Genomic DNA, 72,089 nt, shown 5'->3' with positions numbered 1-72,089 from the left:
CAAATCGAAATGACTGTGTTTCGGACAGAATGCTTTGTTCTTCAGAAAAGCATTGCAATTCAAATTGACTTCTCTGACTCTCTCCACTCCAGCTGAGGCACTGAGTGATTAGCAGAAGATAAGATATGCAAAAAGCTGTTGAGCAAGAATGGTTTAGTTAAGTGTTGTATTCAGTGTGATTGAAATCCAAACTGACCTTGCAAAGGGATTTGGAAGACAGCAATTTGAGACAGAAATACCCAAATATCTTTGGGAGCTCAATGCAATTCCAAAGCTCTTGCTAAAAGCCATGGTATAAATTGTGTGGAGAAGCTTTTTGAGAAGCTGGTTAGGAAAGTTCTGAAATTACACAGGTTTTTCTTTCCAAAGGTTTAGAAAGAATCTCTTGACTTATTCAGGGGTCTTTTAAAGAGCTATTTTGTTTTTCTTCTGATTTTTATGAGTTATAGTGGTGTCTAAGTTTTGTTGCCCAAGTTGAGCAGTCTAATGTAATTTAGGCCACAATGTAATTTGGTGGGACATGATGTCTAAGCCAATGGTTCACAACTTTTGCCACTGCAGGGACAGGTCATCCACATGGGACTACAGTAGACAAAAGGAGGGGGGTGGGGAATACTCCTGTCAATCTATTGACATCCCCAGGAATCTTAGTTGCTTCTCTCTTTCTTTAACCATGATCTAAGGTTTTGCACTTTCTTAAATGCAGTGATGATAAATCTCAACAATTCTGAACAGTAGGCTGATTCATTTGGGCTACGGCTCACTCTACTTCAGTTAAATGAACATTTGACACTGTTCCATAGTACCAAGGCAGTTCATTGGTCTATCTTGCTATCTCAAGTGACCTGTGGTCACTGTTCCATGGGGAGGGAGTGTTGTTATTGAAAGATTGCTTGAATCCACAAATGGGTTGTGCTGCTGTGCTAGTGCCTCAGGGACAGACTCCCACCAGCTGCAAAATTCTAAAAATAACTGTGCCAAAAAATTAAGTGTCGTCGTTTTTCATCATTCTCTTCACTCTTTCAACTTATGTGGGCAAAACAGTGGGTTGGGTGGCAGTGCCCCAAGGGTGGTGCACTCAGATTACAAATAGGGCAAAGGGCTGATTTCTTAGGAATTTTTGAGGTTTACGTGTCTTTAAGATTTTTCCCCATAGGGAATAATGGAGGTTTCAGCAGCCCCATAACTCCACCTGGGGGGCACTGGGATGGCCCGAAGCGAGTGGTGGTGTAGTGCACAGAGGGTGCCAACCACCTCCCTGGATTGCTAACCCATTGGGGTACTGGGCTTTGTTGTTTCTGAGGTGTTGAGTTTAGATTCTCTGGTAGCAAACGAGATTTTTTAATGAAAAACCATGAATCCACTCTCATATACTACTAGAGAATCACACCTCTAGAACAACAAAACCCTGTACTTCATGGGACGGAAACCTATGTGGGTGGTTGGCACCCTATGTGCACTACACCGCCACTTGCTCTGGGCCACCCCAGTGCCCCTCAAGTGGAGTTATGGGACTGCAGGAACCTCCATTATACCCTACAAGGAAAATCTGAAAGACGCGTATTCTCTAAAAATCAGCCCTTTGCCAAATTCCTCTGAAAAAATTGTGGTAGCTTCCTTGTACCATCTGGGCACTACCACCAACCACACTCCACTCTGGGTCACCCCTCCCCCCCACACCACATGAAGCTATACTTTCCCTGAAACCTCCATCATACCCTATGGGGAAAATCTGAAAGATGCGCAAACTTCAAAAATTCACCAAAAATCAGCAGTTTACCCAATTCCTTTGAAATGTTTGTGGTCGCTTCCACTCATTGGGCACTATAACCTGCACCCACTCATTTGACCATGTGACCCATTTTTTAAATCTGAATTAAGTTGGATTCGGATTCGGATTAATTTGGATGCAAAACAAAACTGGGGTGATTCGGAAGGCTTAATTTCGGACAAAATACAAAATGGGGTTGATTCGGATTTGGTACAAATCAAAACAGAAAAAATACAAAACGTGCAATCCTAGCTAGCATTTAACTCCCCACAGATGATCCCTCTGTCTTTGCTGGGTGGATGGATTGCCCGCCCAGATGATTGCCAGCTGCACCCAGAAGCATGGAGGGTCAGGGGCTGGGAAGTGTTGCCTCACCCCCTGAAACTCCCATAATGCACTGTGCAAGTGCACAGTGCATTGTGGGGATTCCCTCAATGCCAACTGGGAGCCCCGCAGTCTCCCAGCCCTGGCTGCAATCAGCCAGGGCTAGCAGACGAGCAGAAAACCAGGGTTAAGGGAGCACTTCTTCTCTTAACCTTGTTTTGGAGGCAGTCTCCAAAGGCAGGTTTGGCACCACACTGTTGCCAGGGGCTGAGCAGCTCCCAGCGATTCTCACATGCAGGCAAAACCGGGCTGGGCTTCCTTAGCCTGATTTTGCCTGCGTGTGAGAACAGTCTCAATAGCTACAAGCGAAGCACCCTTACCTACATGGAATAACATAGAAGCTTTCCTGCAATATCTGCACACAAATTCAAATGAAAAAGGAGGAGAAACCACAGGGGCCTCTGAGGTGAACTTTATTACTGGATTGATGCATTTAGACAAGGCCTTTATCAAGGGCTCTTGTTCCAACATCTCAGAGTGGTTAGAAGAGGCTAAGAAAAGACATCTGTTCCTTCTAACTAAGCTCTAATGCATTAGAGGCATTTGAGGTTCCTCCTCTTTTTTCATTTGGCTTGGTGCCTCACCCTTTGGGGTTTTTTACTACAGATTCAAACCATTGGTCCATCTACACTCTTGTCTATATAAACTGGCAGTGGCTCTCCAGGATTTTAGACAGGGGTCTTTCCCCAACCCTACCACCAGTTGTCAGGGTTTGAATCTGGGGCCTTCTCCATGCAAAGCTGGTGCTCTGCCCCTGAATGAAATCCCCATGTAGCTCATTTGGCAGATCTCTACTGATATAATCAGCAGAGGACATCCATACACAGTGGAATTGTGCTTTTGGCATGCATTCCTAGCATGTATGCCCATTTCAGAGCCAAAATGAATTTGTTCCTGATATTCTCCTCACAATTCTGCTTTGCAAATACTGGTGTCAAAGATTCTTTAGTTCAGATATTCTCTGCAAATGTAATATTTGTCATTTATTTATACTTGGATTTTGCACTCTGTGGCATGTAATGTCTACTTCTTATATCTGGTGATTGATATTTGACAACTGCTATGCAGTGGCATTTTGAATATGCAAAAATCTAGCAATAGAAATAATAATTCATAGCATTTATACAGCACTCAGGTGATCAAAGTGCTTCACATACAGAATCTTGTAATTTTACCACAATCGTATGTGGTAGATCCATCTGATTAGTTCTCATAAAGGCCTGTGTGGAAATTCTCATAAAGGCCTAGAGCCTTTGGAGTCAGGCGATATATAAATTAATCAAATTATTATTATTTCTTGTTTACACAGTCAGACAGGTGTTATTGACTGGTTTGTTTTATCCAGACATCAAGTCCTTCCCAAGGACCTGGGATGGCTGAATTTTATTATCAATGTTGTTGCTGCTATTATTATAGATATCGTCGCAGAATATAGACTGTTCCCAGTAATACTGCTTTTTGCAGTTGGCTGATGGTGATTTCTGTGGCCCCTATGGTGTTAAGGTGCTCTTCAAGTTGTTTTGGAATTGCACCTAAGGCGCCAATTACCACTGGGATTATTTTGGTCTTCTTCTGCCACAGCCTTTCAATTTCAATTTGTAGATCTTTATTATCTTAATAAATGATCTTGTAGATATTATTATTATTATTATCATTATTATTAATAGTATCCTTATTGCAGAAGGGGGAATTAAGTGGAGAAAGAATGCCTTGCATAAGGCCACTTAGTGAATTCATGACAGAGATGAGATTTAGACTGAGGACCTCTGGATATTAAGCTTTGTCTCTGAGCTACCATGCCACCGTGACACTTAAAATAATGGGTCTGGTATCTGGCACTTGGGACTGCTGAAGAGGACAGGAAGCAGGTTCTTCATGTGTGTTGCAGGCTGTAGGACAAAGAACAGGATCCTTCCTCTCATTGGTGTACTCAAGCTTCTACCTCTCCCACCCTTCAATATGGCACCTAGAACACCTCATTGGCTCCTAATATTTGCATCTTTTAGCCTAAAACTAGCTCTTGATTGGGATGCACCCCTGTGGCTGCTCTTTTAAATGAGAAAACAAAACAAAACAGAACAAGGACCAAACTATGTGTTTAACATAATGAGCCTATTCACAGTTAAAAATGATGCTTAACTTGCAGCAAGGGGAGGGAGGGCTCCAAAAGCCTTTAGATCCAGACTCCAGAATTACCTAGGTGCACCTTTGCACGGGGGTGGGGGGTGTCACATGACTCACAGTGCCTACAGCACCAGACTCCTGGGGGAATCCCTAAATGCACCATGCTGCTTGCACTGTGCATGATCCTCATGGCCAGGAGTAGCACAGATTATGTGAGTGTGCAAGGAGCAACACCACACTGAAGACTGATTGGGGGGGAGGTAAGTTCAATCTTGCCTTCTCCCCGCCCCCTACCTGCCGGGCTGCAGTGGTTGTGTGTACAACCTTAATGTCTACTTTAGCCTAAGGCAAGATCACATGTTCACTTCAACCAATCAAGCACACAAGCAATGAAAATGATAAACCAAGCACACAACCAATCAAGCACACAAGCAATGATAATGCTACCTTAGAGAGCGCCTTCTTCTATACGATCCCCAGTGCATGTTAAGGTCATGTGAGGAGGTCCATCTCCAGTTACCACCGGTATATCTGGTGGCAACTCAAAACTGGGCCTTCTCTGTAGCTGCTTCTGGCCTGTGGAATGCACTCCCGGTAGAAATTAGTGGTTTGGAATCATTCTTGACCTTCAAGAGAGTCCTTAAAACCTATTGGTCTGGCCTGCCAGGGTTTTAAAATGGCTTTTAAATGTTTCTAGCTGTTTTAATGGTTTTAAACTGTTTTAAAATTTGTTTTTTTTCCCTATTGTTTGAAGTTGATTGTTTTCAATGATTGTTCGTAGGTTTTATTGTTGTGCACTGTCCAGAGCCTTTAGAGGGGATGGTATAAAAATGTAATAAAAATAAACAAACAAACAAACAATTGAGTTAAATCAAATAGCTCACTTTGCATGACTAATTCAGTCTTCTTCTGTGGCTTTGAAACTGGCAGCATAGTGCCTTTTCCTGGTGGTTGGTTTGCTTGCTTGTTTTTGAGGCATTTTATATGAGCCATCAGAGGGTCGTAGAAGTAAGGGGAAAGAACTGCTCAGCCCCAGCCTACACAGTTCCTCTCTCAAGAGTCAGTTAAGTTCTCATTAAGCCAAAACAAACGTAATAGCCACCGTGACAAGAAACATAACTTACAACCAGAGAGCAATTTCCACAGGTGCTTATTCCTTTAAGCCAAGGTTATAAATCTCCCATGTGGGGTGCTATTCTCCTGCACTCAGAGATGCTGATTTTACCCCTGGGTAAGGGACAACCCATTTCTGATGGATCGTCCTGTCTCGTTTGGATCTTACCTGCCACTTTGAAGGTTGCTTTGTGTTCTCTGGTCATTTTGCAGCCCAGTCCAATTAACCATGTTTACTTGGAAGAATGTCTCATCAGTAGTGTCGCCAACCCTCCAGGACTGGCCAGGAGTCTCCAGAAATCAGCACCAATCTCTGGGTGGATACTGAAAGCAATCCTGGAGATTTTAATAGTTAGATATTGTGAAAAAATATTGGGGACGACATTGAAAATATTGGGAGGAAAAACCTCCAGCTTCAGTCAGCAATGGCAAGCCTACCTACAGATTTCAATGCAGCTTACATCCAAGTAAAATATGCTTTGGATGGCAGCCTTTCAGTCTAAGCTTAGGCATGTTTGCTTGCAAATGAGTCCCACAGAGATCGATGGAACAATATGAAATAAATGTGAATAATTATAGCCTTAATCTAAAGTGCATACTTCTTCACAGAGGTTTCCCAAATTATATTATTACTCTGATCAGTGTATTATTAATAATTTGGGTTTGCATTCTTCCATGGAGCTCAGAGCAGTCTATGTGAGTCCTCCCAAAGCATTTTATTCTCACAAGTATGTTAAATTTAAAAAGAGTGATAGTCCCAAGATCACCCACTTGGCTTCACATCTGTGCAGAGAGGGATTTGAGCTCAGCTTTTCCCAGTCAAAGTGCAAAACTCTATCCAGTATACATAAGAAAAGTCCTGATAGATTATTTGAAGGACCTGTCTTGTCCCACATCCTGGTTCCCACGTGGCCAGCCAGATGCTTCTGGGATGCTCACAAGCAGGGCATGAAGGCAATAGCCTTCCCCATGGCTGCCCCCCAGCAACAGGTATTCAGTGGAATGCTGCTTTTGAACTTGGAAACTCCAATTAGCTATTATGACTAAGTTGCTAGTAAACTTCTCCTTCTCCAGGAAGGTGTCTAATCCTTTTAAAAAGCCATCTAAGCAAGTAGTCATCACCATCCCTCTATTCATCCCTATCTGACCCAGCATTGGTCAGTGGCTGCTTGCCAGTGTCTGTCTTGTTGTGTCTCTTTTTTGGCTCAAGAATCATTTTGGGACAGAGGACCATCTTTTCATTTTATATGCTATGAAAACTGCTTTGAGAACTTTTTGGTTGAAAATGAGGTGATTGGCATTCTCTGCAGCTATTTCAGAGATTGGGGGAGGTGCAGGGATGCTTCTGCTGACTCCTAAGCAGTGAGGATGCTACTGTCAAACCACATGTTTGAAAGCAGGATCTCATCTTTCCCGGAGATGCTGCTTCCGTGTCCGCACATTGGCATCCTCCTCCTCACTGCTTCGGAGTCAGCAGAAGCATCCCCGTACTTCCCTCCATCTCTGTAATGGCTGTGCAGAATGTCAGCCACTATAAATAATAAAACATATAAATATAAATAAATATATAAAACAGCAGCAGCAGCAGCAGCAGCAGCAACATCTTGTGGCAGTGAATTCCATGAAGTAATTGTGTGTGGACTGAGTACTTCCTTTTGTCTGTCCAGAATCAACTGACAATCGAGCTGATTGGGTGACCTCAAGTTCTAGTATTATGTGACACACAGAGAGAAACGTCTTTCAATCCACTTCCTTTCCACCAAGCATGCATCCTCTGTCATGTCCCACCCACCCCCGCTGCCCATTGTCCTTTTTCCAAACTAAGAAATTCCAAATGATCAAATCTTTCTTCACAGAAAAGGTGTTCCGTTCCCTTGGTAATGGTGGTTGCCATTTTCTGCACCTATCAGAGGTTCCAGGCTGGGGGGAGTCCAGGAGAGACAAAGACTCCTGTAGTAGCTTGAAGGAAAGGCACTGCTTACATACATGAAGCACTTTTCTACCTATCTATCTATCTATCTATCTATCTATCTATCTATCTATCTATCTATCCAGACAGATGCAGACCATTAATCTATATAAAGAGCAATTCCCTATAGACTCATTTAGGATAGGTGCATTACTGCAAAATACACTATTTTTCTTTCAGCAATCGAACACGTGGGACAAATTTCACACCCCAAAATCCACTTTGCCCCTCCTATGACCACCCCTCAATATTCCCCGATACCATTAGTGTTTCCTTGCTCTATGATATTCTTTCAGAAATGTTCCTACAGTTCCTAGCTTGGAATTGGTCTTTTTCACCAGTGCTGCAACAGCACACAAGCTGATTTGTCTATCTACCCAGATGTCTGTAATTGGTTTCTTGGCTAATAATTTCTGATTATTAGAGCATATTGACTATAGCTATTGATATGTAGTGCTTTTAGTTTGACTAAACTTTAGCGCAGGCCTGATTAGCAGCTATAAGATGAATATCCCTGTTTTGCTGCTTACTGCTCTGAATTGTGTTGGGTCCTGAAATAAAGCCTTGCAGAATAAATAAGAATTTTTTCATTATTTCTTGTGAGTTTGGGGGACCTCATCACTACCCTGTGACTTACTAGAAGTCCAGCCTGACTTGAATCTATCTTATGAAAGTTTTGTGCTTCTCCTGAGCTAAATCCAAACTCAGTGTGAACCATCAACTGAAAATATTTAAACAAATTAACATTCTTCTTCATTGGCGTTCTTCCTTCTCCTTATTTCTGCTGCTTCCTTTCTTTGATTTGTGGTAAGGCCTAATAAACTATTTGCGGGGGAACAGTGCCTGACCATTTTATTGAGTCATTAAATACCTAGGAAGACATTTTCTTCTGAACTGAAGTGTCTCTTCTAAGGTTGTGGCCAAGCCTGGAGTTACACTTAATTTTTTAAATCTCACATTAATGGAGAGACAGCCAGGAAACCCCCACCATTGGCAAGCCTGGCCTTTTCAGTCTTTTTGTTTGTTTGTTTTGTCTCAGAAATTTGGGGTTTCATGGGTTAGCAAAATAGGTTTTGGGGGTGGAGTAAGGACTGAGATTTCGAGATATGAGAAGCTGAAATATGATAAATATTTATTGAAGAGATATTGAGTTTTTGAGTTTGGGGATATTGAGATATATTAAGAATTTTGAAGAATACAGATTATTGATGAACTTGTTGAATAAGAATTGGATGTGGAGTGTATTTTGTGAGTGTGTCTCTAGTTAGTTTGCCATAGTTACCACTGGGGAGAATGTGCTGTTGGACAAGAAATAGGGGATCTCCTGTGGACACACAGAATCCTAATGGTTGTATATATTAGAGATGTGCACGAATCATTTTTTGTGATTTGATTCAAGGTCAAATTGAATCAGCCAGATTTGATTTGAACTTGAATCTTCAAATTCGAATCTGATCAGATTTGATTCAAGCAGGGACGTAACAAGGTTGGAGTGGGCCCAGAGACAAAATTTTAAAATGCCCCCCATCACTGCCTTCCTCTAAAAAATTTAAAAAATAATATTCAAGGAAGTTTGGGTGGGCGTTGGGTGGGGGAGACATGACTCTGCCCCCCCCAAGGCAGGGACCCCCAAGACAACAGTCTCCCCTTGCTCTATTATAGTTACACCCCTGGATTCAAGTTGGATTAGATTCCATTTGGATTCAAATTGATTCAATCCACTTTTAAAGGTCCGGGGGCACCAAGGTGGAATAGTGGGTAGGGTCCCATGGGCACCACCTACCAGCCAAATTTCAAGGTGGTGGGGCATTTGGTTGATTTTTAATGATTTTTGTTAGTGAGTTTGTATATTTCCGCCATAGGGAATAATGGGGATTCAAAGCAGCCCCATTACTCCATGTGGGTTGCGCCAAGGTGGTAAAAAATAGGTTGAGGGTAGGGCACATTGCTAACTAACCCCCAACCAGCAAGGCAGTGGGGTACTCAGTTTATTTTTTAGGAATTTTAGAAGTGTTTAGACTCTTCAGTGTGCTATGACCTTTTATCATAATGAATATCTATGAAGATTCATTATCCACCAAAGAGTCTAAACAGTTCAAAAATTCCTAAAAAATAAACTGAGTACCCCACTGGCTTGTGGGTTGGGGGGTAGTTGGCACACGGGGTGCCACTAATTCTCTACCACCACCTCCCAGGGGATATTCATGTGGGAAGTTTTGATAGGAGGGTGTATTTGGTTTCAGGAGACTATACACAGATTGGAGGGCATGACCTAAATCATGCTTCACAATGTATTAATATGTGTAAGGGGGAAGATGGTGTTATATCTTGATATTATGCTCAAGGATCATCCTCAAGTAATATATGCTTAATATTTGTTTGAATTTAGGAAGTTATTAATAGTAATTAAGTTGTAGGAAATGTTGAGGCTGTTCTCACAAGCAGCCAAGGCAGAGCAAAGACAGCCAAGCCTGGGAGAACAGCTGGGAGCCATGAAGCTCCCAGCAGCATCTCAGTGGCAGATCCGGCTATGAAACCCAGCTGTTAAATGGGGTTAAGGGAGTGAGCACTTCCTCAGCTCTTTTTAACTGACTGTGTGTCAGTGTTAGCTGCTTTCAGTCAGCACTGAGACACTGAGGGGTGCCCACCCATCTCCAGGGGGTGGAGAATACCCAGAAATTGTGGGATTTCTGGGGGTCAGGACAATGCATCTCAGCCCCTGCAATTCCGTGCCCAGTGGATCATAGTGCCCAGGACCTGGTGCAAGATGTAAGAGTTGCAGAACCATTGAATAGCAGTGACCACAGTGCGATCCAATTCAGCGTATATGCAAGTGGAGAATTGTCAAGGAAGCCCAACACAGATGCGTTGGACTTCAGAAAAGAAAACTTCTCAAAAATGAGGGAAGTTGAAAGGGAAAGTCAGGAGGGTCAAATAACTCCAGAAAGCATGGAACCTATTTAAAACCACAGTACTAGAAGCACAATTGGAATGTATACCAAGAAGGGGGAAAGGTACCAACAAGTTCAGGAGGATGCCAGTGTGGTGAACAAGTAGAGTCAGGGGTGCTATAAAATGGAAGAAGACTTCCTTCAGAAAATGGAAATCCTGCCCAAATGAAGAGAACAGGAAGGAAAATAAACTCTGGCAAAAGAAATGCAAGGACACAATAAGGGATGCAAAGAGAGAATTTGAGGAGCATATAGCTAGAAGTGTCAAGGAGAATAACAAAAGCTTCTTTAAAGGGTTTATTAAGAAGGATAAGGAGATTGCAGAGAAGCTGAATGAGTTCTTTGCATCTGTCTTCACGGCGGAGGATACTGACCACATACCATCTCCAGAATTGAGCTTTTCAGGTTTAGTGGCTGAGGAACTGGGCCAATTTGAGGTGACAAAGGAAGATGTTCTAAACTGTCTTAAAAAACTAAAAATTAACAAATATATATAACTTGTCCCTACAATCAGGCTCTGTACCAGAGGACTGGAAAGTAGCCAATGTGACTCCAATTTTCAAAAAGAGATCGGGGGGGGCAGGGGGGGATATGGGAAATTAGAGGCCGGTCAGCTTAACTTGGGTGCCAGGTAAATTGATGGAAAGCATACTTAAAGGACAGAATTGTAAAGCATATAAAAGAAAAGGCCTTGCTGAAGGAGAACCAGCATGACTTCTGCAAGGGAAAGTCTTGCCTCACTAACCTTTTGGAGTTCTTTGAGAGTGTCAGCAGGCATGTGGATAAAGGTGATTCAGTTGACTAGTATACTTGCACGTCCAAAAAGCTTTTGATAAAGTTCCCCACCAAAGGCTCTTGAGTAAACTTAGCAGTCATGGAATAAGGGGACATGTATGGATCGGAAACTGGTTGAAGGACAGGAAACAGAGAGTAGAGATAAATTGACAGTTTTCACAATGGAGGAAGGTAGGAAGTGGGGTCCTCCGGGGATCGGTACTGGGACCAGTGCTCTTCAACTTGTTCATGAACAATCTAGAAGTTGGGGTGACCTGCGAAGTGGCCAAATTTGCAGATGACACTAAACTATTTAAAGTAGTTAAATCCGCAACAGATTGTGAGGAGCTGCACAAAGATCTCTCCAAACTGGGGGACTGGGGGACAAAATGGCAAATGCGGTTCAGTGTGAGCAAGCGTAAAATGATGCACATTGGGGCAAAAAACACCAACTGATGGGATCTGAGATGTCGGTGACTGACCAGGAGAGAGATCTTGGGGTCGTGGTGGACAGTTCATTGAAAGTGTTGTCTCAGTGCATGGCAGCTGTGAAAAAGGCTAATTTCATGCTAGGAATCATTAGGAAGGGGATTGAAAATAAAAATGCTAATATTATAATGCCCTTATACAAATCTATGGTGCAGCAACATCTGGAGTACTGTATACAGCTTTGGTCACCGTATCTTAAGAAGGATATTGTAGAACTGGAAAAGGTACAGAAGAGGGCAACCAAAATGATCAGGGGGCTGCAGCACCTTCCACACAAGACTAGGCTACAGCATCTGGGGCTCTTTACCTTGGAAAAGAGGCGACTAAAGGGACACATGATCAAGGTGTATAAAATTATGCATGGAGTGCAGAGGGTGGTCAGAGAGAAATTCTTCTCCCTCTCTCACAACACTAGAACTAGGGGTCACCCCATTAAACTTAAGGTTGGGAAGTTTAGGACAGACAAGAGGAAGTACTTTTACACCCAATGCATAATTAATCTATGGAATTCTTTGCCATGGGATGTGGTAATGGACACTAGCTTGGATGGCTTTAAAAGGGGCTTAGACAGATTCATGGTGGACAGGTCTATCAATAGCTACTAGTCTGGTGGCTGTGGGCCATCTCCAGCCTCAGAGGCACGATGCGTCTCAATACCAGCTGTAGGGGAGCAACAGCAGGAGAAAGGGCATGCACATACCTCTTGCCTGTGGGCTCCCCAGAGGCATCTGATGGTCTGCTGTGTGAAACAGGATGCTGAACTAGATGGGCCTTGTGCCTCACTCAGCAGAGCTGTTCTTATGTTCTTATGATCCTGCCACAGTGGAGATGGCTGGGATAGCAGTTCACTGGTGGCAAGATCAGGTTGTGTGTGGTTATGTAGCACTTCATAAGAGAAGCAGGTCAGGCAAGGAGGGAAAGAGGGTGCAGAGGAGAGATCAGGAGCCAGCAGCAACCACAGAAGCCTTTCCCTTGCTGCAGGGACAATCCTGAGTGAAGCCACCCAGTCCTGTGCACACCACACAGCAGCCACTTCTGGTGCCAGTGGTATTTGCAAAGGTGGTACCTGCAATGGTGGTACTTGGAAAAGTGACACCTGCAAAGAAAGAAAGAAAGAAAGAAAGAAAGAAAGAAAGAAAGAAAGAAAGAAAGAAAGAAAGAAAGAAAGACACATTCTGACACATGTGTGATACATACAAGCATTGAGTTGAGGTACACTCAGGATTGATAAATGCATTAGGGGGTTTTTGGTAGCTCTATACCTAAGGCAAATTAAATAGCTGCTTGCCAATTTAAGTGTAGAAACAAGTAGTCCTGAGTTTGCAAACTCATGTATAATGTTGAGAGAATTTAAATTAAAGTTCCTTAGTTTCGTTGGTTCACACTGAGCTTGGGCTTAGCTCAGGTTAGGGATGTGCAGAATCAGTTCTATTCGAACCTGGTTTGGATCAAACCAAGCTAGTTTGACCAGTTCAAATTCAAACTAGACCAGCCCCCCAACAATGGGTACCAGTCCGAGTTTGAACTGAACCAACCCCAGTTCAAATAGAGCTGGTTCGGAACCTTTTCAAGGGGTATGCTTGTAAAGGGGAATCCAGAGAGTATTCCCCTTTATGAACAAAGCTGGCTGGGTGGGGGCAGTGAGAGGTCAGTGAGGGGGCACAACTATCACCAAGAAATATTACAGGGAGGGAGAAAGAGAGCACTGTCACTGCCCATTTCTCTCCACAACACTATCTCACAAACAAAACAAACCACAACTCAAGGAAAGCAAGCACCCAAGTTATGCCTTTGTCAATCTGAGATCCAGCAAAACCATATAGTTATAGCAGCAGTAGCAGAGCATATTATACTCAGTGCTGGGGGAGGGGAACCACAAAACCAAACCTTTCTTGATTTCTTCCTCCTCTCCTGATGTATCATCTTTAAGAGACTATAAGGGCTTTTTCTGCCCCCCAGTCCCTTTGAATACATTTTGAAATTCCCTCCAAAAGTATTCCCCCTTCCCTCATGCCTCCCCGAATTGGGGCACAATTGCCCATGACAATACCTGATATGTATGAAAATAAGCCAACCAAGAAGCAAGGAGACCTCAAGCCAATCAGAAGCCAGTGCCAGAAAACCAGTCAGCGAGGGGAAAACACGTATTCAAAATGGTGCTCTTTTGATCGAAATAGGTTGTTCTGCTCTGAGCTTGAAACAGGACCTTTATTTAAAGAGTGTTATGTTTCGAGATTGAAATACTTGAAACAGCCTGTTTCAAGGTGGAACGTTTCACTGTCAGAACGTTCTGCACATCCCTACCCTTTTCTCATTGATCTCCCACCTGGTCACAAGCAGGAATTTCCCTGATTTTGTTATGTTCCACTATGTCAACCTGCAGGATGTCTGTGGTTTTTTGTTTTTCTGCATCCATGTTGAAATCCCACCAACATCTTAGCATTAGCCTATGTAACTTAACTACCTGTTTATCACACCATGGAATTTCCCAGCCAGACAGGTTCTTTCTCACAAATTCCTGTAAGGACACTCCTGAGGACAAGAGGTGTAAGAGTTTGGTAAAGTCAAAGTTTTCATCAATACTATTTCTAATCTGCTTCTAATAACATCAATTGCACAATTAAAATCTCCAGCAGTGTCCCATGAACAGATTCATTATGGAGCCAGGATTGACTGTGGCTCCCTGTTGAGAGTTCTGTGTAATGAGTGAGAATGCCCTCATGTCCTTTCTTACACAGGTTCACAAAACCTTTCGCTAGGTTGAGATGGAACAGCTTGAGCAAAGCTGTTACCCAGCTAAAGAAATCTTAATCAATTATTAATATGATTAAATTTGCATATATTTACATGGATTAAGAGCAATCATTCTGGATCAAGTCTAATTTCTTTGATTTTAGATGGTGTGTGGATGTGTCACAGTGAGCATTATCATGGAAGAGGCAATCCCTCAGGATTGCCTCTTCCACAATGATGCTCACTGTGACACATCCACACACCATCTAAAATCAAAGAAATTAGACTTGATCCAGAATGATTGCTCTTAATCTATGCAAATATTTTCTCCTATGTGAGAGAAAAGGGAAATACCTCTTTTAAGATGGTGCTTGCCATCTGTATTTTTTGCACAAACATCTATTGAACATCTGTAAGCAGGGGGAGAGTAACTGGCCCTATCCACCCCAGCACAGTACCTCCAGTGACTGTTGCTGGTGTCTATCTTATGTTTCTTTTTAGAATGTGAGCCCTTTGGAGACAGGGTTCCATCTTATTTGTTTGTTGTTATTTCTCTGTGTAAACTGCCCTGAGACATTTTAGGAAGGGCGGTATAGAAATAAAATAAAATAAAAAATGATACTTTCCCCTTAATTTGCTCCCAGTTGGGGGGCACATTTAAATCAATTAAAAAAAAATTTTCAAAACTGAATAGCCAATTAAATGTGCAGCCTTACAATGTTTGAAAGCCCTGAAAAAATAAGAGGGGAGGCTGAAACCTGCTGAACTAATTCATCACACATTTAACCCCCTCTTTTCCTAAAAAAAGCATATCCCTTTAAAGGTCTTATCTCATTGTAGGAGATCCTCAAGCTGTGATAAATTCTGAGCAGTCCCAAGTATGTTAAGTAGCCTTTTTCCCAACAGGCAAAGAGGACACAGCTATGAACACAAGGCAACAGGCAGCAAAAGAGGGAGAGGGATGCCACCTGCTATGTGACGTCAGAAGTGAACTATCAATATTGGCTTCTGTGCTTTGTAAATCTCTGGCTAATAAGGCTGCACTGTCAAAGGTAGGTTTTAATAACAGCTATGGAGGAGTAAAAGAAAGTTGTAGCCATCTGGTATCCATGACTAGTTATAAATTAAACTCTCTCCATTGCCCTCTGCCCACACTCTCAACATTGAAATCCAGTATTGTGTACAAAGAGAAAGAAGTAGCAGCGTACTTCACTGAAAGTTCTCAGCAGGGCTGGATTAATCATTATGCATGCTCATGCTACGCAGCAGGCCTGCAGCCATACTGGGACCAGTCCTGTTGCATGCAGTTACTGGAGAATATTGATATTTACACATTCTGTGCTAGGCTCCTTTAAAGTTTTGTACAGTTCAGAACATGGTGGTTGATCGCTTCTTGGCTGCAGAGAAATTCAGAATGTATTTAAACCACTCAACAGAATAATGGATACTATCTGTAAAGGTAAAGTGTCCCATCAAGTTGATTTTGACTCCTGGCGCTCACAGAGCCCAGTGGTTTTCTTTGGTAGAATACAGGAAGGGTTTACCATTGCCTCCTCCTGCACAGTGTGAGATGATGCCTTTCAGCATCTTCCTATATCACTGCTGCCCGATATAGTACCAGGATTCGAACCAGCAACCTTCTGTTTGTTAGTCAAGCATTTCCCTGCTGCACCACTTAAGGTGACAGCATGTATATTTGACTATGCCATGGGACTGTTGGAAATTCTCTGTGGTGAGAGAATCCCTTTCTCAATATAGCAGAGTGCACAGAGGCACAACACAGTGGTAGATTAGTTAGGCATGCGTGTGTGCAGAGAGTAAAGTAACTTGGAGCCAATTCATAGTTTCAAATCAATATAAAAGGCATTTATTAAGGAACTCCATTCTAGATAGGAAAGTGAGGATTTAGGATCTCTAATCTATCTATCTAACTGGATGCAGATGGATTCTGCATCCTCTCTGCACATTTGGTGCAGGGAGAGGAACTTGCCATGTTGCAAGGTAGGCGGGTAGGTAGGGAGAGAGAGAAGGAGGAAGGAAGTTTGAATCCCTGAGATTAGCAATCTGCATTTCAAAGGGATAGCATCAGAGCAGTGGAGAAGGGATGACAAATATCTTGACCCTCTAGCCCTCTGACTTACTAGTCTGTCCTCCACTGTCTGAGGCAAAAGAGATAGCGCAAAGTCCTTTAACTTTCCAACACCCCCTCTCGATGTCTAGTGACTCAGCTCACAAGATTCATTTTCTCTCTCAGCTTTTCAAAGCAGGGTCTTGGTAGTGGCTTAGTGAGTATGTCTGCAAGCATTTCATTTGTCGGGCAGTAGAGCAGCTTGATTAGTCCATCCTTCTGCAGACTTCTCACTATATGGTACTTCATATCAATATATTTGGTACTCCTCTTTACATCTTCTTGTCTGGAGAGTTGAATGCAGCTTTGGTTGTCTTCATACACTGGTATGGGCTGTGGTACCTCTGTACCTAGGTCCTTCAGTAGTTGACACAGCCATTGTATCTCGTGACAGCCCTCTGCAGCTGATACATATTCCGCTTCAGTGGTTGATGATGCTACTGTGTCTTGTTTTCTGCTTGACCAGCTTATCGCTCCGTCTCCATAGAAAATTATGTAACCACTGGTGGATTTCCTGTCTGTTATATCTCCACCCCAGTCTGCATCTACATATGCTTCTAGTTTTGGTTGACTGTTAGCTGGCAGCTTGAGTGTAAAGTGTGCAGTACCCTTTAGGTACCTAACAAGTCTCTTAATTGCATTCCAGTCCTTGACTGTTGGTGATGCAGTCTTTCTACAAAGTAAGCCAACTGCAGTACTAATATCTGGCCTAGTGAGTGTACTAATTTATAAAAGCTTACCCAATGCTTCACGATATCTATGGTTGTCAGATAGTGGCTCAGTTTGATCTTCTTGCTTTATGTAGTTCACTTCCATTGGAGTTGGTGTAGGATTTGCATTTTCCAGTCTGAGCAAGTTTATCAAGTCTTTGATTTTCTGTTCTTGGTTGATCAGGAAACTTCCATCTTTCTCTCTTTGTACTTGAATGCCCAAGTAGTGTGCAATGTTGCCAAGTTGCTTGACTTCCACTTCTCTGTTCAGATGATGCATTATTTCCTTGCTGTCATCTGGATTTTCATAGACAAGAATCAAATCATCAACATACGCCAAAATGTAAGTCCACTTGCCATCTATGCATCTTGTGTATAAACAAGGATCCGCGTTGCTTCTTTTGAAGTTTGCTTGAAGCAGCATATCATTCAGTTTTATGTTCCATGCTCTGGCAGCATGCAAGAATGCAGTTTTCACGTCTAGGTGTTCAACATACATTCCTTTGCTAGCGGCAATACTTAACAGAGTCTTTACTGTGGTATGTTTAAACACTGGTGCAAAGGTTTCATCATAATCTTCTGATTGTGGTAGCTGGGATATTTCCTCCCATGATGAAGGTTCTGGTTGTTCCGCCGTTCTTGCGAGGTAGGACAGTCTCGAAGCTGGAACACCTCTATTTGAGCGCATTGATCGCCTCACCTCACCCTCTGTGGTCTCTCCCATTACCTCAGGTGCATCTGGTGGATCGCTGGGGGTCTCTGTGTCACCTGTGGTTGGTTCTGGATCTGCTGTCTCCTCCTCCTCAATTCCTCTGAGATCAGGAAGCATAATCCAGTCATCAGGGTGCTTGGTCTGGTTGCTTGCTTCAGTATACGCCCCCTCTGACGGTGTAGCTCTTTCATTCTTTTCAAAACACACCACTCTGCTTATGGTTATCCTGTTGGTATCAGGATCCAGAATTCTGTAGGCTTTGGATTGTGCTGCATAGCCTACAAAAATCCCTTTTGTGGCCCCAGCCCCTAACTTAGTCCTTTTTTCCTTTGGGATGTATGAGTAAGCCGTGCTCCCAAAGACACGCAGGTGCGTCATTGATGGCTTATGACCATGCCAAAGTTCATAAGGTGTTGTTCCTATAGGCTTTGTGTGCATTCTGTTTTGTATGTATGTAGCAGTCATGATGCCTTCTCCCCAGAATTTCTGTGGGAGGTGTGCATCAGCAAGCATGCATCTTACCATGTCCAGTAGAGTTCTGTTCTTTCTTTCTGCGATTCCATTTTGGGACGGGCAGTAAGGTTTGATGTACGATTCCGTGTTCTCTCAGGAACTGCTGTGTAGTGTTGGACATGTATTCTCCTCCATTGTCTGTACGTAGGATCTTTGGCTTCCAGCCAAATTTGTTGCTTGCCATCACCACATATTCTTTTAATTTCTCCAGCATTTCTGATTTTTCCTTTAGTAGAAATACACATGTGTATCATGAGAAATCATCTGTTATAGTTAGAAAATATTTTTGATTACCTATGGTTGCTGGTAGTGGTCCAGATATGCCGCTGTGGATCAATTCCAAGGGTTTCTTTGTCTTCCTTTCACTCTGCTTTGGGAATGGCTTGTTTACTGCTTTGAACTCGAGACAAAAAACACAGTTAGTTACAATGTCACATGGTACAAAATCAATGCCATTAGCTAATCCTTTTTCTTTCATGTTCTGGATTGATTCAAAACTCCTGTGTCCTATCCGTCTATGCCATAGTCGCGAGCAGTTCTCATGTAGGCATGACTTGGCAAGGTTTACTTCATTAGGCTTGTATGCCTCAGGTTTAGAATGGGCTGGTCTTTCTCTGTCTGTAGATTCCACACAATAAAGACCTTTCAAATTAGAGCCTATAAGGCAAACTTCTCCATTCTGGGTAACAACACATTGTCCATTTTTAATATACAGTTCACAGCCTTGTTTTTCTAGCTTGGAAATTGAAATCAAGGAGCTTGAGAAGTCAGGGATATACAAAACATCTTTAAGAAAAAATGGCTTAACAGATCCATCCAGCAATTTGCAATACAAAATTCCTTCTCCTTTCTACTTGGCTTTAATTGTAGTATTATTGCCCAAATAAACAGTCTCTTCAGGAATATCAAACAGTTCAGTATAGAAATTCAGATCATGTGATATATGGATGGATGAACCAGAATCCAAAATAAACTTTTCATCACCTTGCATTAGACTAACATTATAATTCCTGTTTCTTTTGGAATATCTTTCTGTATTAAACTTGAAATCATGATTTCCATTCTCCTTAGTAAAGTCCTTTGTCTGACTCACATCCTTTGTCTGATTCTTGGGACAGTTCTCCACCCTGTGGCCAAATTCGTTACATAGAAAACATCTAAAGGCTTTATTCCCAGTTCTTCTGTTGACGGTCATGTGACCTCTCTCTCTGGGCTGAGTTTCTTTGGTGGCAACGTAATCAGATCTCTTTGTATGTAAATGTGGGGGCCCCATGCAGTTTCCTCTTGCAGCATTCCCTCCCCATCTCGGGTTTCGCCTGGAATGATCAATTGTTGCTTTAAGAGCAAAGTTGCTTGCCAATTCACTTTCACAGCGTGAATTCAAAATTCTCCTTCTGCTTGTTTCAGAGGATAATGTCTCCACAGCCTTTTCAAAGCTTAAATTGGTGTGGGTTTCCAATTGGCCAATTATACTGCTGTAGCTGGGAGGCATGCTTAGGAAGAGAGATTCCAGCTTTTGACTCTCTGCAAATTGTTCTCCTGCCTCTCTAAATTGAAAAAAGAAATCTTCCAAAATTCCCACAAAAGTAGAAAAGCAGTTCCCCTCTTTATATTGGAGATCTTGCATTTTCTTTCGTAAATTAAACGTGTATGCCCAGCCCTTTTTCATATGCAAGGAATCTAGCTTGCTTAGCATTTCCTTTGAGGTTCCAAGATCACAAATAGCAAAAAGTAGATTTTTACTCACAGAAGCTGTAATCAACGCTGTAGCTTTCGCATCCTTGACCAGCCAATTTTGTTTCAAAGTTTTCTCAGCATTTGTGGTTCCATCTGGCGGGGGGTCTCTTCAGTAACTTGGTGGAGTCCTTCTGCTTTCAGTGCAATCCTCAGTCTGGTTTTCCATTCCAAGTAGTTGTCCGCATCCAGGATAGTAAGTCTGAGTTTCCCTTCTAGGTAAGTGGCCATTCTCACCGGCTCCAAAAGGCAGTTGCTGTAGATTAGCAATTCAAAGTGTCCACGCTAGATCTCAATGGATCTCCTGGAACAAACCTAACTCTCTAGTTGCAGCACACGCAGCTCAAAATACTGGGCTCCCATAACCTGTTGGAAATTCTCTGTGGTGAGAGAATCCCTTTCTCAATATAGCAGAGTGCACAGAGGCACAACACAGTGGTAGATTAGTTAGGCATGCGTGTGTGCAGAGAGTAAAGTAACTTGGAGCCAATTCATAGTTTCAAATCAATATAAAAGGCATTTATTAAGGAACTCCATTCTAGATAGGAAAGTGAGGATTTAGGATCTCTAATCTATCTATCTAACTGGATGCAGATGGATTCTGCATCCTCTCTGCACATTTGGCGCAGGGAGAGGAACTTGCCATGTTGCAAGGTAGGCGGGTAGGTAGGGAGAGAGAGAAGGAGGAAGGAAGTTTGAATCCCTGAGATTAGCAATCTACATTTCAAAGGGATAGCATCAGAGCAGTGGAGAAGGGATGACAAGTATCTTGACCCTCTAGCCCTCTGACTTACTAGTCTGTCCTCCACTGTCTGAGGCAAAAGAGACAGCGCAAAGTCCTTTAACTTTCCAACAGGGACAGTAAGTCCCATTAATGTGCCACAAGAAAGAAAATGGTGCAGAAGAAAAATGTTAACCCCCTGCCCCATACAATGCGGTCCAAGCTGGATCAGACCCACAGTTGCTGTTTTTTAACCAAAAAAAGACTCCTGCTGTTCACTTCCTAAATTAAGCTCATCAGTTAATAATATGCTTAAGGTAATGTATGGATTGGCCTGAAGGGCAAGTAATTCTGCTATATCTTTGCAATAAGAATGACTGAATCATTCTGTGCAGAAATACAGCAGAAATACCTGTACTTTGAGCAGGTTGTCAATTGAGTCTCTGCTCGGGTCACAGCTCTGGGTTTGATGCCTTCCAATCAGGAGACATGCCCAAATCAGTGACTCATGCAGAAACCCATACAAGAGGTGGGTGACTCTGCAAATGAGTAATGCTTCCTTTTATGCACTCTAAGAACACATCTTTTCTAAGGTAAAACTGAAGTTTGTGTCTCCATTTTAATTTGGGGGGCGGGGGGAATGTTTCAGCTGTCAGCAACTTGGGAAACCATTCATTAATTCATTCATTCATTTTGTCTTACTAATACTGTCCTGCAATGAAAACTCTCAGAGTGGTTCACAACAGAATGAAACCAAACAAGTATATGAGCACAAGGAAGTAATAAAACATGAGGAAAAGACATCCAAACTATCCTGCACCAATTTTGAGCCCTAACACAGAGTCCTTACCAAGAGTTTTCTTCTAATCTCCACTAGTCAGTTTCTGCAGCAAACCTGGTTTGTCCCTTGCTCAGTCTCAGGTCCTGCTCTTTCTTCCCAATGACAACAATGAATATTTATATACCGCTTTTCAACAAAAAGTTCCCAAAGGGGTTTACATAGAGAAATAAAAATAAATGGATCCCTGTCCACAAAGGGCTTGCAATCTAAAAAGATAGACACCAGCAACAGCCACTGGAGGGATGCTGTGCTGGGGCTGAATTGCTCCCAGAGGGAGCAATCCACAGTTGCTCCCAGAGGGAACTCCCAGTTCAGGGGGTTCGGTTCAAGATTGTTCCTTCAGCTGCTTTAGGAGTGATTCAGTCCTCCAGAGAGTCGCAACTCTCCCAATGATTTCAGCTCTCATATTCGTATTCGTATTTCCAGCACCAACTCTGATTCTCTCTGATTCTGTCAGCAATTGGTACTCATTGGACTCCTTCACTTGAACTCTCTTCAGCTTTTCAACTTGCACTAAAACTCTGTTGAAGGCAGCTTCCTTATATGCTCTTTTCCTGTTCCATTTTTGTTCAGTCAAACCAATCAAATCAAATCAAACCTCTCTTTCCTCCAAAATTAAACCAGTATAATTCTTCTCCCTCCAAAACCAAACTGTAAAACAGGAGCTGTGAACTTTTGACCCCTGCACAGCTTTTTAACATAGGGAGTAGTGATATGCCCAGACAGGTCCGGAGGCTATTCTATAAGCCTCCGCACTGGTCCGGACACGGGGGGGTTCGGTTTGGGAAGATGGGGGATGGGGTTCCATTAAGGGCGGGGAGAGGGTTTACTCACCCCTCCCGCGCTTTCCACTTTTGTCACTGTATGTACTTTAGTAATTGGGCAGCAGGATATCGCCCTGCCGCCCCTTTCTCCCCGCTTGGCTGCTCCTCCGGCTGTTAGAAATCGGGGGGGGGGCAGGATATCGCCCTGCCGCCCCTTTCTCCCCGCTTGGCTGCTCCGCTTAGAAATTGGGCCGGGCGGCAGGATATCTTCCTGCCGTCTGTTTCCCTGCTTGGCTGAAAAAGGCTTTGAGAAGCCTTTTGCGCGTGCGCAGAGCAGCCAAGCGGGGAGAAAGGGGCGGCAGGGCGATATCCTGGCGCCCAATTACTAAAGTACATACAGTGACAAAAGTGGAAAGCGTGGGAGGGGTGAGTAAACCCTCCCCCCGCCCTTAATGGAACCCCCCACCGCAGCTCCACGGTTTTGTGCACACCCCTAATAGGGAGTAAGCAAAACAATTGCAGCATGGAAATCTTATATATGAAAAGAGGAAGTTCAGGCATATGCATGGATTTCTGAGTCCAAACTGCTTTTCATTCAGTTGCAGAAGTGGCTTTCCATGTGAGTTTGGTGTAGAGTAGTGGTGTAGAGAAGGAACTGATTCTGTTAGGAGGAAAACCAGAGCTAACCAAGTTTTTCTTTGGATTGTGACCAGTATTAATGCAACAGCTGTCCACTGGGGGGTTATGGTTCATTGGGCAAGGATTAAGGAAGTGATCTCTATTTTTAAAAGGGAAAAGAAAAAACATTTGTTGCTTGCTAGAATGGGCACCCAGGCTAAGAGATGGGCACCCAAGGTGGGCAGAGAGTGGCACCCAGTTGTTCAGCAGGCATGGAGTAGGAGAGGGTGTCCCCACGCATCTTTGTTTCCCATGGTGTCCTCTAAGTTACAGGAAATGGTTCCTTGCTGCAGCAAACATCACTGAAAAACCTATGATTTTTCTATTATTTACGTATGTATTTTTAAAATAGGCAGGCAGAGCTGCCCTTGTAACTTCAGAATGCATTTATTCTCCACTTTTGTATCGGATCTCTGCTTTACTTGTGGCTTATATACATTTATTTACTTTTACATGTATAGCCCATGCTTCCTCAAAGAAGCCCAGAGTGGTGCACAAGGTTACATTTCTCTGCATCTCTCCTGATGAGCCAATTGAGATTTGTGTGTTTGTGTGTGTGTTTGATTCCACTCATTAGCTACATATCTACACTTTGCCAGTTATTGCTAAGGCACCCACCTAGTCCTGGCTCCACTTCAGCAGCTGCTCACACTTGGCTCCACCTCTCACTACCTGTGTCTCCATCTATCACCTGCCTTACCTAGCACCACCGCCTGCCCCGCCCCCAGGTCCCAGGAACCACCAGCTGCCACTGGACTGGACTGGAATTAAAAAATGCTAATGAACTGGAATACTTAACTCAAATACTCAGTCACTTGACTCCCTGCATTCTATGTCACCTTAAGTATCTAAGATAGAAAGATGGAGGTATAAATGTTAGAAATAAATAATAGTGAATAAGATGAAAAAGAATTGATCAGTTTTTCTGCCCTTTTGCAATGATCCCTGAAAAACTGCAAATGTCTGCCAAAATCAAAACAACCAAGAAACGCCAACAAGCCCAAAGCACTCACAACCGCAACAGTATTCACATTCTCAACATTTAAAATTTCACATTCAAAATATAAATGGTGAGATCTGAAATTCTGGCTAATTTTGAAATAGATATTTCAGCAGTGGCTTCTGAAGAAAAAGAAGCATGTGCCTCTGTGCGCAGCTCTAATCGGTATGTTTGCATGAGCGAAGGCAGGGATGGGAAGAGCATGATATTTGAGGCAGGGCAGTGTGGGGCCTCAGAATATGACTGAGAATAGGGTACCTAAGTCATTCAGTCCAGCACTGGTGCTCAAATTGATTTCCATTGCAAGCTGTTTTGACCTATTTTCTTTGCCACTGATTAAACTGCTTCCTAGAGGAATCCGGATGCCCAATACCTTAATAATAACTAGAGAGCAGGAAGGGATTAGTTTCACCTCCTGCAATTTCTCTGCTATCCATTTTGGAAGACTTTATTTAAGACAGGCACAAATCTTAAGGGATTTACAACTGCAGGGGGCAGTAATGTGAACTGCCATGGTCGGATGTTGTGATCTTAACTACTTCATAAAAAATTTAAGCTGATAAAATTGTAGGAGGCTTCCAGCATTTGCTTAGGTCTGTCTTATCGATCCTTTTCCTTTGGCGATTAACTTTGTCTGCTTAAACTGCTAAATTCCTGGTTCTAAGATCTAAATAAGTATTTGGGAGATTTCACACAATGTCTTTGCCAGTGTATCTGCGAGGAAGTTGTCTTTCTCCTGGTGGAGGAATTGAGAGAAAGGAAGGAGTAGACAGGCTCAAGAGAGACAGGTGTCTGTGTCACTGCCACTGGCACAGCCAAATATAAGGTGATGACAGGAGAAGCCACCACCATCACCACCACCAATCCTGACTATGCCTTAAATTTGCTTCTTCTGTGGCCACTCACAACTCTGTGGTCATTAAAAAAACAAAACAAAACCCAAGCTGTAACACTTTGCAGGAAGAGAAGTCACCCAATGCCCTAGGCAATGTGGGAATACTTCCCTCCAGAGGTGCACCTAAGTAAATTTGGAGCCTGCACCAAAAGGCCTTTGGAGGCCGCCCCCCCCAACCCAACTGCAAGTTAAGCATCATTTTTTAACATGTAGGTTCGTGAGGGCACAAACCACACCACCCAGGACAAACTAAAGAAGATTTGGGGGCCCCAGGGGTGTGGAGGCCCTGGACTTCAGCCCTGAAGTCCAGGGGCAAGTTCACCTCTGCTTCCCTCACTTCAGCCATGCTGGAGGTGGAAATGGATATAGGACGAGAAGCATTTCTTTGTTGCCTAGGTAATGCAAGAATAGCTCACTTCCTGGCACAATGGACAAACTTCACTCGTCTTTGAAGGCCTCTCCCTTGAAGCATTGGTGGAAGCGAGAGCCAGTTTCGCAGCATGTGAGTGAAGCTGCAAAGCTGTGACATATTTTGGCTCAGCCCTGGTTTTAACTAGTTTGTAAAAGTTGCTTCACTTACAATACAGCGAAGGTATTTCCAGCCTTTACGTATGGCGATATAGTTTTTCTTTTGCGTAATGAACTTGCTTTTGACTGATAGAAGCTTGATCCTCTGACCGGCCGAACCAGCAAATTAACATTGGATACAATCTATCAGGAAGTTCTCCAACCTAACCTCCACTGAAAGGAAAGGAGCAACACGAAAGCAACCTCTCTTTATATATCTGGAATCATCTCTCTGCTAGACCATGTGATCATGTGTAGTGCCAGGGAGGATAGGGCAGTGCTAAATCTGCTACCAGTCACATGGGCTGATGAGAGTTTACACAGCTGCAATGCTGCTCCACATTGTCAGACAGTGTTTGTGTCCAGGCTTCAGATGAAAAAAAGAAAACAGCTTTGAATTTGCACAATTTACATACTTGTTCAATGGATAACATCCTACATTGTCAAACATGCAAATTTTGACAGGAAGATAAAAACTCCCTAAAATCTAGTTCAACCTTCCTAAATAAAAGTTGAGGAAGAGGAGGAGGGAAAAGATTGCAGGACCAATCAATCATATGATGTGTTTTTGGCAAAAGCCAGATGGATCCTGTTTTTCAGAGTCTTATGGTGAAGACAATGAAGTTGAAATGAGACCTGCTTCTAAATTATTCCAATTTTGGAGGCATGAGTTTGCCTCTGTGTGGGGCGTTTTTAATATAAAATGAAACTCTGGCGTTCAAATGTCAACATTATGAAAGGTGCTCTTCAAAACCATTTCTCTTCATGCCGCAACATCTGCCATCTCATCTTTATGTCAGGCAAATATAATGCAAAATGCATCTCAAGATGAATATTATGGGTAGGTGAGAGAGTCTGTTTTAATTGCTTTTAGAAAGAAGAGGGCTTATGCAAGGTATTTGTGCAAGATCTGTGGTTTCATTTACGCTGAGCCTTGCAAAGATTCAACAGCAGAGGCCATTTCAAAACCCTGGAACCTAATCTCTCGTACTGCATATTTTACTGGGACTCTTTATCTCTGCACCTGCAGGGTTGTTTGCATATGAGATTTGTATCTTCTTTCCTTTGGCGTGTATAAGGGGCTGAGTCAGCCCTGGGGCCCATGAGGGGGAAGCAACCAAATAGCCATGAGGGCATAATGATGAGGGTTGCCAGCTGACCAGATGAAACCCAGCCCAGCCCACTTTTCATCTGCCAATGTCTGCATGTCAAGCAGCTGTCTAAAAAGTTAGCAACCCTTCTAGTGGCAAGCGATCTCTTGGAAATGGCAGCCATGTTTCCTGAGAAAGGAGAAGAGAACATACTATCGTGAGATCAGAAACTCTTGTTTGTGTGTAAGATGGAGCAGGAAGCATGGCTTCCAGCGGCATCTGGTGGGCTACTGTGTGAAACGGGATCCTGGACTAGATGGGCCTTGGGCCTGATCCAGCAGGACTGTTCTTATGTGTGACTACTGCAGTTCTGGAGAAAGTGTCAGCAGTATTCCCCAGGTAACCCCCTGGTAAAAGGATTACCTGGAGACTGTCTCCTAATCTTAGAGGGAGCCAGAAGGAGGAAGATCAGGGTAAACAGAAACCTTCCCTCTACCCTGAGATTAGGGTTGCCAAAAGTCCCACATTACATGGGATGTACCTTTGGGGGGGGGGATGCTCAATTCCTCCCACATTTTTACTTTTAAAAAACTTTTAAAAAAAACTTTAAGAACTGCCGCTGCATGGCAGTGGCGGAACGGGGATGGCAGCAAGACCTCTTCCCGCCTCCCAAACCATGACAGGTGAAGTCGGGGTGGACGCGCTGGCTGGAGGCAAGCAGGAGAGACGATGGTGAAAGAGCTCCTCACTCGGGCACGCCTTCCTCCCAAATGACAAAGATTGGGCCGATTCCAGGCCTTTGTGCACATGCGTGCATGCCATTTGCATTTGCATCTACCATGAATATGGCACACTGACTGGGGCTACAAGCAGGAATGCCGCAGCCCTTTCCATACAAGAATAATGGGAAAGACCCATTTTGTTAAGTCAACAGGTCCTATGAGGTCAGCATGCTAGAGTCTTAAGAGCTCCTCTCTAAGTGGTTGGCGCAATGCTATGGGTATGTCCCTCACTTTGCGGTACAGGTATTGCATCTGCCTTCATCTGAATTCTATGTTTGACATGTATGGCACTGCCAGGAGTATTAGCAGAAACATCTGAGAAATCAGCAACCATAGCATGGTGATGCCTGATCATCTGTAATATGGGTTCCATGCTATTTGAGTTTAACACAATCTGAAAATCTTTCAGATATTTCCAGCTCAATAATGAGACTTCTTTTTGTGACACATATATTTTCCCTTCCACAGTACATCCTTTGTATTCCAGGTCAGCAGGTCAATATTCCCATTTATGGAAATAGGGGTACCTCCATATCCACATGGGTGGATGTCTGAAGGCTGCAAGTGCAGATCTGATATAGTGAGGGGTTTCTTGTAAAGCATATGGGAAATGAAAGTGTACAGAGAACCAGAATCAGCCAGCATCAGCACTTCATGGCCATTAAGTCTTACTGGATAATGTGGAGACACAGGCGCTGACTCTGTCACACTTAAAACACTGTCAGGAAGCAGTTCAGCTGCCTCATCCTTATCATACGGTGAATCAGTAATGAAGTGGACAGCAGACTTGCAAACCTTAGCAAAGTATCCCCTTTTCTTGCACTGGTTGCAAGTGACCTTCCATGCAGTACAGTGAGCAAAATCGGCTTCATGGCTAGAGTCCCCACATTGGTAGCATTGGTAGTCCTCTGTTGTGTTTCCACTTTCTGGGGCAATGCCATATGAGAAGACTGGGTTTGGAAGGATTTAGACTGAACAGCCTGGATTTTAGTAGGTTGGTTTTGGGGTACCAAAGAGAGCAATTTGGCACAGTGAAGAGCATTTTCCACCCTCCTAGCCATCTCTCTAACTTAATCCAAGGTAAGTTTCCACTCCAATAGCAGTTTTTCAAGCAGTTTGGAGCAGTTTGTTTTCATGACAATCTGATGCCTGATCATTTCATCAGTAAAGCTGGCAAACTCACAGGTTACACTTAAGGCATGCGATGCTGTGACATATTGATCAATAGATTCAACAGACAGTTGGGAGCTAGAACAGAACTTGTAACGTTCAGCAATCACATTCAAAGTAGGGTTGAAATGATCATCTAAAGCTTGAAGAGCAGCTTCATAAGGGTTGGGATCCCCTTCCACATTGGTAGGAAAGGGCAAATGATTATATTTATTATGATGATTATTATTGTTGTTTACACAGTCAGACAGGTGTTATTGACTGGTTTGTTTTATACAGACATTGAGTCCTTCCCAAGGACCTGGGATGGATAAATTTTATTATCAATATTATTGCTGTTATTATTATAGATATCGTCACAGAATATAGGCTGTTCCCAGTAAAGCTGCTTTTTGTAATTGGCTGATGGTGATTTCTGTGGGCCCTATGGTGTTGAGGTGCTCTTCAAGGTGTTTTTGAATTGCACCTAGGGCGCCAATTACTACTGGGATTATTTTGGTCTTCTTCTGCCATAGCCCTTCAATTTCAATTTGTAGATCTTTGTATTTTGTGATTTTTTTCTATTTCTTTTTCTTCTATTCTGCTATCCCCTGGTATTGCTATGTTGATTATTTTAACTTGTTTTTCTTTCTTCTCGACTACAGTTATATCTGGTGTATTGTGTGGCAGATGTTTGTCTGTTTGTAGTCGGAAGTCCCATAATATTTTTGCATCTTCATTTTCTACAACATTTTCAGTTTTATGGTCCCACCAATCTTTGGCTACAAGTGTCAGGGTCTGGCCAACTGCCAGGGAAGATCATGAGACAAAACGGAGCTGCTGAAACTGGATACGGCTCGGGAAGTTCGTCTTGACCGGACTTGGCTGCACACTGTCGACACAGAGGTTGACGAATGTTGCTTTTCAGCAGTGAGTAGAAGGCTGGTGACGTGATTTATAGTACAAGCCGAGAGCTCCCAGCTGGCAGGAATTCAAGGCTTATCAGCCCTCTGCAAGAGGCGTTTGCTTCTCCTAATAGTCTCCAATTGAGCCCTGCGTGACACGCCGCTGTTGTGGGGTCAGCGGGGGTTGGTTGCATAGCTCCTCTTGGGATTGGTCCTGCACGATTTCTGCTGCCTCAGGTTGTTGTGCCTGCTCTGAATCATTAGCCAGAGCTGTTTCATGAACACTGACAGCCGGGCTCTGCCCCTCAGACACTCCTGCATCACCTGGAAAGTTGACAGCTTCCCCTTCCTCCTCGCTGTCTGAGATCGAGGGCGTGACAACAAGTAGCTTGTAATTTTTGCAGATGTTCCAGTGTATCATCCCTGCTACCTTGTCATGCCTTTGTTTGTAGTCAGTCTGTGCAATCTTTTTACAACAGCTGATTAGGTGGTCCACTGTTTCATCTGCTTCTTTACAAAGGTGGCACTTGATATTTTTTTATTTTTCTACTTTTGCTCTTATTGCATTTGTTCTTAGTGCCTGTTCTTGTGCAGCCAGTATTAAACCCTCTGTTTCTTTCTTCAAGTTGCCATTCTTAAGCCATTGCCAGGTCTTGGTGATGTCTGATTTTCCAGTTATATTGTGCAAATATTGACCATGCAGTGGCTTATTTTTCCATTTTTCTGCTCGGTTCTTGACTTGTCCTTTCTTGTAGGCCTGCTTTGTTTCATTGGTGTTCAATAGTTTCTCATTATTGACCATTTGAAGTGCATCTTCTTTACTGTCCTTTATATATTCTGCAAGGCCTCTTTTCTCCTCCTCTACTGTTTGATGGACTTGCAGCGTTCCTCGTCCACCTGAGATGCGAGGGAGGTATAGACTATCTACATCATTGTGGGGGTGCAGAGCATGGTTGATGGTCATTATTTTCCTGGTCTTACGATCTAGCATCTCTAGCTCTGCCTGGGTCCAGTCTATTATTCCTGCAGTCTATCTGATAACAGGTATAGCCCAGGTGTTTATGGCTTGTATGGTGTTCCCGCCATTGAGTTTGGACTTGAGGATTTTTCTAACTCTCCTGATGTATTCACTTCCAATTTTTCTTTTAACTTCAGTGTGTGTGATGTTATCAGCCTGGAGAATGCCCAAGCATTAGTACTGTTCTTTCTCTTCCAGGTTCTTGATGTTGCTTCCATTGGGCAGTTCTATTCCTTCTGTTTTTCTTATTTTCCCTCTGTTCATTATTAATGCAGCACACTTGTCTAGTTCAAATTCCATTGCTATATCACTACTGAATATATGGACCATGTTTAGCAGAGATTCAATTTCTGACTGGGACTTTCCATACAACTTCAGATCGTCCATGTACAGCAGATGGTTGATTTGACTTGATGTTTTAGATGTTTGGTATCCGAGGCCTGTTTTGTTTAGTATTTGTGAAAGTGGAGTCATGGCGATTACAAACAACAGAGGGGATAGTGAGTCCCCTTGGAAAATGCCTCTTCTAATGCTAACCTGTCCAAGTGCCTCGCCATTGATTGTTAACTGTGTATTCCACATGCTCATTGCTTTTTTAATAAATATCTGAATGGTTTTGCTGACACCAGTTGTTTCTAAACATTTCAGTATCCCTGTGTGAGGCAATGAGTCAAAGGCTTTCTTGTAGTCAATCGATGCAACACTTAGATTTGTTTTTCTTCTCTTGCAATTTTCTAAAATCATTTTGTCAATCAACAGCTGGTCTTTTGTGCCTCTGGTGTTAGGACAATTTCCTTTCTGTTCAACTGGAAGCTGTTTGTTAGTTAATAGGTGTTGCATTACTTCATCTGCTGTTATTCCAGTTAATAATTTGAACATGTTTGGCAGGCAGGTTATCGGTCTATAATTACTTGGAACTGCACCTTTTGCTGGGTCTTTCATGATGAGATGAGTTTTCCCAGTTGTTAGCCATTGTTCAATATCACCTCCTTGCAAAATGTGACTGAACTGTTTTGATAGTTGTTTATGAAGGCTTGTTAGGTGTTTAAGCCAAAAGCCATGCAGTTCATCATCATCATCATCATCCTTATTATTATTATTATTATTATTATTATTATTATTATTATTATCATATATTTGTTGACCCTTCAGGGTCCAGGCAGTGAATCAATATAGCCATCTGCTTTGCTGGAGTAAAAGCAGGGGTCTGTAATGTATAGTGAGGTAATTGCAGAAATAGGACCTCCATTGCTTCCAGGGAAGAGCAGGTTCTCCTAAGGTAGACAAGAAAAAAAGGCAGTGGTGGTGGAAACCGCAGCCATGCTGCAGTTGGCATCCAATGAACAACAGAGTTCAGGATTGATAAAGAGAAAGTAGTAGCTTCAGGAATTGTGCAGGTCCGGAACCTGGATAAACAATCAGCAGCAACAACAGAGGTATGCAACAGTTCAGGAACATAGGCTCTGTAATGCAATGAAAGGAAGATGCAGGAACATTCACAAGCTTTGCAGGCTCTCACGCATAGCTAGTTCAAAATCTCGTCACCAAATGTTTTATAACTGCTTCCTTCATAAACACAAAGTAATCTCTGACTATAATCTCTGACTATTTTTAAAAAACATCTGAAGACCCATCTCTTCACCCAAGCTTTTTCAGCTTTTTAAATTTTTCGGTTTTAATTTTATGCTGTTTTAAATTTTTAAACTGTTTTAACCTTTTATATTTGTTTTAATTGTTTTAATCTCATTGTTAACCACCCAGAGACGAAAGTTTGGGCAGTATATAAATAAATAAATTAAATTAATAATAATCTTAGGTTGATTTAACTGGGATTTTATTCAGAACAACTCCATTTTCTTCTTTCTCTCCCTTTTCTTACTGACTCCCCCGCCCCCAAAAGACTCTCTACAGGATCCCCACTGGGACAAACATCCAAACAACAAAACACAAAAGATTACTAGACAGAATATAACACCTACCTTACAGTAGCTTTAAGAATTATGAGATGACATATATAATGCTTTGAACACTCAAAATGTGCTACTTGCTTCATTTCACATTTGTCTTCATGACTGGTGAAAATAGCCTCCTATTTTCGGCAGTGTTCATACTTTGTGGACATGTTCCTGTCATTTTTATGCTCCTCTTGATGGTCTTTATACCCATTGTCTTCAGCCACATTTGCCATCAGTGCTGCTTAATCCAACTGGCTGTGGCAAGCCATGTGACTTTGTTAATGACATCAGAAATAGCATTGTTGTGATATCAGTAACAAAATTGATGGGTCGCCCCATCAATTGGATTACATGGCAAATAGGACCAAGAAGAGTGAGTATAGCCAATGGAACAAAACAACACCAAACAGCATCACAATGTGTGGCACCCAGACCTCTGGCACAGTGGTGTGCTGCCAATGTTAGCTCCTTGTACAAGTGGAAGGAGATCTTCACTCATGCAAGAGATTCATGTGAAATTAGAAGGACTCCTTGCATAAACACAACTGTCCTTCCATTAGGGATGTGCAAACAGGTTTGGAACCGAACCAGTTCAAAGTCGAACTGGTATGGTTCGAAGGCTCGGGGTCAAACTGAACCACCCCTGGTTCAGCTTGACCCCAGACCAAACTTGTTTGGGGGGTCTGCAAACATTTTTATGTTTTAATATTTTTTTAAATTTGGCAGGCCACACAGAGGCCCATTGCGCAGGTGTGGAGGCCTCCAAAATGGCTGCTATGCCAGGGGAAAGGCCCCAATGGACCAAATAACAGCCAAACAGGCCAGTTTTGGAAGGCAGGGAGGCTGGCGGGGGGAGAGGAACCTCTGCATACCACCACCCCACCACCTCGGAGAACTGCCCCAGAGGGGGTAAGTTTTTGTTTGTTTTTTTTAAAAAAAATACATACAAATGTTTGCAAAAACCCCTGGACCAAACCGGGGGTGGGGGGTGTTCGAGGGGGTGCCAGACCCAACCGGTCTGGTTTGAAATGACCTCTGAGGTAATTTCCAGCCACCATTTTGCTGAAAGGAACCATTTTGTGGCTCTTGGGTGGGAGGGATTCCTGCACTTCTTCACAGAAAATCCCTGAAACTGGTTGTGTGTGTATGTTGAGGGGGCATTGTTGAACAGTTGTATTGCTGGACAGCTTGAGATCTGCAGAGCATGCTACAGCGCTTTATTTCTCCCTTTTCTTCAATTTTAAGCCCTTTTTGCCCTTTTTCCGACCCTAAGCAACCTAACCCCTTAATTTCCTTTGCTTCAAGGTCACGTTATCTGCAGTTCTGTTGTCCGCGATTGTAGCCAAGAACTGAATTCCCGTCAATAATGAGGTCCAACTGTATGGTAAATACTATGTTTTTAATAATCCTGTTAAATCCAAGCTCAAGGCTATCCCTTAAAGAAAGTCCCCAAGTTTAGCACTTGACTTCAGAGGTTCTATTTTCCAGTGCAGTTGTTAAGGTTGGCAGAGTAACTTCCCCACTCACCACAGTGGACTTTTCAAGATCTATTGCAAGTTTTTTCTCACACTTTCTCTGTCAGAAGAACCTGGGTTTGCTACAGATTTGGTCTCTGGTTAGGCGCAATGGCATCTTTTTCAAAGTCTTTCTTCTTTAGTAGAATATGGGAAGTTTTTTTTCACTTCAGTTACACCAGAGCTTCCCAGTCACAGTCTCAGACTTACTTTAAAGAATGCTTCTCCTTAATGTATAACTCACAGTAGCCTTGTTGTATTCAGCATTCATCCTTGGATTATTTTATATTTAATATCTTGTCCCCTTGCTTTTATTCAATCATATGACGGTAATCCAAAATCCCCTTGGCAGGACTGAATAATCTCCTTCTCATTTTAATCAGCAAAGTGGTCCGTATCCTCAGCTGGTTCAAATCTGTCTACCTCCTTTAGACGGCAGTGCCTGCATAGGCTGACTGAAGATCAAGTGTGATACTTTTATTTTAAAAGGAACACAGTTTAAATATACATAGAAAAAAGAAACAAATACTCCCGCAAAGGCCTGTTGAATAAAATGACTAAGCAAGCCAGTCTCCCCTGCCATCCTGAATAGTAATAATAATAATCCATTGCATAAAAATGAACAGCACGTTAATCCCCTGTGTATGTGTTTAAATCTTCTTCCCCAAACTGGGAAGGATGTTCAACACCGAATTAAAGAGCCCTTTTGAAAAATCAAATCTGATCCTCTTTCTATGAATTTTCACTGGCGCTAGCAAGACAAGGTTTACAGAAGAGAGGATTATTCTTTGGTTTTTGGTATCAGTAGAGACACAGTGAATCAGAGGACTGGAAGGAAGCTGATTACTATCTTGCTTGACCCTGGGGCATAAATCAGGATAAGTCAGGCTCCTCCATGCATTAAGCAACATTCATACATGCCTTAACTCTCTGTTTTTGACATATGGGTGCTGCAGGAAGCACAACTCACAACATGCTTATGTTTGAAGTGGGGTGACAAATGCCCCCCCCCGCCATTCTCCACACACATGCACATGCATCCCCCCCCTTGACTTGGTAATTTAGGAGGGGGGGCACATTGCAGCTTATCTTCTCTCTCAGAGCTTTTGCATGTGACCTTTTTGAACCCATAAGAAGTTCAAGGCAGGGGTTTTTTTTTAATCATCCCTGGTTTAATTTACTCTGCCCAGAGTTGGCTATATGTACTCAAGCAAAACCATTCCTAGAAGCTGTGTTGTCCACTAAGCTGAGTATATACTCATAGGCAGTGGTTGGGTGTCAAATGACCTTTTGAGCATATGGAGCTGCTTTATATTGAGTCAGGCTATTGATCCATCTTGTACAAGACTGTCCATGTTGACTGGCAGTGGTTCTCCAAGGTCTCCAGGAGAGGTCTTTCCCAGCCCTGTAACCGTAGCGCCTTTCAGCTGGAGAAGATGCCAGGGATCAAACTTGGGACCTTCCACCATACGAAGCAAGTGTTCTTTTACCAAACTATGGCCTCTCACTGAAAATAGAACAGTTTTAGTCAATAGTCACTTTTCTTATAGCACAAGAAGACTGGAACGGTCCTCATTAAGCAGGGCTGGGAAGGGACCACCAAAGAATAATCCAATGATGTTATTCCATTCAGTTTTCACAAACCAACAGTTTACAACCAGAAATGTCTTTTCTATATAAATGCCTTGGATTTTTGCCTCCAAGCTTGAATAGACTTGGCCATCTTAGAATACTGTGGAGCTCAAGTTGAAAATAGGGCTTTGTTCTTCATAAGAAAAGCATATTTAACCCCCCTCAGCTATTCATCTGTTTCCAGTAAGTGTTAAAGAAGAGTAGAGAATTATCTAATGCATCTCTGTACTTGAATCACATTAAATTAGTTATTATTATCTGTTTAGTACCCACAGGTAACATTTATACTTTCTTACATTGAAGCTTGGAAGATAAGACCGAGTTGTGAAATTTTCTAAATCTCACTATAATTTTCTGGCTTTCTGGGGTAAATCAAAGTAGTGATGATGGCAACATGCATAATAACTGGATTTTGGCATACAGATTGGTCCAGTTCATAGCTGTATTATGAATAGGGCATCATTTCCCCCAGAAGTTCTTCTCTGGCTCAGAATCTTAAAGTTCTGCATGTGAGCAGTCAGCACTGGTGCACACTAGGCATTCAAAGCCAGCTGCTTTGTAGGGCCATCTGCAGATATTTAAAGTTTGTTTTCAGTGCAACTATTACTGTGCAGACTGCTACGAATTGTGTGACCAGAGCATCACTCCCCCACTTAGCAGTCTTTTGTTTGGTGAATGTCTGCCCTATTTGGGTCAGTCCCCTCAAATATTTGTGCTGTCTCTCATCCAGATCTACTAAAATTATCTTGTTTTCAAATGTGTTTGTTTGGAGTAGATCACAGTTGAATTTCCAAGCAGTTTTCTGTAGTAGCAGGCAGAATGAGTTGGAAGCAGGACAGATGACAAACTACTATTCACAGGGGGCATACAATAACATTGCAGAGAAGTTTCAGAAAATGGATGGGATTCATCTGAAAAGTGAAAACTCCCACAGTAAACATGTGAAACTTGAGTTGCTTTCAAATCAAGCTCAGGGGATGTTGGCACATCATGGACCAGAATGGAAGTTTCAAAGCCTTTAGGGTTTGTAAACTGTTCATGTGAACATAATATCACCTAAGTGAAATAGACACAAAAATGACATTCAGCAAAAGTTTCAAAAGAAAAACATACCATAACATGATGGACAAGACCTATGTCCATAAAAGGTAATGGGCTTGTTCTCATGACCATATGGGGGTGGGCTTGAGGGAAGGCATGCTCTTACCCCATGCCTCCCAGACCCCCAGGGCCTCCTTCGGGCTCTGTAGCTTGCACACCCACATGAATGCCACAGCAGCATTCTCCATTGCTGGGGCCTCCACATATACCTCAATGCATTGTGGGAGTAGCAGAGAGGCAGCCCTCAGTACTGCAGCTGCTCTCCTCTTCCAGGTCCCGCTTTCCACAGAAACCATTGGTAAATCAGCCGAGGACCTGTTTAAAATGTGCCAGTTCTACAGACAACCCAAAGAAAAAGGTAAGACAGATCTTGTTGGGTCCTACCTCACTTTTAATCTGGGTAGTGGATCTGGGCTCTCAGGTTTAGAACTGCTGGGTCAGGAGGACTCACGGCCACAGATTCCTGGGTTAACTCCCTTCTATCTAGGAATCTCTGATTGCGAGAACAACCTTATTTTCTGAAACAGCTGTGAATTACTGGGATGGATAAATAAATAAACAGCGATTGTCTCATTTTAATATCTCAAGGTTGTTCTGGGTGCAATCAGCAAAATGCAAAGGAGTTCTCTGCAAGAGGACAAAGCGTACACAGAGAGAGAGAGAGAGAGAGAGAGAGAGAGAGAGAGAGAGAGAGAGAGAGAGAGAGCCCCAGAGAAGCCTTCTATTCAAGGGCCGGTCACAAAGGTTGAGACAGAGGAGCTCATAACTCAGCAACATAGCAGTCAAGGGAGAGTTATAGCCCCTTTTGGAAACATGGCATGCAGGAAATGGATAGCCCGATGCCATTGGATACGGAATTAATTTCCAGCTCATCATAAAAAATGCAAGGCAGGCACTGCTTACAAATGCATTTATAAAGCTTTAATTTCCAAAAGGGATGCAGCTGAAGAAAGAGAGATCCTTTTGTAAAAATGCAATGCAGAGGGAAAGCAGAAGTTAGGAAAGGAGGGGTTGTTATATTGAGGGCAGGAAGGTGCATGGGGTTCAAGTTATAAAATATGAGTTTATTCCAAGACTAAACACCGATTATTGGGGAACCTCCATCATAATACTACACACCATTATGGCTGGTGGCTTACATACTGGAGAGTACCCTCCAGCGCAACAGTGGTGTGTGTGCTGGTTCTGAATTTTTCTCAATCCCTTCGCCATTGCTAGAGAATGTGGAGAGCTTCCATGGCTCCTAAGGGTTGTGTCATTGCCATAGCAACCCTGCCCCCATGGGGAAATAGTGTGGAGCACAAAATTTAACTTTCTGGGAATCTCGAAGAGTCAGTTTCTGGTCTTTATGGCCATGCAGATGTGCTTGAAAATGCATGGGCAATGCATGATGAAATCTCAGAAGCTGAGGCTATTGAGTAAGATTCCGAGTGGTTGGAGATGCAATTTCAGTGCCTTGCACAGCCATTTGTCCATTCCTGTGTCTAACAAAGCCAGAATAAATTATGCAAAACAGTGAACATGGTTGAATAAATTATACAAAACAAGACATTCACTCAATCTGCATAATTTATACAGGTTGCAGAATTCACTTTTCCATGGCACTGATATATATATATATATATATATATATATATATATATATATATATTAGTATGGCATACACAACATAACCCCAACTATACTCCAGTACTTACTTTTCAAGTCTCTCTGTCTTTGAAAAGAGCAGTGATAATAGTCCATTTTTTCTTTTCATCTGTTGTCAGCAGAAAGCACTTTCCTCTTCCAGCTGCTACCAGCAACATCATATATTATCTCCCTATCATCCTCCTAAAAATCTATATTTCCCTACAACTGATGCAGCCTAAAGTCTTTGTTACACTTGCTTTTTGTTTTGTTTATGAGTAATCCAGAAGATTTATAGGCACAGTGATGAATTATAGAAAAGAACACAAACATGTTTTACTGGTCCAGCTGCTGAGTGCCCAAGACCCCTGGACATCTGGAGGAATTATTTGTTGAAAATTAACAGAGTTTGTCTTTCGCTTGATAAATGCTGGTGAGTTGTGGGTAGAAGCCATGTAGGGGCTGTTTGCTCTTGCTTGGTGAGCAAAGGCCCTTGGCTCTGTCCAATGGGAAGAAGGCTATGATGGTGTGGAATTTGAGCTGGAAGGAACTTCCTTGTGTGCTTTGGATTTAAAACAACCCAACTGACAAATGGGAGCAATCCTTCATGTTCCAATTTTGGGGAATTGTGTGCTTGTGATTGCTACATTATGAGGTAGGTTTGACTCACTGTTTAGCTAATGCTAACCATCTATCTATGTGGTCGCTACTGACTTGATGGCACTTAAACAATCAATCAGTCAATCAAACCATCAAATGTAATGCTTTCTTTACCCAAGTAAAGTTTCTGAAATGAAAAACAGCAGCAAACTGTATAAACATTTGAGCAGCATGGCCATGAACACCATTCCTCCTGTTCCTGCATTCAGTAAATACAGAGAGAGTACTTACGAAAAGGGCTAAAACCACTCCATGTGCTTTGGATGTGTGATGCACAATGTGAACACTATTAGCACAATTAATGCAGCACCATTGTCTAGATTACTAAAAGTAGTAGTAGTGGTAGTAGTGGCTCTCCAAGGTTTCAGGCAGAATCTCTCCCAACCCTACCAGGAGATAATGCAAGGGACTGAAGCTGGGACTTTCTGCATACCACTGAGCTACAGCCCCATACTCTAAAGGGAATATCCTACAGCAGACAGTGCACACATGTAGTCACCCATCCATATGCATACTAAGGAAAACCCTGCTTAGCAAACCATGCTTAAAGGTAAAGTGTGCCATCAAGTCGGTGCCGACTCCTGGCGACCACAGAGCCCTGTGGTTGTCTTTGGTAGAATACAGGAGGGGTTTACCATTGCCATCTCCCATGCAGTATGAAAGATGATGCCTTTCAGCATCTTCCTATATTGCTGCTGCATGATATAGTACCAGTGGGGATTTGAACCGGCAACCTTCTGCTTGTTAGTCAAGCATTTCCACACTGTGCCAGTTAAGGTGACAAACCATGCTTAGCAAAGACAATTCATGCTTGCTACCACAAGACCAGGTCTTAACCCTAAGAAATTTTTTACAATGACTCTACTCCCATGTTTTAAATTAGGACTATGCAGAATATTTTCTATTTTCGGGTGGGGGGGTATTTGTTCGTTTGTTTTGGAGGGGGTAGGTTGAAAGTTTAAAACTAGTGTTTTCCATTAGCAAACTTCTCCTAAGGACCATATAGACCATTAAAGTATTTACCTTTTTTCAGTCCTGTCTGACACCATTGTTTCCCTTGCCACTGCTGGCAACTGCTTTGACTCCATTTCCCCCAGGCTGCTTCCGCTTCTTCCTTTCTGGATTAGTCACACGGGTGATCTCACCCAAACACATAGAGAATGTGAAGGCAAGTCAAAGGTCAGGGAAGCAGAGAAGAAAAGGGGCAGTCCAAGATACTTTGTTGCCTGAGGAAAAAGACCATATAAAGACCTCCCATATGTGAGCAGGTGATCAATATTCGCAAGCTACACTGCCGAAGCAGTGGAAGTAACACGCCAGTATTCTCAGACTGTGCCACCAGGCAGTGGTGATGGGTGTTGTTAGCTAACAGAGGAAGGTGGGGGAGAATCGGTGCGCCCAGCAGGGTGAGGAAGAGAAAATGAACAGCATGCCCCAGTGAGTCAAGGAAGGGTGGTCAGGCACGGAGGGAGGCCAGCGGCAGCCCAGGGTCAGCCCACTGCTGCTGCCCTCCCTAGCCCCGCCCCTAGCATCAGCATCTGACGTCAGATACAGGGAACAGTTAGGCATGCCCCGTGTCTGATGTCAGATGCAGGGGGGCATGGTTTAGCTCCCAAACAGGGCCACTTTTGACATCAGACATGGGGTGTGTGTCTGGGGCTCAAGACGTGAACCCGGGGGGGGGCTGGGACTTGCTGCCACTTGTGCCTCTCTCTCTGAGCCTGAAATGAGCGCCTCACCCTGCCTCATGAAAGGGATGCCCCTGGAGAGTGAGCAAAAGCTGTCTCCCTACCAAGAACCATCAAAGGGGGCTGCTGGACAGGTTGTTTTTGCTGCACTTTTTAATCTTCTTTCAGAATCGTCACTGTTAGATATATGGAACAGTTTTAGAACTTCCAGTAAAAGAGGCACATGCCGTGGAATGTCAACCAGTTACTAATACGCTTAGCCAAAGCAACATCTATTGATCCTGATTGTCTGAAATTGCACTTCAAAAGGCCTGGGTGACATTTCCAAGGAGAGACGAGATTCTTTCAAGTCAATTAGAGGCATCAGAGAATTCGTGCAAATGGGACAAGTTCACCTTAAAGGAATGTCAGCAGGGGATAGGAGATGAATTAAGCATCTTTTATACGCTGGGAAACAAATCCCTTAATGGCCCAGAACATCGGAAAGGACATGCAGGTTTGCCAAAAGCACACTGGAAGTATCTGGATCAGACAGATTTGTTTGGCTGAACCCCACCAGAGAAATTTTAACAGATGAAATTGCTGTGCGTGTTTCTCCTGCAGGGCTGTGTGCATGTGGAAGAAGCTGAATCTGTAGGAATGAATGCACCAGCACCACCCCAGCAAAAGGGAGTGGCGTGTACTGCTGCTGCATGCAAAGTGCTTAATTTCTAGGGAAAGGGTTGCCAGTGTTCAGCACTAAGTGTAAACAAGCAGATCAAGATCTGCTCTGGAACAGTTTCCCTCAATCCCTGATGCATGGATGGGAGCTCTGTATTTACTTGGTCATGAAGGAAATGCTTTCTGCAGATGTTCAGGGGCGCTTTCAACTATTCTTACTTCATATGTCCATGTCATGGTTGAGTGCTGGTATTCAATCCCTGCTAACAAACTGACCAAAGAGGCACTTTTTAACGTGGTACCTCTTGCTTCCTTTATATTTAGCAGGGGAAGAGCAACTGTCCCTATTCATCCCTCCCAGTGGCTGTTGCTGGAGTCTCCCTTGTGTTGTGTGTTTTGAGACTGTGACAGGGAGCCATCTTCTTCATAAGAACAGCCCTGCTGGATCAGGCCCAAGGCCCATCTAGTCCAGCATCCTGTTTCTCACAGTAGCCCACCAGATGCTGCTGGAAGCCACAGGCAGGAGTTGAAGGCATGCCCTCTCTCATTCCTTCTGCTATATAAATGGCTTCAAGCACTTCTTGTTGAATAGCAGCATATAAATATTATAAGCAACAATCATATTAGAGTACATGCTTTGCAGGCATACAGAAGATCATGCCCAGGTTCCATCCCTTGCAGCTCCACTTCAGAGGATCTCAGGCAGCAGAGAGGAGAAGGAGCCTGGAGATGCTCGGCAGCACCGGACGCGATGGCTCAACAAGGGATCTTCACATATGTCCATTGCCGGCTACACGTCAAGAGCTTCTTCACTCAGCCTACCTGAGCATGCAGGGGCCAGTAGGGATGTGCATAAAACCGGTTCTCCCGGTTCGGTTCGGGTCCGGACCGGGTCCGGACCGGACCGGGGAGGTTCGGTTCTGGTTTTGCCGGACCACCCCCCGGTCCGGTTCGGATCCGAAGAGGTTCGGATCTGAACCGAACCGGTTCGGATCACAAAAAGTGGCTGGTTTTGAAGGGGACATTGTGTTCTACCTGCCACCCAAATTTCAAGTCGATTGGACCTTCCTCTGATTTTTTACAATTTTTTTTAAAAAATTAATTCTTGCCCATAACTCGCAATGTGGAGCCCTTAGGGGCAAAAAAGCTGGGGTGGGTGGTAGCCACCCATGGGTGTCCTCCACCCCAAAAATCCCAAGGCAATTGGTTGCTCCTAGTATTATTGGTGAATTTTTGAAGAAAATTTTTTTTCCATTGCCTAGAATGGGGGTTTGGGGCTGCCCCAGACCCGCCTCTGTGGGGTGGCAGCACCCCCAAAGTGGGTCCGGGGCCATGGCAAAAATGCCCTCAGTCCCTCCCTGCAATCCCCGTAGAGATAGGAGTGATGGTTCTGTTGTTTTTCTGAGGTGTTCTGAGTGTAGATTCTATGATAGCTAATGAGATTTCCAATGAGACACCATGAATCCACTCTCATTTGCTATCACAGAATCCACACTCACTCAGAACACCTCAGAAAAACAACAGAACCATCACTCCTATCTCTACGGGGATTGCTGGGAGGGACTGAGGGCATTTTTGCCATGGCCCCGGACCCACTTTGGCGGTGCTGCCACCCCACAGAGGCGGGTCTGGGGCAGCCCCGAACCCCCATTCTAGCCAATGGAAAAAAAATTTTTCTTCAGAAATTCACCAATAATACTAGGAGCAACCCAACAATTGCCACCCCATCTTTTTGGCCCCTCTCTCTGGGCGCCCTAACACGTAACACCTAGTCAGTCCATCTTAATGCCTACCTACTACCACCACTCCTATCCAAGCAAGTAAGAGGAGGACACTCAGAGAGACAACACCCACTCTCTGATCTAACAAAAAGGCCACTGCTGTGCTGCCTGCCAGCACAGCAGCAGCAGCGGAGCAGCACACTAAGCACAAGAGCAGCACACACAGAGAAGAAGCAGGAGGCGGAGCAGCAGAGCAGCAGACCTGCCGCTCTGCATGATGGGTGACGTGATGCCCAAAGAAACCACCGCCTCACTCAGTGCCTGCCACTGACTAGGCCCGACAGACAGAAGCCAGCCAACCTGCTCTGCTCTGCTCTGATGCTCCCCATGGATGATGCACACACACCCTACATCTGCATCCCAATGACCAGACCAGACCAGACCAAGTGCGCAGAGTCAGCACAGGCCAGCAGCCACCAGCCCAGAAACAACAACAGCTACTACTGCTACCACCACAACCAGTGTTGCCGCTACAATAACATTCCCAGTCCAGTCACGCGCGCCGCAGCCTGAGCCTAGCACACAGCCAACAGCTGCTGCCAGCCAGTGCCTGGCAAGCCCAGCCAACATGAGGAGGAGAGAGCTAACAAGTAGACGGCGCACGCACATCACCAACCCATCACGACGGCGCAACTGCAAGGGGAGAGGGCACAATTACAGGCAGCAGCAGGAGGAGGAGGCAAGGCAATCCTAGCACAGATTTGAAAGTTTAGAATCCACCAGGACATCTTCTAGAATCTAGACTTCTGTTTTTTCTACCACCAGCTGTAGTGTCTAGTTAGTCAGTGTGCTGTGCAGCTGAGCTGAGCTGAGCTGAGCTGCGTGTGAGGAAGGGTGATTGTAGCTAGTTCTTTAGTTTCAGCAGACTGAGCATTGAGCATGGGCAGTGGCCTTGGGAAGCAACACAATTACACGACACTCACCTGCTGCTGCTGGTCCTAGAAGTTGCCTCTTCTCGTCTTCACCTCTTCGTGTGTGTGTGTGTGTGTGTGTGCAGTGAGTGCATGCCTTTTGCCTTGCTGGAAAGAAATGCTTCTCTGGTCCACCACCACATATCTGCTCAAGGACACAGAGGCCCAAGGCAGAGGTGGTGGTGGCACCAGTGTGAGTGCATGTGTGCTGGTGGTGTTTGCCACCACAGGTGTTTTGTGTGTGTATGTGTGCGCTGCTAGCTAGGAGGGGGGAGGCAGGGAGGCAGGGAGGCAGGGAGGCAGGGGGGAGGAAAGGGGAGGGGGAGAGGGATGTAGAGGGGATTGAAGGGGGGAGGGTCCGGCTCAGAGTTGGTCAGCCACATATTTGTGCACACACGTGCTCACGTGTGTGCTTCGGTGGGAGAGACCAGACTCTCATCATCTGCCAGACCGGGGTTGGGGGCAGGTGAGGCGGTGGTGGGCTGGAAGGGAGGGAGGATGGAAGGTGGTGAAGAGGAAGGGGAGAGGATGAGAGGGGAAGGATGGAGGGAGGCATGGGGGGGAGGAAAAAAAACATGTAGACAGACACACACCAGAAAGCATCCACACACAGAGACAGTGCTAGGCATCCATTCACACAGACAGACAGACAGACAGACAGACAGACAGACACACAACAGGAAGAGACAGACTGAGCCTGCACCACACACACACACACAGACCCGATTCCCCCCCTGCACAGTTATCAATCAATATGTTGTGTTGGCAGCCAGTTCATTGCTATTCTGATGGTTTTGGGTTTTTTGCCATCAGCCAACATCAACAGTGACCACAATCAAGATGAACATAAGATGATAATAATTCATTCGTTTCATTTCAAAAAATCACCCAATCATTTTCTCCATGTAAACCAAGCCCCCCACACATGATTTCTGGTGACATTTTCAATAAAATCAATTCATTTGGCATTCATCATTTTGTTCTCCCTTTGTCACCTTTTTTTCTTTCTTTTGCATAATTTTGAGGCTTGATTTTGACATGGGGTTTTTAAAGAAAAAATTATTTACATGTTTATTTACTAGTATTTACATATCTACACTGCATTTTTGAACGTATACCCGCCGCTGCCGCTAAGTCTAGTACTCCGTGGGCTGTGCTACTTTGGGGGGGTGTGCCGTGCCCACGCCAGGTCCCCAAATGCTGACAGGTGGATAGATAAAGGGCCTGTGCTGGTCAGCATTGGGTTTCTTTTTAGGTGGGCGTGGGCATTGTAAACATCTGGCCAGTCGCAGCACTACAACTACTACTACAACTGCATCTCTGTGTGGGCACACTACACGCTGCGACTGGCTGGCACGGCTCAGCATCTGTCACGTCAGCTCAGCTAGAGGTGGAAGGGGGGAGGGTAGGGATAAGCAGAGGTCGAGCCAGGCAGGTGACCAACCATGGGGCAACCCACGGTAATCACTCGCCCGTCTCAAACTGCAGCTTGGGGTAGCCCAACAGGGGGAGGTTCACCTTAAGGAAGACCAGCTGCTCCACCAGACCAGGGTCCAAGCGGGAGCGAGAGGGTGTCACCACGTCCCCGGCACGTGAAAACACCCGCTCGCTCTGGACACTGGTTGGGGGGCAGGAGAGGAGGCGCACAGCCACCACTGCCAGGTCCGGCCAGACTTGGCGGCGGCTCGCCCAGAACTGTGCGCAGTCCACGCCGTCTCCCTCCACAGGCTCCTCCAAGTACTGCGCAACGCATTGCTCAGCACTGGAGGGGGGCCTGGCAGGTCGAGCCTCCCGCATACCAGGCATGGCGCCATAGCAGAACCGCTGAAACCACTGGGCGGATCTCGAGTCGGTAGCAAATGGCTGCTGCGATGGCGCCGCCTGGGATGCCGCGCTGCTGGACTGGGAAGAGGGAGGGGAAGGGGAAGCTGACGCCGGCTGGCCGCCCATGCTGCTGCTGGGTGCGGGTTGGGCCGCGAGGGCTGCCCCCGCACCACTACCAACACCCTGGTCTCTGCGGGCCCTAGCGGCCTCCTCCTCCCTAACCTTCTCGACCAGGATGCCCTTCCACCTGGGCAAGTCGTCGGCACTCACGGCATTGCCCTTGATGGCTGGGTGACAGAGACAAGCGAGGACATACTCCTCCCTGTCTCCCAGCACATCAACGAGCCGCTTGTCAACCCCAGACATCAGCCTCCCAGCCAGAGCACGACCCTCTGGCGTGGTCAGAGAGATATGGAGTCCACCCATCAGCTTCTCGAGACCAACAGCTGTGGGCAGCGCCTGGCTCAAGGGAGTGGTGTCGCCACACAAGCCCTTCGTGGCAAGCTGGAAGGGCTCGAGTGCCGACACCGCCTCGGACATCTGCTTCCACTCTGCGTTTGAGAAGTCGCAGACATCCAAGGACTCGTCCCTCGCCAGGGCGACAAGGGCTCTCTCCTGCTCCAACAGGCGCTGGAACAGGAGGAAGGTGGAGTTCCACCGCGTCTCCACATCCGTAGGGATGAGATGGCGAGGAAGGCCAAGGTCATCCTGCTTCTGGCGAAGCAGTCTCCTGGACTTCTCGCTGCGGTGGAAGTGGGCGGCCAGCTTGCGGGACTTATCCACAAGCATGGCCGTGGCAGCAACAGCAGCTGCGATGGGGCGGGCCCCCTTCTCCTGGGACGCCTTCAGCTCCTTAAGGCCAAGGGCGTCCCTGACGGTCAGATGGAGCGTGTGTGCCATACACCGTATGTTCACACAGTCCATGACTGTCTCGACAGCGGCGGTAACGTTGGCTCCATTGTCGGTGACAATGAAGCCGCGGGAGAGGTGTGGACACCCGCCAATCCACTCCTCTATCTGGCGGTCGAGTACGGCCGCCACCTCCTCCGCGGTGTGCCTCGTGTCCATCGTCTCCACGTGCAGGATGGCCCACCTGTGCCGTAGTGCAGCGGGAGCCGCGCCGGACCCGGAAGCATCGCCCGCGGAGGTCCCCTCACTCTCCGGTCCCCACCAGTGGGCAGTGAGGGCCAGGAAAGAAGCGTGCATCCCACTGACACTGGTCCAGAGGTCAGTCGTGAAATGCACGCTTGTCCCGGCCGGAGCTGCACGCAGTTCGGCCGACACGAGCTCCCTGCACCAGCGGTACAGGGAGGGGACCACGTTCCGGCTGAACGTCGTCCTTGAGGGGATGACGTATTCGGGAGCCAGGTATTGGAGAATACGGCGGAAGCCGTTGTTCTCGACCACCTGAAACGGCTGGTCATCGGTGGAAATCATCTCCCCTATGAGGCGGGTGAGGTGATGATGGTCCACGCGAACAATACGCTGGCTGCCCGAGGACTGCGTCCACCGCTGGACGGGCAGTGTAGCCTGCCTGCTGGCTGGCACACTGCCGCTGCCCGCCCTAGTGGCAGATGCACAAGGCGCACTAGCGCTGCCAGCCTGTCCCCTGAGACCTGGGTGGTGACGCTCTAGGTGTCTCCACATAGGCGTCGTACCCAGGTGCGCAGGGTCCCTTCCACGGCTGACAAGCATCCTGCAGTGGACACAGCGGGCGTGGAATGGGGCATCTTGAGGGACCTCAAAATGCACCCATACACCACTGCCCTTGGCCTCCTGCGCCCTGGGCGCCGTCCTAGGCCGTTTCTCGCAGGGTGGCTGCAGTCCTAGGGGGGGGCGGCCGCCGCTGCCTGCCCACTGCTGCCACCCAACCCGCCCCTTCCGCCCTCCACAGCGGAGGAAGGGCCCGGCTCAACTGGCATCGGAGAGGCAGGCCTCTCCTCCACCACCTCGCCAGACTGCTCCCCACCAGAGTGTCGGGCTTCACGAGGGGGGGCCCCACTGAGCGGCGAAAGGATAGGGGGAAGGGGCCCCAGAGGGAGGGAGAACCTGGCTGCATCGCTGCCAGCCGCACGGTCCTCACCGCCCTCTACCTGCTCTTCCAACTCCACAGTCTCCTCCACCTCAACAACTGGCGGTAGCTCAGCAGCACCTGGTGCCGCCGGCGAGGAGGGACCCGCCACAGCCCTAACGGTGCCTCTGCCTCTGCCGCGATTGGAGGCAGCAGGCGTGGGGAACTGAATCCTGCGCACCAAAGATGGGGCCGGAGCAAAGAATTCTCCAATGGGGAGAACTGGGGTGTCCTCAGGCTCCCCGCGTCCTCTCCCTCCCCGTGCCGCAGGCGCACCCCGCACCTGGCCTCTCCCACCTCTGCCTGCCATCCTTGAGCGAGCCCTGCCCGCCACACGGCGCTCAGACATGCTGCTAGGTCAGAAGGAGGGAGACTTTAGGAGGAAGGCCAGAGAGGGTCAGAAAAATAATTTGGAGGGGCTTAGGGGCCAAAAAAAAGGCAGCTGATTTGGAGGCGGCGGGGGGGAAGTTTGTTTTCAAAAAAGGAAGCCAATTGGGGGGAAAGGAAGACTTTTTGATATGGGGGGGGAAGCCAATCGAAGTGAGGGGGAGGGTGTCCTTTTTGAATTTGGGAGTCAACCACCAAGCCAATTGGGGAGATGGGTCTGGGAGGGTTTTTTTTTTAGAAAAATAGGGGGTTAAAGGGTGGAACCCCGGTGTGGGAGGGTGGCACGGGCAGTTGGGTGGAGTAGTTGTGGTGTGGGTGGCAAGTTTTTAGCTTTTTGGGGGGGGGAGAGTGGATGGGGGGAGGGCACAGCACCTACCGGGGGTGGGGGAGGGATGCAGTCAACGCTTGGGAACCTGAAGATCAAAGGAGGAAACCCTTATTTAGTGAACTGGAACACAAAGTGTGGGTTCTGGGGGGTGGTTCTCAAGTAATGCTCCTGTGGGGGGAGCATCAAACTCAATGCAGCCTATTTAGTGACTCTGAATTGCACACAACCAAAACCAGAACCCAGTCACACCAACACAGAGGTTGAACCCACCCACTCTGTGACTCTGCCCGCCCAATGCCATGGCAAGCAAGCAGCAGCAAACACTTGATGGCAGCCTCATGGATTGAACATCATGATCATCATCATACGTGTGTATTGGCCCAGCATGTAGTGGCAGCATCAGAGCCCAGCCAGGACCCCACTCAGACTGCCCCAGAGGCAAGGAAGCACTCTGGCATGGCATGGGCCCAGCATGTAGTGGCAGCATCGCATCAGAACCCTGGACCCCACTCAGACTGCCCCAGAGGCAAGGAAGCACTCTGGAAGGCACCTGTTCAAAAACCACCTGCAAGACGCATGCAATGCAACGCAACACACAGCAGCAATTTCTTTACTGGGCATGGGCATGAAGACACAAGTTTTACAACAGTACATCTCCTCTCCAAGGTTCCCTCCCTCCTCCCCACACCCAAATGCATTTCAGAATAGGGGTGTCCCTATTTAAAACCGCCAGCTAGGGAGAGAAAAGGGCAACAAAAGGTGCACAATCGCACACGCACTAACCCCTCTTCTTCCGGTCCTTCTCCTGCCGCTCACTGCTGGTCACGGATTCGCCGCCGCCAGCCAGCCACCCTGGGCTGAGACACAGCAGGGCGGCCGCACGAGGCACACAGGCAACCGGGGTAGTTCAACAACGATGGAGGGGCAGAAGTGAGGAGACAACACTATTTGTGTCGCACAACTCACCCCCAAGCAGAGACAAAATCAACCAAAAACTATAAAAAGAAAAAAAAAACCGATGGCAGCCGCCAGGTGGGTAGGCTACTGTGTGCGGCTGCAGCTGTGGGAGAGGAGGTGGAAAGTGAAGGGGAGCAGAGAGAGAAAAGACTAAGAGAGAGAGAAAAGAGAGGGGGGGCAGGGACAAAGAGAAAGAGAGGAGAGAGAGAGAAAAGAAAGAGAGAGAGAGGAGAAAGAGAGATGATAGAGAGAAAGAGGAGAGAGGAGAAGCGCAGCGCAGCAGGGAGGGGGGATTCAGGTGTGGGGGGAGGACACAGCAGTAGCAGCGGTCCAAAGAGGTGGGGGGAGCAGAGAGGGTGTGTGTGGTTGGGGGCTAGTGTGTGGCAGGGGGCCTGGGGTAAGTGGAGAGAGTCGGGGGCAAGGAGGAAAAGAGGTGGGGTGGGGGGAGCAGAGAGGGTTGTGTGGTTGGGGCTAGTGTGTGGTAGGGGGCCTGGGGTAAGTGGAGAGAGTCAGGGGCAAGGAGGAAAAGAGGTGGGGTGGGGGGAGCAGAGAGGGTGTGTGTGGTTGGGGCTAGTGTGTGGCAGGGGGCCTGGGGTAAGTGGAGAGAGTCAGGGGCAAGGAGGAAAAGAGGTGGGGTGGGGGGAGCAGAGAGGGTGTGTGTGGTTGGGGCTAGTGTGTGGCAGGGGGCCTGGGGTAAGTGGAGAGAGTCGGGGGCAAGGAGAAAAAGAGGTGGGGTGGGGGGAGCAGAGAGGGTGTGTGTGGTTGGGGCTAGTGTGTGGCAGGGGCCCTGGGGTAAGTGGAGAGAGTCAGGGGCAAGGAGGAAAAGAGGTGGGGTGGGGGGAGCAGAGAGGGTGTGTGTGGTTGGGGGCTAGTGTGTGGCAGAGGGGTGTTGGGGGGATGGGGAGGGGGCAACAACAAACAGCAAAGGAGAAACTGGAACAACTCGGGCAGCAGCAGCGATTAGGCTGGATGGGGTGGTTGGGGGAGGAGCTGGGCCTGGGCTAGGGTCTGGGAGGAGGGAGGGTGGGGGGGCAGGCAGGGGGGAGGAGGAGGAGGAGGGTAGCAAAATATATAAAGCAATATATATCAAGAGAACACAAGCCAGAAGTTTAAAAAAAAAATGAAAAGAAAGACTATAACCAGCAGAAAAAACTTGGGTGTGGGGGTGTGGGGAGGGGGAACCAAACACAGACTCTGAGGGGGGCCACTAAGTGAACAGAGACAATGAAACCACAATTGCTGCAAATTAATAATAGCAAATGAATAAGTGGAACTGCAAGCAAAGAAAACTGGACTCTGTTTGGCAGCAGCAAACTTGGGAGAAGGCTGGATGGGGTGGGGTTGGGGTGGGGTGTGGTTGGACTTGGAGGGGCAAGTTTGGAGCAGGGAACCAAAACTGATTATATGGGACAACAAGAAACAACAACAGAATCCTCTGGGGGTGGGGGGGAGGGATTCAGGGAACCAACTCGCAGGGCAGCAGCAGTCAGCAGAAACAAACAAAATGGTACAATTTAAGCAAAACCAGCAAGCAATATATAAATGAAACCAATGGAATGCAATGTGAAAATCAAAAAGTTGGACAAAAACAAGGCAGGACAAAGAGCAATAATTAATGGAAGAAGATTTAAAGCAATGAGGATGCAGTGGGTGGGAGTGGGGGAGGGGGAGGGTAGGCCCAAAGGATGAGAAGGGAAAGGGGGGAGGGGGGAGAAAAGCAGACAGACAAGGAACAGGGAAAATTGGGGGAAATTAAGAAGAAAGTAAAGTGAAGTAACACACAGTATACAGACAAGAGACAGACAGAGAGAGGAGACACACAGAGAGTCACAAAGGGCAGGTGGACAAAGGATTAGACAGAGCACACACAGAGAGACACAGGACACAGTCAGGACTCACAGAGACACCAGAGCAGCCAGCAAAGGGCAAGCAGGTCTCAGAGATGATCCCACAACTGCAGCCAAGAGAAGTTTCCAGAGAAGAGGCTTGGGTTTATATAGGTTTGAAATTCCCTCCTTTGGGAGCCCCCACCTTTGCACTCCCCCCACGGCCAACAGGGTGCCAGCTCTCAACAGTGCAACAGCCAAGCAGCCTACCAGACCAAAGGACTCATTCTGGCCAATCAAGGATCAATAGCGCAGCCAATACAATGCCTGGAAATAGCATCACAAAATGGATGCAAGGAGGAGCAAAAGTTTCGGGAAGGAGACACAAAATGGAGGACACACTTGGAACTTTAAAGAGACACTCCAGAGACTCAATTTCGTTCCCGAACCGGTTCGGGAAACCCGAGCCGGTTCGGTACCGAACCGGCTCGAATTCGGTCCGGCTCGGTCCCCGGGAGGGCCCGATTCGGTCCGGGATCGAGCCGCCAGATCCGGACCGGTTCGGACGAACCGGTCCGGATCCGAACCGAACCGCACATCCCTAGGGGCCAGCCTCAGAGCAGAGATGAAGAGGGGCTAAAAACGCCATCCTGGGTCTCCTCTGCCCCAAGCTGTTTGTTCCTTGTACTGGCCTCTCTCCGGAGGACCCAGCACTCGCCATTCGCCAGCCACTCACCCCTGACCAGCTCCTTAAATGCCCCCTCGCAAGCTGTGCCATCCCCAATTAGGGGGCCAACGCCCCTCTTTATTAACCCATGATCCCTGGCAGCTGTGCTCCCCATCAACCGCTGTGTTCCTGCCTCCTCCCTTCTGAGCCTCCTCCCCTCAGGATGTGTGCCAATGACATCATTCCTGCATGCCTCCCTCGAAGCTCTCCCTGATGTCATTTCCCTGCTGGGAGCACCATTCAGCGGGGGGACTGGGCGGCCAGAGGGTCCCGTCGGCGTGCCGTCTTCCTCCTCCACTGGCTCGCCATCCCCTCCCGCAGCATCGGACAGACGGCCGCCCTCGCCCTGAATGGTAAGGGTGGCCGGTGTGGCCAGACACCCATATTCCCTGTGTTATTATTATTTTCTTGTATGCCCCCCTGCTACTTAATGGAACAAATTGATGTCAGCTCCAACTCCTCCGCAAAAGGTAACCAACCCTTCTTCAGAACAACACAAAATCCAGATCTCTTCTGCAGCATAACCAATTCCTTCCCCTCCTTTTGCTCAGCTTTGTTGCTGCTCTCTGGAAGCAATTGCTAAATGGACACATAAAAACAGTGGCTGATGTCCTGACTAAGACTGCATGAAGACTTCAAACAACAGCACACATGCAGTGCTATTCCCATTCTAGACCCACACTTCCGAAGCACGGCCACTCCTGTGCAAAGGGAAGAGAACTGGTCTTGTGGTAGCAAGCATGACTTGTCCCCTTTGCTAAGCAGGGTCTGCCCTAGTTGCATATGAATGGGAGCGCTGTAAGATATTCCCCTTAGGGGGTGGAGCCACTCTGGGAAGAGCATCAGAAGGTTCCAAGTTCCTTCCCTGGCACCTCCAAGATAGGGCTGAGAGAGATTTCTGCCTGCAACCTTGGAGGAGCCGCTGCCAATCTGTGTAAACAATATTGAGATAGATGGACCACTCAGTATAGGGCAGCTTCCCATGTCCCTAGCTTTGTCAGAACTCTCCTTGTGCTCAAGAAGCATTCTGTTACAGTGGAAATATATCCCTGAAGAAATACGCCCCCAAAGAATAGATTCTTCAACCACAGATCTATTCTGTTGTAAAAGAGGGCTTCCATCCAGAGTACAAAGAAAGTGCTGAAATAGTTACACTCTTGTGCAAGAGTGCCTGTGCTTCAGTAGCATGGGGACTAGCATGGAGGCTAGTGCTGTGTGTATGCTTTTGTTTGAAGCATACATGCAGTGTTAGGAAATCAGCCAATATGCTCCACTCATTGCTTTCTCTCACCCCAAATAAATTATCTTAACAAGTATAAAATTGTCACTTGAATTTGGCTGAAATGGTTCTGTGACAAATAACTCACAAATGGCTGTTGCAATGGTGGAAGGGTGGAATATAAATGTAGTAAACAAATAAAGTAGTAACTAAACATCTGAAAATTGCTCTCATACTAATACACTATCCAGAATTACACTGCATCAGTAGCCAGAACAAAGCTAAGATTTTTTTAAAAACTAGAATGGCTGTTTATTGTTGTGCTGGGATCAGAGATGTCGTTTATTTTTCACTGTGAACAATTGCTCATCTGTATGATGATCAGTGAGCCATTCTTCTACTATAAAAGGGGGAAATATTATGTACCTTTCAACCCCACTTCTCTAGGTAGTGAGAGGTTCCAAGAGAGTAGTGCTATTTGGATTCTGGTTTCCTTTGAAGGAGAGATTACTAGTCTTACGGTGTCTTTGTCTGGTGTAGAATCCAAGGAAATGACAAGGGAAATAGAGTGGAGTGGAATCAGGAATATTACTATAATGAGGCTATTCCCACGATCACTGGAAAGGGGGCTAAGGGAGCTTAGCCTGCTTTCTAGTGATTGTGGGAACCACCAGGCCCATGGGCAAGCCCGGTGCTCCCAAGGCAGCTAGCCCGCCTAAAACATCCTCCCCTTAAATGAGGTCCATTAACCTCATCTTCCTGCTCATGTGCCATCGTGGCATGTGGCGACACATGAGTAGACCCCCAACTGGGAGGCTACAAGCAGCCTCCCGGTATCAGGGGTCCCCCAGAATGCCCCGCATGCTCATGTCCTGGGGCTTCTGGGGGCTGCTAGGCCTGCTCTCCCCACAGACTCGCCAGAAGCTCTTCCCACTAATCATGAGAAGAACTTCAATGAAATAGACAGGCGCGTAACAATGATAGGGCAAGGGGAGACAGTTGTCTGGGGGCCCCACTGCCTGGAGGGGCACCCCAGGGGCACCTCATGTGACTCCCCATTGCCCCCTGCCCAGCCCCATAGCCTCTCAGCCACTTGCCCTCTTCGCCGTCTCTCCTGCTTGTTCTGCTGGCCCGCAATCCAAGCAGCAGGCAAGCTGCAAAGAGCTCCTTTTCTCCCGCCTCTCAGCTGATCGGCGGGTGGGCGGGGCTTCCACGGAGGCCTCCGTGTAGGCCGCAGTGAAGCCTAAACTCGAGTAGGGCCCAAGCAAGCCAGGAAGGAGGAGGCAGCCAGAGTGTTCTCGGCAGCAGAAGACCCCTTGCTGCCCTGCTTAACCCAGACCAGCATTTGCCAGGTAGAGTGTGAACTCCTTTTTGTGGTTACCTTTCCCGCCCCCCCCCCATATATAGGGATCTGCTTGCCATAGGGCTTGGATATGGGGGGGGGAGGGACCGAGAAGTCTCTGAATATTTATTTTGAAACAGCTTGGAAAATTTGCTGACTTAAAAAAAACTATCTAAAAAGTCCTATAAGTGGCTTGTTTCATGGCAGAAAATTGCAAAAACTTCTGGAACAGTATTTTATTAATTTTATTCATTCATTCATTCATTTATAAATGCACTTATGTTCAAGTTGTTTTGCAACCCAGAAGGTCTGAGTGAGAACTGTGAAGCATGTGTGGTGCTTTTATTTTATTTTTCTTGTGTGTGAACTGCTCCCCAATAACTTGCAGGGACTTCAGGGTAAATCTGGCCAACATGTGAATGCAGCACCTCCATTCCAGAGGAGATGTGTCTTAAAGGGCTTTAAAAGCCTCCTGTGAAAAACCTCCTGCAATCAAACTTGACTGAATTTGTTCAGAATTCTGAGAAAACAAACATAGGCTCACCCTGCATGGTTGAAAGTCTCCTTTGCTAATCTGCAGCGAGGGGCCCATTTTAATAATTCATCTTTCTAGTGTGTTCTAGGCATTAAAAGTAATACAAATGTATAGTACTCAATGTATATCACTATATATTGTGACGTGTGTGTGTGTATTCAGTGAAATGTATTTGCAGGCAGCATACTTATTTTGGAATATCTGACTTAAATCCTTGGGGGCCTGGGGTGTGCGGAGGCCCTGGACTTTGGGGGGGGCCCATTTTAAAATCTTGTCTCTGGGCCCACTCCAACCTTGCTACGCCCCTGGAAATAGATATTATTTACAGAGAGGCAAGTGCAGTCTGCCTTCAGTGCTCTTGCTGCTGGCTGTTTATTAGCCCCACCTCTACTCCAGGACTGGAATACAAATAACTGAAGCCCCTTTCAAAAGCTGGCCTGGATCAAGGAATGGGTTAACCAAAAACACCACACTTGGAAATAAACTCTGGAAGATATATTTCCAAATATACAGCTTGGGCATTTGATGGAGTTACACGATAGCAGTACACTCTTATTAGTCAGCAGCAAGTTACAGTATATCAAGTTCCCAGAGAGTAACCTTGCCCCATAAAAAGTGCTGCTAGCTTCTGCCTGGCCTATTTCTAAAATCTCTTTTCTGTCTCATTCACAGCTATATCTGTGAACCACTGAAGCAGGAGGGCAAGGAAAGAGAGAGTCACCACACACCTCACCAGCCCTTCATCTCCGGTCAAGAATAGGTGACTTACTTGACATCCTTCTCCAGAGCCATTAATGCCACTTAAGAAGCATCAGGCTGGGCCATTGGGGCTATTGTCTAGCAATCTACCTAACAAAAGAGTTGGCCAGCTAGCCATGTCTTCATCCATCACAACATGCTATTTACATGGCCTCCATTTAGGTATACCTGTTTAAGGTCTAATTCATAGGAGCTTACTGTTTTATTCTGTTTTATTCTGTTTACTATGTATAATATTTTGTTTTAATGCTTTTTTATGTCTTTTGTATGGCCTATGGCTGTAATAAAATTGATTGATCATTTAGGTATACCAGAGTCCTATATATAATTACTAGAACAATGTCCATCATCATGATGGGTGAGATTATATGGTGGGAGGACAGACAGAACTTTGTGCAGATACATATTGCACAGATCACATATATTGTATTCTGCAGTGGTAGTCACTGGGAACTGATCTTGCCCTTCTCTCCATAGCACTGTGCTGAGTTCCATTATATGGTCACAGTAAAGTCAGTGGCTCACCTAGGCAATTTTGGAGCCTGGACCTAAAGGCCTTTAGAGCTCCCCCCACGAGCCCCTCTGTACCGCTACTGCCTGATCATGAGTGGGTCGCACACACTGCAAAGGAGGAATGTCGCTGTTATTTGACCTTTCTTAAAGCAACGTCACCTGCTTTATCTTCCACACCGAGTCATCTCACTAATTGGAATGGGGTTTGATCCCTTGTAACTGTGCACAGCAGACTATATGTATTGTGCATGAAAAACACACGCAACAAAAAAAGCCTAGGAGCGATTCTCACGATCAAGAAAAATTGGGCTAGGAGAGCCTAGCCCGATTTTTGTTGGTCGTAAGAACCACCAGGCTCGCAGCTGAGCCCGGTGGTTCTTGAGCAGGTAACCCGCTCAAGAACCCCTGCTAAAAAGCAGGTTTGCAGAGCGAGCGCTCCAACAAACCTGCTTTTTAGGCTCATGAGTAGACCCCCGGCCGAGAGGCGAAAAGCCGCCTCCCAGTTCCAGGGGTCTCCCCAATATGCCCTGTGCGATCCGGCCGCCTAGGGCTTTCTGCCTGCTCGTCTGTGGGGAGAGTGGGCTTAGCCCTCTCTCCCCACAGTTTTTACAAAAGCGGGTCTCACGGATCTTGAGACCCGCCTCCTAGTCTCTTTCCTCCCCGTTATCATCCTGTTCGTCTCTTCCCTACCAAAAAAAAAGTGTAAAAAAAAAAAGTTCCACCCAGGATTACAACAGATCATTAAAATAGGTGGTGTGCGGAGGTTGGTTGCTCTTTAAAAGTACACAGGAGATAAAAACAAAAAGGAAATAATTCTCTAAAGCTTTGATGCAAGTATTAATTGACCTGGGATTGAGTGGAAAGGGAGAAATGTAGCACGTTTGTCCCTAATCCATAAACTGCTGCAGATCAGCATCGGCCATGGGCTGCATGGTGGAGGGGCTGGGTGGGTTTGTTTCAAATTACCCAATTCCACTCCCCCCAGTACATTTCTCCCTTTAAAACTGCATGTGGGGTAACTTTAACGAGCTTGTGTGCATTGACATTTACTACTGTTTTACAAAGGGGAATCAGAATCGAAAATAAATGAAGCTCGCTGTCCTGTCTTATCCATCTTTCTTTTGCCTACGCACACATGGTCCCTGCTGAGTGTGTGCTGGAACCAGCAGCACACAAAGCGGGCGGTGTCAGACTCTTCTCTCCAAGGCGTGCATGCGCATGCAGCCTGATGGTGCTGCAGGGCAGGCTCCACTGCCTCGCACGCTCTGAGCCTGGTTGGATCAAGCAGTGGGCTGTTGGGCTGGCTGGCAGCTGCACAGCAAGCCATTACTGCCCTGCCGATGTGTAGGAGTTCTGCGAATTGCACCGGCACGCTTGAACACCTGGCATGGTTGTTTCAAAGAATTTGTGGCTCCCCCCCCCACAAGCATCTGTGGCAGAGGCAGGCAGGAAGGTCAGCTGCTGTGGCCCACACTTTGCCATACCCCCTGCCCCCCAGCACTGCGCGGAAGAGAGATCAGGGCAGGCTGGCAGGGACTCTGCCACGGGTCTCTCTGTGCACTCAGCTGCTTGGTGGCAGTGCAGCGTGGACTGTGCTACCCACCTTCCTAGGCCCCCAGAGGACATTTGGAGCCCTGCCCCCATGGAGGACTGGACCTGGGACCAGAGGTCCAGTCCAAAGAGCGCCCCTGAGTAGAGTAAGATACAGTCCATAAACTGGCTTTTCCTTCCAGCCATCCAAGACAGTTGCAGAGGGGAGCTTGCAAGTATCCCTGGAAAATTCCACTTTTATAGAATACCTACCGTACCAGTGATGGCCTGGCCAGCAAGTCTCAGGAATAAAGAAAGGGCTGGCTCTACTCTCATTGTAGCAAAAGCCTCAAGCTTAGCAGTTTATTTTCCCCCACAGAAGTGAGTGAGTGGCATTTACTTATAAAAGAGAAAGCACAGGGTTCCTCTTAGGGATGCTACTAGGAGCAAAACCTGTTATCTGCCATGGGTGATCCTAGCCACTGAGAATCAAGCCTGCTTCTGTCCAGATCGCTGAGTTCTGGTTCTTCTTAGTCACACCAGAGTGTGACAGTATGATGAAAGGGTGAAGTGGACAGTTGGGAACTTTTATTGCGATAAAGGTATAAGGCAAATGGTTAATGTAGTTCTGTTTCAGGCTGGATAGAATTGCTTAGTTCTGCTCACCTGCAGACAAATCCCCTGTCTTCTCCACATACCAACTTAGGGGTTCCAGCCTAAAGCCTAGCATTTTGAAAAGAGTGATTTGGCCTTTGTACAAACCAGTCCAAAGAGAATTTAAACACAAACCATCCCTCCAGATTCCCAGAGTTCACTATGGCCGGCCGGTCATTTGGGAGGCCAGCAGGGAGCTGGAAGGAGCCCCCGTCGCTACCTCCATCATCTCCGCAGCCGCACTGCCTCTGCTGTCCGAGGTCTTCAGTGTGGCTGGCTAGTCATTTGGGAGGCCGGTGGGGGGGGGATAGGAGCCCCCACCATGACTGTCCCCACTGTGGCTTATTTTCCAAGGTAAAAAGTACTAAACAGCTACCTTTTCCTTCATCCCCCCCCCCCCGCGCATTTAGTCCTTTACGTTCAAAGGGGAACCTTTGCTGGGTTCCCCTTTACAAGTATCTGCATTGAGCCAGCTCACAAGGCAGGTGCTTGGCTCAACTTGCCCTCAGACCAGCTTCCCTCAGTTTGGCTTGCACCTTTGAGCCAAGCCGGTTTGAGTGCGAGCAAGCTCAATTACAAGTCAGCTCGCACATCTCTGCTCTCTAAGGCTCAAAGCAGCCATCCTATTTATTGGTCCACTGCTGAGCTGGTGACACTTTCCTTCCCCTGGTGCCAATCCTACTGCTTTTCACTGCTGCTTCTATCTCTGTAACAGTTTGATCAAATGTGCTTGGTCTTTCCAGGCAGGCAATATGGTAAAGTATGCTGTTGAGTAGGGATGTGCGAAACATTTCGGCAACAAGATGTTTTGTGCCCGAAAATGCCATTTTCAGGTGTTTTGTGCACAAAACGAACTAAAGAATTAAAAACCAAAGAGTTTTGTTTCCGAATGGAAATTACCTTATTTTGGAGCTGAAAGATTTGTTATTCGGAAAATGTTCCTTACCTCCACTTCGCAATCAAGCAAAGTCTTTCTCCTCAGTCTCCATTTTGAGCTATGACATGTTTAAATTTCCCGTCCTTCAGGCCTGCAGATTGGCAGGCGAAAGCAGGGCTGGACAGGAAGCAGGGAGTTTCCAGAGCGGGTCACTGAGTCTTTTTTATGTTCTCTGTGAAGTTGTCCTGAACTGAAAGCTCTGCTTCTTAAGAATTAAGGAGCTGAAAAGCGGCAGGAGCTTGACTTTACCTTTGTCTGGGCGGTGAGGCGGCAGTGGCAGCGGGCACAGCCGCAGTGGGTAGGCTTCCCCGCCTCCTGCGCCCAGCCTGTCTTGGCCAAGCCTGGCCTTTGTGCAGCTGCTTCCCATTCCTGTGCATCATCCAGCCCTTCAGGTCACCTCCCCCCCCCCGCCTCCTCCTTCTGCACCTCTCCTCAGCTTCCCAACTTCCAAGGATTTGCAGGGTGTGGGGAGAAGAAGCATCAAGCTGCAACGCCTATGTTACCGCCCCATTTTCTGCCTTCTCCTCTCTTTCCATTAAAAAAACAACAACTCAACACCACACAAAAACCTGGTACTTTTCTTTTCCCAACCTAAAATAATAATAGATGATTATTTTTTGACCCACCGGTATCAGCTTCCAAATTCCACTTGTTTGACCTTTTCTCTCCTTCCCCACCTTTTCTCCTTTGGCGTTCCCTTTGCTTTATTTTCCAGTAAGAAAAACTTGGAGAAAAACTTTCCCTAAACTCAGAGGCGTAACTATAGGGGGGTCAGGGGGGGCACGTGCCCCGGGCGCCATCTTTTCTGGTCACATGGGGGGCGCCGCCATGACCAAATTCTTTTTTTAAAAAAAATTAATTTTTTGTTAATACAAATGTTTCCTGCTCAGTGCAGCAGCGCTGCAGCAGTCAAGGGAGCATGTTGGTGCCCCCTTCCCCACGAGCGGTCCCTTCCGCACCGCCTGCGCCCCCCCCATTGCTTTGCTGGTGCCTGGCGGCCAGTCAGTGGCCTGGCTTGGCGGCAGCGGCGGGCGCTTGTGAGGAAAAACCTAAGTATAATGTAGTATGTTGGGGGGCGGGGGGGGCGCAGTGGGGGGGCGCCATTTCAGTGCTTGCCCCGGGTGCCGTTTTCCCTAGTTACGCCTCTGCCTAAACTTTTTCTTGCTCGGGACTTGTGGAGCACCTTGTTATTAATAAGTCTTTATTCTCCCACTCTCAGCCTCGCTCAGCTTCGATGGTGCTCCTTGGTCTTCCCTATTATGTAGTGAACATTTTTAAACTGGAGAAGGCAGGCGCGCTTTCTGTTCCTTTGTCAATTTCAACTCGCCTCTGGTCTATTTCATCCATTCTGTGGCTTCCCTTTAAAATAGCACACAGGATCTTCACTTATTATGTGCTCCTCACCCCACCCCACTTTATTGGAGGTGGGGAATCACGAAATGACCCTTTTTCTTTGTTTGTGTGTTTTAAATATCTTGCTTCTTTCTAATTTTGTTTTCAAACTTTAAAAAACAAACTATTTTCCCTTCCCAGTGTATTGTTCAGGAGGGTGGGGGGGGTGGTTGGGGGTGGGCTCAGGGTTGCTTCCACTTTTACAAGGTCTAACAGGAGGGATCCACAACCCACTTGCTTCAAAACAACCCTATTGCTTACAGTAGGATTTTTGCCTCCTCTAAAGATTGCAACAGGCTATCTTCCACACTGCCGCCTTGACCAATTTGTCTGTTTTTGTAATTAGACTGGAGGAGGAGGCGGACAACGGAGTGAGGAGGCTGTGGCAGGTGAAAGCAGGAACAGATAGGAAGCAGGGAGTTTCCGGAGCGGCAGGGAGCTTGACTTTGCCTTTCGGCTGGGCGGTGAGGTGGCGGGGGGGGGACCCTGACAGAGGAGGCGGGTGAGCGGGCAAAAATGGCGGGGAGGGAGGTAGCACGGTGGGGAGAGAAAGTGCTGAGGACGGGGGACATCTGGAATGATGGGGAATGGACTGGGATGGAAGGGAGGGGGGAATCAGTGGGGAACAGACTGGGGAAGGAGAATGGACAGAGCAATGGGGAACAGACTGGGGCCGAAGGGGGGAAGTGACGGGGAAATTGGCTGCTTGGAATTTGGTTTCGGATTCGGAGGAAGTCTGCTCCGAAACAAAAATAGGGGGGTTCAGGAGGGTTTATTTCGGACCCTCACCAAATTGGGGGGGGGGCAGCTTTGGATTCAGCCAAAAACAAAACAGAAAAAATCCAAAATGCACACCCCTACTGTTGAGTCGATGTCGACTCCTGGTGACCACAGAGCCCTGTGGTTATCTTTGGTAGAATACAGGAGGGACTGACCATTGCCATCTCCTGGGCAATATGAGATGATGCATTTCATCATCTTCCTATATCGCTGCTGCCCAATATAGGTGCTTCCTATAGTCTGGGAAACATACCAGCAGGGATTCGAACCAGCAACCTCTGGCTTGGTAGTCAAACCATTTCCCCGCTGCACCATTATATGGGTACTACCAGGCACATTTCACTGAGTATGACAACCACAGGTGCTTCTGCCCATGGTTCTGTAGCATGCTGACTCCTTCGGCCAGATACAAGATATCTCCTCTACTACAGTGACTGTCTTCTTCCTTCAGTTTCTCCATCCGAATCTGTGACTCAATTTGCTGTTGCTTCTGGGCCAGGGTCCCACAGAGAGAAGGGGAGAGGGAGAGATCTGCCTTCATACCCTGAAGAAATCAAACAGGAGTTCTTTCAACTAAGTTAAAGAAGTGAGCTTGTGTTTATAAGCCTGCAGGCTACTAGTAGAATAAATAATTCTTCTGATGAAGACCCTGTAGGCAGAAGGCCTAGAATTCCTTTGGGGGTTGACAAGATAGAAATTTCCACAGGATTTTTTTTAAACATTCATTTCTCTGCAGAGATTCTCTGTGAGATTCTAGACATTTTCCACACCGCAATAGCAGTGGCTCTGTTGACCACTGAACGATGGCCAAAAGTCTAAGATATCTAAACAGACATAAACTGGTTTCATACTCATTCCCTAATCCTAGGGAATCCTGGGAACTAATTATGTGAGGGGAGCATGAATTATCAGAATCCTCACCCAACTACAATTCCCAGAATTCTATTGGGGGAAGTCATGTCAGTTATACTGGTATAAAACTCCTATGTTCATCATGTAGATACTGCTTTTGAGGTTTAGAAGAGACATACATTGTTCTCTGAGAATCTTATGTAACAAATATGTAGACTGGAGAGATGGCAAAATTAGGGATGTATAGAAAACTACTTTTTCATCTTCCCAGATGAACACCTGTATTAATTTGGCTGTACTTGAGCTGCCTGGCAGGCATTATATAGCTTGCAAATTAGTTTGGCTCGCATTGATCTAGAAGCTTGCATGTTTTGCTTTAAACAAATACACCCTCTGAATTCAAAATCTGGCACATTCATTATTCTATGTAATTTTTAATTTAAAAACCTTCAGGTTTTCAGTGTTCTTTTATCTTCTATAAGCTGCAAGAAGAGCTGGAATAACATTTTGTATTTCCCCAAAATAATTTAGTTGAAGCATCCATATTTCTAAATTGTAAAGGTGTCTGTCAACCATTAGATGCTGATTATTTGAAAATAATAATTTTCAACACTTTAATAGTGCTCTCTGTGTGTGCACGCATGTTTTGTATGCGTCCTATTAGGTTAGAAATCTGGGACATCCCTCTGGTGTCGCTTAAAGTGAAGTTCTGTATGTATCATAGTGTGAGGAGGGGGAAACGGATCACTTCCACCAGCTGCTTTGTAACTCCTGTGGAAATCTCACACTGTTTTAGGTATGGGGAGGGAGCCAGCCCGAATGCTGCAAGCAGCAACTGTGAAAGAGCTCCCAAGCTATCTTAGTGGATGCTGGTCAGGTTTCGGGGTTTTTTTTATACACCTACATAGAGATACATCATTCCATTGCTGACCACTGGACCATCTTGGCGGACTGACAGTGACCACTGCTTCTGTAGCTGACACTCAGCCTGCTCATTAAGAGGGCAGTTATATAACCTGCCTGTCATCACAGGAACTGTCAGGCAGTCTGATTGGTATCCTGGGTTTTTTCCTTTTCTCCCTCCCCTATCCTATAGGAGTGAGTCCTGGTGACCTGACAGTGTGGATCCATTTCTCACTATAGCTCCTGCACTCAAAGGCCAGTGACAAGGTTAATACAGCCTGCTTCTAGAGAATGCTGAGTTGCTGCCAAGGGGATGAATGCTGGGGAAATAAAAGGCATGAGCTCTCACAGCTTTTAGAGCTGTCCAGCACAATTGTCAAGAAAATGAAGACATCATTCAGTGCTATAGTTCTTCAGGAAGCTAAAGCTTTATTATACCTGCAAGAAAGAACAATCTGGCACTCAGCTGGGTTTGAGCTAAAGCTTTTTGTGATTTTTCTTTTCTCCTATGTCCTTTTGGGGACATTCAAGGGGCATTTTGGCTATTTCTTTCATAGGAGCATTGCAGAAAGAAGACGCACATCCAGGCTACCCATACCCTGCATGCATTTAGGAACCCACCTTCCTCTCCCTATACCAGCATTCATATGGCTGCTTCATTCAGATGGAAGCTTCATTGTAAAACATGATCACTTGCAGCTTTGGGGCCACTCTTCTTCCTAGTAATAGTGATATCATCATGTGGCCAATCAGATTAGGCTAGGAGAACACTGATGGATGGATGGATTGATGAAGTGCTGTCAAGTCGGTGTCAACTACTAGCAACCACATAGATAGATTCCCTCCAGGATGATCTGTCTTCAACTTGGCCTTTAAGGTCTCTCAGTGGTGCATTCACTGCTGTCATTATCGAATCCATCCACCTTGCTGCTAGCCATCCTCTTCTTCTCTTTCTTTCAACTTTCCCCAGCATTATGGACTCCTCAAGGGAGCTGGGTTTTTGCACAAAGTGTCCAAAGTATGATAGTTTGAGCCCGGTCATTTGTGCCTTGAGTGAAAATTCTGGATTGATTTGTTCTATGATCCATTGGTTTGTTTTCCTGGCTGTCCATGGTATCCTCAAAAGTCTTCTCCAGCACCAAAGTTCAAAAGCGTCAATGCTTTTTCTATCTTGCTTCTTCATAGTCCAGCTTTCACATCCATAGAGTGTCATGGTAAAAACCATTTTCTGAAGGATTCTAATCATAGGTATAGACACATTGTGGCATCTAAATATCCTTTCCAAGGCCTTCATTGCAACTCTTCTTCATTGTAAGTGCTAGTCTGCAGCGTATTTCTTGACTGCTGGATCCTTTACTGTTGATGTTTGGTCCTAAAAGGCCGAAGCTATCCACCACTTCAATGTCTTCATTATCAATTCTGAGGCTAGTTGCTGTACCTGTTGACATTAGTTTAGTCTTCTTTACATTTAGTCATAGTCCCATTTTTTCATTGTGCTCCTTGATTTTCATTACTAGAACTTGCAGATCATTCGCATTCTCAGCTATCAGAGTGGTGTCATCAGCATAGAGCAGGTTATTGATGTTTCTTCCTCCAACTTTAAAACCATGCTCATCTTCTTCCATTCCAGCTTCTCTCAGGATATGTTCAGCATATAAGTTGAATAAATAAGGAGAACGTATACAGCCTTGTCTTACTCTTTTGTCGATCTGGAACCAGTCTGTTTCACCATGTTCTGTCTGGACTGTGATGTCCTGTCTGGTGTCCTGTGTATCGGTTTCTCATGAGAACAATGAGATGTTCTGGAATGCCCATTTTCCTAAGGATATTCCACAAGTTGACATGGTAGATGCAATCAAAGGCTTTTCAGTAGTCAATAAAGCACATATTGACTTCTTCTTGGTATTCTTTGGCTTTCTCAATTATCCAACATGCATCAGCAATTATGTCTCTTGTTCCCCCGCCTTTTCTGAAACCAGCTTGATCCTGATCATTATTTTGCTAGCATGTGAAGTTAAGGATATTGTGTGATGGTTTTTGCAATCTGTTAAGTCTCCTTTCTTTAGTACATAAGAACAGCCCTGCTGGATCAGGCCCAAGGCCCATCTAGTCCAGCATCCTGTTTCTCACAGTAGCCCACCAGATGCTGCTGGAAGCCACAGGCAGGAGTTGAAGGTATGCCCTCTCTCCTGCTGTTACTCCCCTGCAACTGGTACTCAGAGGCATCCCGCCTCTGAGGCTGCAGGTGGCCTATGTCTTTGCATGTCTTTGCGTATGTAGACTGACCTCTTCCAATCTGTTCTTCTGTTGGCCACTGTGTAATTCTCCAAATTTGCTGGCATAGTTTGGTTAGAGCCCTGACTGATTCTTCTTCTGTTGCCTACCATATTTCTGTAGCTATTCCATCAGTTCCTGTAGCCTTCCAACTTGGTAATGCCCAGAGTGCTGAACTAACTTCACCTTCCCATGCTAGAGGTTCTTGCAAGTAGGGAATATCTTCTAGAGTATCTTGGATGTTGACGTCCCTGCTGTGCAGATTTTCAATATACTCCTTCCATCTCTGTTTTATCTTCTCTGAATCTGTTACTATCTGTCCTTTGGCAGGCATGCTTTAACATACCACCAATTCAAGGTTGGAACCTCCTGAGTTCAGAGATCTTTTGGAAAACTTTCCTTGTTTTTCTGGGTCTATTTCCATCTTCAAGCTCTTTATAGATATCATTGTAGTACTTCTCCTTGTCTCTTCTAACAGCTTTCTGAAATTCCCTATTAAGTTCCTTTATCAGGTCTTTATCTTTCTTGACTTTGTCTTCTCTCCTCTTCTTGGCAATTTCCACCGTCTGTTCTGACATCCATTTTGCTTTCTTCTGTTTCTTGGTCTTTGGCAGTCTCTTTTCACATTCGCCCTTAACAACTTCTTTGATTTCATTCCACAGTTAATCTGGTTCCCTATCAATGAGGTTCAAAACTTCCAAGCGGTTCCTGATGTTCTCCTTCAAAATGGTGGGTACATTCTCAAGATCATATTGTGGAAACTGGATTGCTTTGTTTTTCTGATTTAGCTTCTTGGAACTTGCACATGAGCAATTCGTGATCTGTTCCACAATTGGCCCCCGGTCACGTCTTTGCTGTTATAACTGAGCTCTTCCAACTCCTTGTACCAATAATGTAATCAATTTTATTTCTGTGTACTCCATCTGGTGATGTCCATGTGTATAGGCACCACTTTGGTTGTATGAAGAATGTGTTAGCAATGAAGAGATCATTGGCTTGGCAGAAACTAATAAGTCGCTCTCCTGTTTCATTTCTGTTTCCTAGGCCATACAGTCCAACTGTGTTTTCCTCCTTTCCATTTCCAACTTTGGGATTCCAGTCTACACCCACCAGCATCACATCTTGTGAGCCAGTGTGGTGTAGTAGTTAGAGTGCTGGACTAGGACCAGGGAGACCCGAGTTCAAATCCCCATTCAGCCATGATACTAGCTGGGTGACTCTGGGCCAGTCACTTCTCTGTCAGCCTAACCTACTTCACAGGGTTGTTGTGAAAGAAACTTAAGTATGTAGTACACCACTCTGGGCTCCTTGGAGGAAGAGCAGGATATAAATGTCATCAACATCATCATCTTGCTTGAATGTTCTGTCAATTTTAGACTGAACTTGAGCATAAAATACATCAACTTCCTCTTCTTCTGCATCAGTCGTTGGGGCATAGACTTGAAGAACTGTCATGTTAAAGGGTTGTCCACAAAGTCCAATTGATATTGGTCAGTAACTGACCACATTGTACCCCAGGACTTGATGAGCAAGTCAGAGGTTGCCGGTTCGAATCCCTGCTGGTATGTTTCCCAGACTATGGGGAAAGCCTATATCAGGAAGCAGTGATATAAGAAGATGCTGAAAGGCATCGAAGCTATTCAAATGATCAGAAAACAGAGTGACCCTATGCATACAACCTTTACCCTATTTCAAGCCTCACAACAAACACACATGCATTTGGTGAAGCCTCGGCTGTGAATATGAGAGACTGACGACCAACTTTTACAGGGTTCTCTTCAAGGCAGTCAGCCACAGCTTGCAATGTTGGTCCTCCAGCCCCCTGAGTGGCTAGGGGGGTTCACATGACCCAAGGAGACCACTCGGAGGGCTCCAAGCTACAGTCCCGCTTTGCTGCTCACTTATTGGTAGCCTCAGTTAACCCTTCACTGGCAACTGCAGCACTGTCAAAGGCACTGAACTCCACCCCCATGCCCCAAACTCCCTGCTCACAACAAGGCAGGAGAGAGAAGAGAGCAGCTGCCGCTGCCAGCAAAGGAATAGCCAACATGAACACACACAAACCCCAACACACACCCCAGATCCAGGAGGGACACAACAGATGTCCCCTGGAGCAGATGCCAGTGAGAGCAGTTGGCAGATGCCCCACAACTAGCCCAGGCACTAAGCTGTGGCAAGGGCGATGCGATGTGTCTCCTACCACCCCTGTCCAGTTGCTCCCCTGATCACAGTGGATGGGAAGACAAGCAGGCAACGGGGAGTGTGCACCTGCCCTCCTTGCCATATGTGCCACCACCCCCTTCACTCTTGCTGTGGCAGCTCCCATAGCATGGTTTGGGAAGGCAGAAGGGGGAACCTGCCCCACCCCCTCACCCTCCCCGCAGCTGTGGCCTCCGTGGCACCCCCCCATCCCACTGTATATGTGTAGATGGTAAGAACCCCCCTTGCCCCCCCACTGCCGCCATAGCCAAGTGGCGACTCTGCCTCCCCATCCATCTGCCACTGCCATCCCCTGCCAGCCTCCCAAATAACAGGTAAGTCAGTCTCCAACCCATTTTGGTCCTCTGCACGTACACAGAGGCCACTCACATTTATTTATTTATTATTATTATTAATTTTATTTATTTTATTATTTTTTATATATTTATTACGTTACCAGGCGAGTGGGTGTAGGAGCTGCTCTGCCCACCGCTGAGCCCCCTGTGGCCACCGCAAGCCCCCCGCCGCCGCTGCTGCTATTGCCACCATGAGGCTGAAACACTTTGCAAGTATCCCAGTCACCATGTGCGTACCGCTCCCCCCACCACCACCAGGGCAGTGGCGGGCAGACCAGGAGCGGCTGCTGGGCTGACCCTCCGCCTCCATGACCCTTGCATGTACAGTCTGTCAGTCCAGCTGTCACTCCTGTTCCACCCGCCGCCGCCACGGGAGCCTGCTCCAGCCCCCTCCCGCACTGCACACATGGTGGCTAGAATACATACAAAGATCAGCAGTTTGGCTTCGTGGCGGGTGGGTGCTGCTGAACATCTGTCCACCTGTGACACCTGGGGAACAGCCGATAGGAGCTGGGCAGTATCCCGTTTGGCAAAAGCCATCCTTTAAAGTGTGAGGCTGTAAAGAATTCAAATAAAACAGAAGGGGACAGAGCAGAACCGCATAAAGAGCAGACGGGAGCCTGTGCCAGCAGGTCAAAGAGTCAAAAGCATAGCATACATCAGGGGAGAGATTCAGAGTATAGGTGCTTGTATGCCAATGCCAGAAGCCTCCGAACCAAGATGGGTGAGCTGGAGTGCTTGGTTGCTAACGCAGAAATAGATATAGTGGGCATAACAGAAACATGGTGGAACAGTGAGAACCGGTGGGACACTGTTATCCCTGGGTATAAACTCTATAGAAAGGACAGGGAGGGGCACCTTGGAGAAGTAGCACTGTATGTTAAAGAAGGGATAGAATCTAAAAAGCTAGAAAACCTAGGTGGACTGGAGTCCTCCACAGAAAACCTGTGGGTGACTATAGAAGGCCTGAAAGGGAATGTGCTACTGGGGACATGCTATCGCCCTCCGGATCAAAATGCCAACAGTGACTGGGAGTTGCAGGAGGAAATCAGGGAGGCGTCAAGGAGAGGCAGGGCTGTAATTATGGGTGATTTCAACTACCCACACATAGACTGGGTAAATTCACATTCAAGTCAGGACAAAGAGGTCAAATTTCTAGATACGCTAAATGACTGTGCCCTAGAACAGTTGGTCATGGAACCAAACAGAGAGAAGGCAACCTTGGATCTAATTCTGAGTGACACCCAGGACCTGGTGCGTGATGTCAGTGTCATCGACCCTTTAGGGAACAGTGACCACAGTGCCACCAAATTCAGCATACATGAGGGGAGAGAATCACCAAGGATGTCTAACACAGACATTTTGAATTTCAGAAGAGGAAACTTCTCCAAAATGAGGAGTAAGGTGAAAAGAAAGCTGAGGGGGGAAATCAGGAGAGTCACTTCACTCCAGAGTGCATGGAGTTTACTCAAAACCACAATACTAGAAGCCCAGTTAGATTGTATACCCAAAAGGAGGAAAGGTACCATTAAGTCCAGGAGGATGCCAGTATGGCTAACGGGTACCATCAAGGAAGCCATAAAAGGGAATACTTCCTTCCGAAATTGGAAGGCCTGTCCAAATGAAGAGAACAGAAAGGAACACAAACTCTGGCAAAAGAAATGTAAGGTGACAATAAGGGAGGCAAAAAGAGAGTTTGATGAAAATTTAGCCAAAAGTATCAAGGGGAATAACAATGAATGAATTAGACAATGAGGGAGTGAAAGGGATTATTAAGGAGGATATGGAGGTTGCAGAGAAACTGAATGAGTTCTTTGCATCTGTCTTCATGGCAGAGGATACTGAGCATATACCTGTTCCTGAACCAGGCTTTTTAGGGATGGAGGCTAGAGAGCTAAGTCAGATAGAAGTGACAAGGGATGATGTTCTAAACTGTCTGGAAAAACTGAAAGCTAACAAATCGCCACGGCCGGATGGCATCCATCAAAGAGTCCTCAAAGAACTCAAATGTGAAATTGCCGACCTCCTTGCTAAAATATTTAACTTATCCCTGCAATCGGACTCTGTACCAGAGGACTGGAGAGTAGCAAATGTAACACTGATTTTCAAAAGGGGATCCAGGGGTGATCTGGGAAATTACAGGCCAGTTAGCCTAACATCCGTTCCAGGCAAATTGATGGAAAGCATCCTCAAGGATAAAATTGTAAAGCACCTAGAAGAACAGGCCCTGCTGGGAGTGAGCCAGCATGGCTTCTGCAAAGGTAAATCTTGCCTCACCAACCTATTGGAGTTCTTTGAGAGTGTCAACGAGTGTGTGGATCAAGGTGATCCAGTTGACATAGTCTACCTGGACTTCTAAAAAGCTTTTGACAAAGTTCCTCATCAAAGACTCCTGAGGAAACTTAGCTGTCATGGGATAAAGGGACAAGTACATGTGTGGATTGCTAACTGGTTGAAAGACAGGAAACAGAGGGTAGGTATAAATGGAGAGTTTTCACAATGGAGGGAAGTAAGAAGTGGGGTCCCCCAGGGATCTGTATTGGGACCGGTGCTTTTTAATTTATTCATAAATTATCTAGAAGCAGGGGTAAGCAGCGATGTGGCCAAATTTGCAGATGATACCAAACTCTTCCGGGTAGTGAAATCCAAAATAGATTGTGAGCAGCTCCAAAAGGATCTCTCCAAACTGGGGGAGTGGGCGACAAAATGGCAAGTGCGGTTCAATGTTAGCAAGTGTAAAGTGATGCAAAGTGGGACGAAAAACCCCAACTTCAAGTATATGCTGATGGGATCCGAGCTGTCGGTGACGGACCAGGAGAGGGATCTTGGGGTTGTGGTGGACAGCTTGTTGAAAGTGTCGACTCAATGTGCGGCAGCTGTTAAAAGGGCAAATTCCATGCTAGGGATCATTAGAAAAGGGATTGAAAATAAAGCGGCTAACATTATAATGCCCTTATACAAAACTATGGTGTGACCACACTTGGAGTACTGCGTACAATTCTGGTCACCACATCTTAAAAAGGACATTGTTGAACTGGAGAAGGTACAGAAGAGGGCAACCAAGATGATCAGGGGCCAATAGCACCTTTGTTATGAGGCAAGACTACAACACCTGGGGCTTTTTAGTTCAGAAAAAAAGATGACTGCGGGGAGACATTATAGAGGTCTATAAAATCATGCATGGTGTGGAGAAAGTGGAGAGAGAGAGATTCTTTTCCCTCTCACACAACACTAGAACCAAGGGTCACTCCATGAAATGGATTGACAGGAGGTCTAGGACCTACAAACAGAAGTACTTTTTCACACAACACGTGATCCACTTGTGGAATTCTCTGCCACAGGATGTGGTGACAGCCAACAACCTGGATGGCTTTAAGAGGGGTTTGGATGACTTTATGGAGGAGAGGTCTATCAATGGCTACTAGTCGGAGGGCTGTGGGCCACCTCCAGCCTCAAGGGCAGGGTGCCTCTGAGTACCAGTTGCAGGGGAGTAATGGCAGGAGAGAGGGCACGCCCTGTCTGTGGCTTCCAGCGGCATCTGGTGGGCCACTGTGCAAAACAGGATGCTGGACTAGATGGACCTTGGTCCTGATCCAGCAGGGCTGTTCTTATGTTCTTATGTTCACCCACCCTATCCACTGGCCATATGCTATGGCCATGCATGTTTGAGGGCCCCTCAT

At 46.1% G+C, this 72,089-nt stretch overlaps 1 long non-coding RNA gene across 1 annotated transcript; it reads left to right on the top strand.

Annotated features, from left to right (window-relative positions):
* The first annotated feature begins 15,221 nt into the window (after positions 1-15,221).
* Positions 15,222-56,327, top strand: LOC128322281 (uncharacterized). The gene is made up of 4 exons (XR_008305645.1): positions 15,222-15,360; positions 33,777-33,855; positions 36,992-37,076; positions 55,933-56,327. It is a non-coding gene; the product is annotated as an uncharacterized LOC128322281 (long non-coding RNA).
* The last annotated feature ends 15,762 nt before the right edge of the window (positions 56,328-72,089 follow it).

The sequence above is a fragment of the Hemicordylus capensis genome, chromosome 4 (assembly GCF_027244095.1).
Source record: "Hemicordylus capensis ecotype Gifberg chromosome 4, rHemCap1.1.pri, whole genome shotgun sequence".
NCBI lineage: Eukaryota > Metazoa > Chordata > Lepidosauria > Squamata > Cordylidae > Hemicordylus > Hemicordylus capensis.
The sequence above is the reverse complement of the archived record's forward strand: the minus strand, read 5'-3'. Positions and strand labels throughout refer to the sequence as shown.